The sequence below is a fragment of the Myodes glareolus genome, chromosome 10 (assembly GCF_982192425.1).
Source record: "Myodes glareolus chromosome 10, mMyoGla1.1, whole genome shotgun sequence".
Taxonomy (NCBI): domain Eukaryota; kingdom Metazoa; phylum Chordata; class Mammalia; order Rodentia; family Cricetidae; genus Myodes; species Myodes glareolus.
The window spans coordinates 29,057,574-29,129,662 of NC_142035.1; the positions used below are offsets into that span (position 1 = coordinate 29,057,574).

General features: G+C 39.4%; 2 protein-coding genes across 3 annotated transcripts in view; both read right to left on the reverse strand.

Annotated features, from left to right (window-relative positions):
* Positions 1-3,170, reverse strand: part of LOC125401914 (cystatin-D-like) — a 5,213-nt gene extending 2,043 nt beyond the window's left edge. Inside the window, exons 1-2 of the mRNA XM_048436360.3 lie at positions 2,727-3,170; positions 2,329-2,594 (exon numbers count right to left, since the gene is read on the reverse strand). Of these exons, the coding sequence (XP_048292317.3) occupies positions 2,329-2,577 (249 nt within the window). The 5' untranslated portion in view covers positions 2,578-2,594; positions 2,727-3,170. The remainder of the gene's footprint in view (positions 1-2,328; positions 2,595-2,726) is intronic.
* Positions 3,171-46,284: 43,114 nt separating this feature from the next.
* LOC125401913 (cystatin-D-like) lies at positions 46,285-55,197 on the reverse strand. Of its 2 annotated transcripts, none has more exons than XM_048436358.3 (5): positions 55,091-55,197; positions 50,549-51,035; positions 50,152-50,417; positions 47,559-47,675; positions 46,285-46,603 (listed from the first exon to the last, which is right to left on the reverse strand). In XM_048436358.3, exons 3-5 carry the CDS (start codon positions 50,398-50,400, stop codon positions 46,520-46,522), a joined length of 450 nt encoding a protein of 149 aa, XP_048292315.1. In that variant the 5' UTR covers positions 50,401-50,417; positions 50,549-51,035; positions 55,091-55,197; the 3' UTR covers positions 46,285-46,519. The 2 variants fall into 2 exon arrangements, with proteins under 2 accessions (XP_048292315.1, XP_048292316.1); XM_048436359.3 differs by having other exon boundaries at positions 50,549-50,715; positions 55,091-55,180.
* Positions 55,198-72,089: the final 16,892 nt, after the last annotated feature.

Below are 72,089 nucleotides of genomic sequence, written 5' to 3' on the forward strand. Positions count from 1 at the left end.
TCTTGAAAAATCTTCCATTTGTTTGTAATTAGAGATGAGTTTAATCCTTTCCTTGCATGAGGCATCCCAGATGAAACTCGTCAGGAAGGGAAAGAATCAGGAGGTTAGGTACCTGGAAACAGAGCTCTAGTTCTTGCCTTGAAGAATCAGAAGCAAGGTTCTCAATGTTTCTCTTCCTGTATTCCTGTCCCATGAAGCTAGATCCACAGAGTCTTTGGTCTATACCTCTCCTGTATGTCCCCAAGTGTCATTACACAATGGCATGGTCTAACAAGGACCATGAAACCTGGGAAGGATATAATATGTCCAAGTTTGTGATACTAACTGGTGGAAGGAAGAGAAGTAGGGCTGAACTTGAGTCACATGAATGTTCAAAAAGGAAGAAAAATGAGATTTATACATATGTGTGTGGTTCTTGTTATGGCTACATTGCTATGGGCTCACTGAAATTAGACAGAATATATCCCACATAATTCCCAGCCATCCTTTTAAGCTTACCCGGATCTCTGTGAGTTTGATAGGAGCCTGGTCTAAAAAGAGCTAGTTCCAGGACAGGCTCCAAAGCTAAGGAGAAACCCTGTTCCCCAAAACCAAAAAAAAGAGTAGGTTTTAATGCTGGCTCTGTTCCCTTCTCATCTTGGTAACTGCTCTACTTGATGAGGGATAATTCCATGCTGTAGAGGCAGAATCCAAAAAGGTACTCCTTTTGTAGAGGGAGACAATCTCTGGTGTATTGGCCATAATATCCCCATATTAAGATAATGGCACCAACTCCAGCGTTCCTCCCCAAGATACTCAGGGCCAACAAGAACACAACAACAAGACTTATCATGACAGTTTGAAGGTATTAGCCTAGTAGATTTAGTAGGGATCCTTCTTGGTGACTGATATTAACATTGAGAAAATATTAGAGCATCCAGACTGAGCACCAGTCGACAGCATCATGTATTCCTTAGAGATAGGAACTCCTGAGAAATGTGTCCTCATAGGATTATATCATGGAGCATCCTAAAGAAGTACACAAGCTAAAAGGGCTAGAGTGCTCCTGGGCCATAGCATTGTATACAGAGCTTATGACTGAGCAAGATCTCCTTGAGTAGAACATGATTGCTTGCTACAGCTGAATGGATCCTTCCATATTTCAAGGTCAGGGAAGTTGAGTAGAGGCTGTCAGAGGGAAGGAAGATACTTAAGGAACTGGATAATGCGATAACCCAAACTGGGGATGTCAGTCATCACATCAGTAAACTGAGTGAATCTGTAAGTGAGGTAACTGAATGTGTCTGTTGATTCCTGATTTTGTAAATGGAATCTTGCACTTGTACAGAATGCTCTTACTTGGAAGAACTGTTCACTGAAGGGAGTATTTTCTTTCAATGCATTCAAAAGCTAAACACTCACGATCACACACTATAGTGCACACACCCTTTAGACAATGTGAAGAATGGACCAAGTATGGCTGAATGTAACATAGGGGTGAAGGAACTGCATGGAAACTGTGTGCTACTCTTTGGCTATGCTGAAAATTTACCCCTACAGCAACACAAATTGTGTGTGTGTGTGTGTTAAAATTGTGCACTAATGAAGAAGGAAAGGAACAAGGCTGGAGAGAATTCCGGAGTACATATGGAGGATTTAAGTACGATTCTTGGCACCAATAAAGCAGCTCCTAACTGCTTGTAATTCTGCTCTTTTCTGGCCCTCATGGGTACTTGCTCTCTCTCTCTCTCTCTCTCTCTCTCTCTCTCTCTCTCTCTCTTTCTCTGGCACACACAGGTCATACACATACATACACACAAATAATTTAAAATTTTTAAACTTTCTTTTAATATTATTTAAGAAAAGACACTTTAAAAATTTAAAACTCAGTCATTAGAGCTTTCAGTTGAATCTATTTTTCTTTTCCTGTAGTCATTTAGATAGTATTTTCCACTGACCACAATGAATAGGTGGTAACAGTTATGGCAGATTCTGACCCTGACTCTGATAGCCTTTGTGCTTCTGGCCAGGTGGTACTGGGAAATGGAATGAGGCAATAGATAATTAACCACAAATCTCTAGATTGATTTCTAGCTAATGTAGAGGGACAATTCTACACTCAATAATGGAAGGTTATGGGACTGCAGATATTTGCGTAGACTATGGTTTGAGCAGAAAGCAAGAATATATTCATGTTATGGTTCAATTTGTACCACCTACAATGAAGATTATTGTCCCTTGGAGAGACACAGAAGTTGAGGCTATGTCGGAGAATAAGGGAGTGATAGGGGATACCAGCAAACACTATAATGGATAAACTCATCCCACTACCCTTGGCCAAGGACCCACCTGCTGACTGGCGCTCATCACTTCTATTGGCTTGCTAATGTACAGATCATTGGTCAAATCATTGTAGGTTTTGACAGCAAAGTCCACCACTTTCTGCACCTCCTCATCGTTCGGGTCAGCCGGCTCCACACTTCCCACTGCCTTCTGCTTGGCCTCAGCATTAGTACTGGTTACAGGACATGCAGCTATGACCAGTGTCAGGGCTAGAGCAGCCCACAGGGACAATGAGAGGCTCTGGTTACTGGTCATGGTTGATTAGAGTGGAGCTGCAGTGGAGCAGAGGAATAACAGTCCAGAGTGTGCTGCCTGGTTTTTTAACCTGCAGAGTCAATAGCCCAGGTCCTACTCACTCCACCTAGACTGGCCCCACCCTTGGATCCTCCTTTCCCCAGACTTACCCACCCCTCTTTGTTTCTCCTCTTCTTCCACCTCTGGGATCTCCTTTCCCCAGTCTTGACACCTTCTCTTGTGTCTTTTCTTTTCCCACTACCACTTATTTCTTCTCCCTAATCTTCCTCCCTATGAGTCTTCCAGCTAAGATCTCCTGTATCCGTGTCACCTTTGTCTCCACAAGTAAGTCCTTACTTTTCTTGCTTTGAAAAGCATGTGGTTTGATCTTAAGTTCTTCTAAAGAGATGAAAAAAAGTCAGCTTTGCTCCCTGAGGTCTTTGCAGGTCAGGGGCAGACACAATATCAACACCCGGAAATCCCCAGTTCAAGGATGTTATTTCAGAGGTTCCAGAGACAACCAGTGCCCTTTCCTGGGTAACTTCTTTGCCAAATTCATGGAATTAACCTTTAGTTGGAAAAGAACAAATGATTTCCTCTGTACAACTAACAGGTATCAGTCAGAGCACTCAATAAATGAACATTCTAGAACTTTTCCCTGGGCCTGGACTTCTAGAACTTAGAAAATGATTATGGTGACTAAGCCTTACATATGACATTACAGTTGGCAGCTCTATACAGAAAGGACATGAACCAAATATAGTTTTAAATTCTCTAGTAAACATTAAAAAATGTATGAAGAAGTAGGTGAAATTTTCAATATATTTTTATGACTAAGCATATCAAATGTTATTTCACCATGTAGGAATAAATCTTTACAGATATCTTATGATTCTTGGTGCACATATGCATTAAATCTTTGGATTATGTGTTCGTACTGCTAAAGCATAAAGTCCTTCAGACTGTACCTACTTCTAGAAATTCATGATAATGTGTACTAAAAACATGATATACTACCGTCAAGTAGCTTACATTCCTTGGTGCACATATGTATTAAATCTTTGGATTCTGTGTTTGTATTATTATGGCAGATAGTATTTCAAACCGGACTTATTTCTAGCAACTCATGGCTGTGTGTATTTAAACCATAATAAACACTCTTAAATGGACTCCTAAGAAAAACTTTGCCATTTTTTGAGTTGTCCTATATGGGTAATACTTTCTGGATTATCCCATAGCCATAGACCCAAGGCTTGGGAATCCAGAAAATAGTTGTCTTCATGTCAAAACACACATTAACTCAGGACTTCATTCACTCAGGGCTTCATCTGCTCTCTACCCTTGTTCTCTCCATGTGTATAAACATTTAAAGCTTGGTACTCTGTGGGCTGATCCAAATTCAGTTTAGGACAGTGAAGGTTTGGTCTGACATGTGTCCATGAGACTGAAATTGGTATAAGATATTCTGAATACACAGTTGGTTCATTTATTCTTTTGATCTTGTCCTTTGTATAGAAAAATGATGTTGTTACAAATGACCTTAGAAGGAAGACATCCCATGTTGCTAGAAACAGCAGATCATGCTTAGTTGATTAAATGGCACCAAGGACAGTCTTGGGAGTGGTGGGGTGGTGGTCAGCTGGCATCTGTTTTGCCCTGCTCTGGTCTTGGGGCTGGTATTAAGTGGGAGCTGGCCAGCAAGAATGCAACAGGAAGATTCTAACAGCCCTGTATATAAAGATACAGAGGAATCAGCAGGTTCTAAAGTAGAAGCTATAACACATGATACAGAATATACAGTTGAGACAGTCAAAGAAGATTGTTTTAGTGAACAACAGCTTCTCAATGTGGGTGAGACTGCTTTAGATTAGATGAAGCTGCCTAGGACTTGTGCAGCTTGTATGGAGAAGTCCAGGTCTAATTTCAAAGCTTCAAAGGGCAGATGGATTCTCTTATTAGGAGTCAATGTTGTTAGTGACTAAAGTGACAAAACAGTGAAGGGCACTGTTCTTTGTTGTCTTGAAAATCCTAGATTCCTTAAGATTACACCAAAGTATCATCATTCCAGGATGGCAGGACACCCATTTACAACACGGTTCAGTGAGTATTTGAAGCCCATATTGAGTCCTACTGTTCCCAAACATTCCTTTCAAAATATCAGTGGTCACGGGCATTGCACTTTGTCATCTAAGGGGTCTGACAGAGGTGGATTAAAGTAGTGCAGATTCTAAGCCACTGGTAACATCTGTTCTACAGCCCATGCATCAGAGTGTCTTTTAGACATCCAAACCTTTTTATTTAATTAATCTCTTTGTAAGGCTGTAACCATGATCAATATTGACGCTCTGATGTGGATACCTGAGGTTCATGGGAAGCGAGCAAAATAGCAACATAGGTTTTAACTGAAAGTATATAAGTTTTCTCTGAGGGGCTAGTAACAGTTTACGTTCTTCATTCCTTGAATTTGGTTTCTTGACTATAACAGGTGCTGTAGATGCATTATATTAATAATAAGATAGCAGCTTATAAAATGTTATCAAACATAATCTCTTACTACATGGATTTTTTTAAACAAAAATCAATCAATTGGACAATCTTCATGAATGTGTTATTCTAAGAAAATGCCACAGTGATTTCTATCCTTTAATAACTACCATTGTGATCAAGCAGACGTAGAAACATCCTGGAAAATCTGCACAACTAAAAGGTTACTACCCTGTGGGTTCTGATGATTGATTGTATTATCTTTTGCAATAGAAGTCTTTTTAATTAAGGTATATACATTGTTTCTAGACTTTTGCACAAAAACCAGACTCCAGTTCACTGTAAACATACTTTATTTGCACTAGGAAACTAAAAGTTTTTGTTATTTGGTGTATTGTTATGTTTTCTTTTTATTAATACTAGTAAGCTTGCCTAGAATTATGGACACTTATAACAGAATAATTAACCAACTCTTAGACCTGTCTGTAAAATTATTATGGATATATCAACACATAGTCTTTATTTACAAACTAAATCTGATGAAGAAATGTTGCCTAAAATAAACAAAAATTATTTTAATTTTTCATTAAAATTTATTTTTATTTTTATTTATTTTTGATGGACGTGGTCGACCAGTAGTTAGAATTAACCAGACCAGCTCAAAAACAAAGGAATATAATTTAATAATTGGAAAATAGAGAAACTCACACGACCAGGGTCCTGTGAGCACCAAGCCCAGCTGAGAGAGAGAAAACAAGGGGCAGGCACCTGGTTTCCCAGGTCCTTCTTCCTTGGCCCCAGGTGGCCACATCCTAGCCAAATGTGATTGGCTGAATTTCCCCATCATATTTTAATCATGATTTCCTGCTCCACAAACTTTTCCCAGATTATCCTGTAGAAATGACAGTCACTCTTGCTGCTATCAGAGGAAAAAGGCAATCATCAATGTCACCCAGTTACAAACTCTATGATCTACAGTGTGCCCTGTCTGCAAGACATACTGGTGCAATGGGGGCACAAATGTTATGGAAGTAACCAACCGCTTTTTGATTGGATTTAAGACCCACTTCATGAAGTGAAACCCATACTTGACACAGCTGAAGTGGCCAATAATATGAGACTAGATAGCTTGCAGGCCCTACTGGAAAACCTACTGCTATTGCTCTGCTAAAGAAACATAGCAATAAAACAACTCCTAATAACATATTTTTTGTTTTTATTTGTATATATTTATTCTTATTCATTTTATATACCAATTGCAGTTTCTCCTCCCTCCCCAAGTCCTTCTCCCCTGCATCTCGCCCAACCCACCCCCAATAACTCCTCAGAAAGGGTAAAACCTCCTTTGGGGAGTCAGCAAGGCCTGGTGTATTCAGTTAAGGCAGGACCAAGCCCCTACCACATGCATCAAGACTGAGTGAGGCATCCCACCATATGTAATGGGATTCAACAAATCAGGAATAGGATTTGTTGCAAATGCAACAGGAATAGATCCTGGTCCTACTACTAGGAGTTCCACAAACAGGCAAGGCTACAAAACTGTCACCCACATGTAGAGGGATTAGTTTAGTCCCATGTAGGCTCCCCAGCTACTGATCTAGAGTCTGTGAGCTCCCTCAAGCTTGGGTCAACTGTCTCTGTGGGTTTCCCTGTCATGATATTGACTCCTCTTGACCATATAAATTCTCTTCCCTCTCTAACTGGACTCCCGAAGCTCGGTATGGGGCTTGGATGTGGATCTCTGCATCTGCTTCCATCAGTTACTGGATGAAGGTTCTATGATGACAGTTAGGGTAATCACCAATCTGATTTACAGGGGAAGGCTAGTTCAATAGTTCCTATTGCTAGGAGTCTTAGCTGGTGTCATCCTTGTGGATTCTGGGGAATTTCCCTAGGATCATGTTTTCCCCTAGCTCTGTAATGACTCCCTCTATTGAGATATCTCTTTCATTTTTTTCTCCCACTCTGTCCCTCCCCCAAATCAACCATTCTCTTCCCTCATATCCTTATCCCCAAATCCTCCCCTTTACCACTCCATCCCACCCCAGTTTACTCAGAAGATCTCATATATTTTCTCTTCTCAAAAAAATGGATGGGTCCCTCTTTGAGTCCTCCTTGTTACCTAACTCCTTTGTTGTTGTGGATTTAGTCTGGTTAGCCTTTCACTCCTAGTATTCACTTATGAGAGAGTATATACCATGTTTGTCATTCTGGGTCTGGATTACCTCACTCAGGATGATATTTTTCTAGTTCCACCTATAAGCCTGCAAATTTCATGAGATCATTGTTTTTTTTTTTACAGCTGAGTTGTTCTCCATTATGTAAATGTGCCACATTTTCTTTTTCCATTCTCCCATTGAGGGGTATCTAAGTTGTTTCCAGGTTCTGGCTATTATAAATAATGCTACGATGAACATAGTTGAGCAAGTGTCCTTGTGGTATGATTGAGCATCCTTTGGGTATATGTGCAAGAGTGGTAGAGCTGGGTCTTGAGGTAGATTGATTCCCAGTTTTCTGAAAAACTGCCATGACGATTTCCAAAGTGCTGTATAAGTTTGCAGTCCCATCTGTAAGCTTGTACTCCCATCACAGCATATTGTTATACTCATAGACCAGGACATGCTTCAACTCTCACAGAGAAGCTTCTTATTTCAGTAGAAGAAAATTAACAGAGACCCACATCTTTTTAAGAAATTTAAAGAACTCATACTTGGAGAATTTCATAAATGTATACAATGTATTTAATGGTATCCATCCCCACTTTGCCCCAACTTCTCCTGGGTGTCCCCACCACATTTATCTCCAAATTTCATGTCAATTTTTTGTAATCTACTGGACCTAATACATGTTGCCCTTATGTGCATGAATGTGGGACCATCCATTAGAATATGAACAACCTATCAATGGCCATATCTCTGAAGAAAATTGATTCTTCCTCCACCAATAGCTTTTAATTGCCAAATATCCTCAACTAGCAGTAGGGTTTCCTGGCATGTTGTAATTATGACTGGACTGATGTCTTGCAAGCCTTTTTATGCATGCAACCATAAGCTCTCTGAGTTCATGAATGTAACATTTCTGTCATGCTGGGAAGGTACTCTTTCACAGCACTATTCTCCTGACTCTTAGAATTATACAATTCTCTTTTCTGCAGTGTGCCCTGAGGGGTGTGTGTGTGTGTGTGTGTGTGTGTGTGTGTGTGTGTGTGAGAGAGAGAGAGAGAGAGAGAGAGAGAGAGAGAGAGAGAGAGAGAATGTGTGTAACTGATAAGGATAATACCAATCAGCATCTGAAATGAAGTAACATAATCCAGAAGGCAACACCACCAAATATTACATGTTTTTGTGACCTCTGAGGGTCACAATTTAACCAACAACTTGTAGGGTCATATCCTACAGTTTCCACGGATAGTGCACTTGTTTGACAACCCTTGACATCATAAAGAATTAGCTTCAAGTATAGAGTAAGTCCTTTGAAGATCATACATGTATGGAGACTTCTAAAATATCAGGTGCACACATGGCCTTTTCAAGCATCCTTAGCATGGTTGAGCTCTTCAGCTTTCCTTTCCTTGCTGTCCCCCACCTCACATCATTTAATTTCCCTCATTATTTTATTTACTTCTTTCTGTTGCCTATGATCTGATGTCCTCTCACATTTTAATATATTTCTTCACGCCTCAGTGACATCTTTCTAGATTTCTTGTTTCTATAGGCTCCCCTTGTTCACCATCCATATATTAATATTTGCCACTAAGAAGTATATGAGAGAGATCATGTGGTGTTTGTGTTTGGGTGCCTGGGTAACTATTTAGTATGATTTCCCCTAGTTCTAGTCATGTACCAGCAAACTTCATTTTTCTTTACACCTGAGTAAAATTTTATTGAGTACATGTACCACATTTTCAGTATTCATTATTCAGTTAATGGACATTATTAGCCAACCCATTTCTTAAACAAAGAACTTTTAAAACTCATAAGTAACAAAAGGAGCAACTAATTTAAATGTGAGTGGAAAAAAATCTATAAAAGACACCTTACCAAAAAGGCAAACATATGGCAAATAAGTAAATTAAAATGTGACTCACGGCATATGTCTTTGAGGAATCATAAAATAAGACAATGAGATGCTATCACACTCCTGTTAGAATGACAAGAATCAAGAAGGCAATGTAGCACCAAATGCTGGTGAACTTGAAGCACCCTGAAATCCTCTTTTATTTATGGTGGGTTTGCGAAACAAAATGATATCTCTGGAAGGCAGTGGAGTCATTTATGACTGCAAAACTAAATATATGTCTACAATGTAATCCAGGAGTCACACATCTTAGTGATCTGACAAAGGAAAACCGGCAATGGATGTTTCATTAGCTTTGTTTATAACTGTTGAACTTGAGAGCAAATGGTATGCCCTTTAGTAGGTGAACAAGCAAACAAGGGCAACCTTGTCTAATGGGCACAAGGAAAGAAATGAAGTTTCAACTCATGAAAAACATGCCCAGAGAGCATTTCAAAGTAAAGCAATCAATATGTAAAGGCTACATACTACTGAGTTTCAACTTAAAGGCATCCTGGAATAGGCAAGTCATGGGTGACAGTGGAAAGACCAGGGACTGTAGTTGGGGGAGGCTGAGTATGTGGAGCACAAAGAACTTTTTAGAGCAGTAAAATCTTCTGTATGATGCTATGCTAATGGAGCTGTGTCATTATATGTTTGCCCATAGCCACCGATTTCACACTCTTTTCTAATTGATTTGAGGGATAATGGGGTGTGGATATAGGTCCATTCATTACAGCAAATGCCTCTTTTAGGAGAGAGAACTTGAGAAAAACAAGCACAACAAAACTCAGTCTGTCACCAAAACATTATGATAAACTTTAGCCTCAACTTCTCCTTGGAAACCAGAGATGTTTGCACACTGCTGCCTCCCCCACCATGTTCCTTTGAGGCACTATCTTGCAGAGGCCATATAGAAGTATTGTCTGTGGTACCCATTCAGAAAGGGGCATTTGAGGATCTGACCAACTGACTAGATCCAGGACATGGCAGCTTTATCCTCCCTGCCTAGTGAGCTCACAAGAAAGCTAGCTGCTTAATTAAGTTTGATTGCTTTATCTGTTAGTTGCTTAATTAACTCGTTAAATGAAATAAATACGTGTTTAGTAAGAGGCAAATGATTTTCAGTTTCCTTGGAAACCTCTCTGCCATTGACTTCCTCAATCCAGGCAGCATTTGTGTAGAGTAATTGGCAATTGGAGCCATTACAGAAAAAAATTGGCAGGATGCTCATGTAAGGTGAACATGGGAATTGGTCCTTGCACTGTGCAATGGCTGAATGGAGTATCTGAATGCTTGGCTGAAGTAGTGTAAGTGGGGAGCAAGTTAGGATGAAGTGCTGGGAGAGGCTTTCCTTGACCATAGAAGCCACCAGGTGGCAATGGGACAAGCCAAATCTGAAGACTTACCTGAAAACATGCCAGACATCTAAATTTATAGTGAGAAATGGATTGGATCTGAGACTACATTTCTTGAACACTACAAGAAAATTCTTTTAGGACCAACATTTTCTCTGAAACCTCTTTCATCTAGGGTAATTCTAGTCAGTGCTTGTGGTATCCAGTGGTCAGTTAGGGATCAAGCCTTCACTTCCAACATTCGTTTCTTTCTTTCTTTCTTTCTTTCTTTCTTTCTTTCTTTCTTTCTTTCTTTCTTTCTTTCTTTCTTTCTTTCTTTCTTTTTTTGAGTTTTGAGATGGGGTTTCTCTGTAGTTTTTGATGCCTGTCCTGGAACTAGCTCTTGTAGACCAGGCTGGCCTCGAACTCACAGAGATCTGCCTGCCTCTGCCTCCCGAGTGCTGGAATTAAAGGCGAGTGCCACCACCGCCTGGCCCACTTCCAACATTCTTGAGGATAAGTGACTCCTTAGAATCTCACTGGACAATAGTCATGTTACTTTAAAACAGTATTTCCTTGGAGAAGCTTTAGGAGAATTCTTGATTTGCTCTAAACTAGAAATTTCCACCAGTACAAATTTGGTTTACTGTAATGTGTGTTGTTTATGCTTCTAGTCAATCTAGCATTTCCTAGATATGTAAATTTAAAAAATGCTGTGATGAGGAGCTATTACCTGAAAATATCAAAATATACATTTCTGAGTCCATGTATTGAAAGTTTCTATGTAAGACTGATGGCACTCTTGGGTGCATATACAGAGTCTGAGAGGCTGAAGCAAGTGGACATAAATGTCACATGATGAACATTTTTAAATTTAAATTTTTAATTTATTTTTGACCTTGGAGAAGTGTCTGAGAACTGCCTGGAAGAGGAAGAACTACCTGAAAGTGATAATGAGAAGGAAGAGCCAGTCTCTTTCACTTTGAATTCTTCAGTGAGCCTCAAAAGAATCATCCCCTGACAATCTACATGGGAAGCAGCATGAGGAGAGTTGGAGGAAAGAGGTTGGTGATAATTTGGCTCTGAGTGGAGGCCTCCTGGCCAGCTTCTGTTTGCTTTCCAGGTTTGCTCATGCCTCCAGGATTTCTGAGATGTAGCAAACAAGCTTTTTCACAGTTTAAAAGAATAAGTGCTTATTGTTGCTCATCAGTCCATGTGTTAACAGACATTGCTGTTGCCAGTTGGCGGATCTGTGTTGAGGGAGGTTACTTGTTTGTTTCTCAGACACCCAGACTCTAAATAACCACACAGAAACTATATTATTTGCACTACTGTTTGACCAATAGTTACAGCATATTTCTAGGTAGTTCTTACAACTTGAATTAACACATTTTTTAAAATCTGTGTACCACCATGTGGCAGTGGCTTACTTGGTAAAGTTCCAGGGCATCTGTCTCCTCTGGGGACTATGTGGCATCTTCTTGACTCTGCCTTCTTTCTTCCAGCATTCAGTTTAGTTTTTCCTGCCTAACTCTGTTCTGCCCTGTCATAGGCTAAATGAGCGTCTTTACTAATTAATGGTAATCACAACATACAGGGGGAATACCATATCATATCTGAGCTTAATTAACCTGAATTACAGGAATGTGCCACTACCACCCAGCTAAGAATCTTAATAATTTTTGCAAATAAATGTATGGAGTTAGAAAAAAAGTCATCCTGAGTAAGGTGATCCAGAATCCAAATCACAAATATTGTAGGTTTTCTCATACATTGTGGTTGTTAGCCTTTAATCTTTTGATGTATATGCTACAATTCAAATAACAAAAGAGGTTAGGTACCTAGTAAGGGTTCTGGTGGGAATCTTATTGTTCAGACATAACAGGACTGATGTACATATGACCTCAAAAAGACTTGGCAGAATGTACAAAGCCTGCATGGGTTCCAGTTAGATTGAGCCAGCACTGAGAGAGGGAAGTGGGCATAGTCTTTCCGATGTTATCAAGAAGCTATTTGCAATTGATAATCACTGGCAAAGGGAAAATTCATTTTTTTCAATGAGTGTCACTGGGCTGGGTATATCAATGAAACCTCAGGCGAGACCACAAGCCCAGGAGTAGTTGGCAGATATAAAATGAACTCCACCTTGTTGTTGTGTATGTGGTGTATTAATTTTGTTATGTTTTAGAACCTTTCATATTATTGGTTCTTTGTTTTCATTGTGCTTTCATGGGAATTTTCTGAGTGAGAAAGAACATAAAGTTATATAGTAGTGAGGTGGGGGGATCTGGGAGAAGTTGAGGAAGGTGAAAACATTATAAAATATATTACGTATTATTTTCTAAATTAAATACTAGAACAATTAAAAAACACAAAATTCAGGAAACTGGTGATATTGTTTAGTTAGTAAAGTATTTGTTGGGCACACATGAAAACATGAGTTCAGATGCCTTGTATCCACATAAAATAGAAGTATGACAGTGTGTATCCATAACCTTGATACTGAGAGATGTGGGAGGTTGTGAAAAGAGACAAATCTCTGGAGTTCTGATGCCAGTTCATCTAGCTGAACTAGTAAGATCCAGATGAAACAAGAGACCTCAATACTGACTTCTGGCCTCCAGCTGCATGTGCAACCACATGCACATGTGCACACACACATGATCACATACATACACACAGCTCTTGCACACACATACACATTTTTAGTAAGAAGTTTGCTTCATGCATGGAGTGTGAGGTGTGTAAGAAAAGATGTATGTAGACAGGACAAGGGTTATTGAAATTGCTTAAGGTCTAAAGAGACAGTCTTCAATCACCAAGCTTTGGATGGTAATCAAAAGGGCCGTAACCAAGTTCAACAAAATTAATATATGCCACAGAAAAATTATGTAATTTAGAAGAGAATACTTTTTAAAGTATTTCCAGACCTAATTGAGAAAGCATATCCTTGAGACAATGACGCATTGTACACAAAACAATGAAAAAACAGTCTTCATACTTAGAAAAGATTATATCTGAATGTGAAATAACAGTCAGCGAGAGAGGAAGACAAACTCTCATCAAGACAAAATCACAATGACTTAAATGAATTAGTGATTTCAACCCAAAATTTTTTAAAGCTAATATACAATAAAATACAGATACCAGGAACAGTTGTATGTTCTAAGAGACAAAAAGCATATGTTATACTTCTCCAATGTTCCCAAGGAATTGGCATAGTCTTTCTCATGGTAGATATATCACTGTATTTCTCTCTCTCTCACACACACACAAAAATATGTTTCATTACATTTTGATGAAATTTGTTTCTTGGCTCTGGGATCTACAATATACTTAGTTTGCTATATTTTTAGTGTTGTTATTAGTATTAAATTCTTAAATCAACTTACAAAGTATCTAATTAAAATAGTACAGAATATTAAATAAATGTTTTGCTCTATAACAATGAATCAGTAACAGGACTTTGGGAGTAGACATAAAAATAGGAATATCTTATGAAACTTCACATAAACTGACAGTAAAAAAAATATATGCCAGGTGGTGGTGGCATACGCCTTTTATCCCAGCACTCTGGAGGCAGAGGCAGGTGGATCTCTTTGAGTTTTAGACCAGTCTGATCTACAGAGACAGTTCCAAGACAACAAAGCTCGTTACACAGTGAAACCTGTTTTAAGAAACAAAAAAATTAAGAAATAAATGATTAATGATATTGGTATGTTCAGAAAGAACTACACAAAGTTGAGGAGAGGTGCAAGAGGAGAGACCAGACTGTTTTAAGTAAGCTAAATAATATTTTCAGATGAGAAACTTACTAGTGTCAGACAATGATCTGAAAGCAAGCCAACCTTCACAATACACATGCTCTTGAGGTTTGATGGAACTACAGAACACACAAGGAAGCAGAAACACATAGGAGAAAAGGTTGGACTTGTGTAACAATGATTTCACATCATTCTTGAGTGCCTGTCCTTCTTTTCACACATCAATTTGGTAAGTACTAAAATGTGATGAAATGACATAGTCTACAACACAAATTTATTGCCATTATATTTTCACTCTATTATGTACATTTTTGAATATTTGTCTCTTGTATTTAAAATATACTATAGCCATTGATCTATGTCACAACATCTGTGCTAATGCAGTGGAAACATATTCAAATTCTCTTGACTTCAGAACCCTGTGCAAATGACTAGATATACATGAACCCTCAAATCGTGAAGGAAGGCAACAAGCATCTTGAGTCTCTGTTTCTTCAGGAAAAATCTAATAACACTCAGAACATCGGTTTCTGCTTATGTGACAGTACTTCAAAAAGATGAAGGACAGGGAAAAGCACTCTTTCTTCTTTTGTCCTTATAAGAGTCATGGTGTCTGTCCATTTCAGACTGATAGTAAGGTTATCTTTCTTTCCCTTCATTCAGACCAAGTATTGTGGTTGAAATGTATATTTTCCTCCTTTTATTAAAAAATAGGTTCTTTCCCCATGTAATATATCATGATTACAGTTTCCCTTCCTTCCACTCCTCCCAATTCCTCTCTACTGCTTCTCTCCTCTGAATCTACTCTCTGTCTCTCATTAGAAGAGAATAGGTTTCTAAGAGATAATAATAAAATAGAACAAAATGAAATGAAATGACGTAAGGCAAAGCCTATAACAGTGTCGTTGGAGAAAACAAACCAACAAAAAGAAAAGAACCTAAAAGAAGGCAAGAGACAGAGACCCACTCATTGCACTCATTTCACTAAACTAAAAGCTGAAACATATATGCAGAAGACCTGGTGTAGGACCATGCAGTCCCCATACATGCTCCTTTAGTCTCTGTGAGTTCACATGAGCTTTGCTCAAGGCCCTTGTTTTCTTTGTGTCCTCCATTCTCTCTGGTTCTTACACAATCTGGTTCCTCTTCCATGGGATTTCCCTGAGTTCTGTAGTAAGGGATTTGATGAAGATATCCCATTTAGGGTTGACTGTTCCAAGGTCTCCAACTCTCTGAATGATGTCTGTCTTGGGTCTCTGTGTTTACTTCCATCTGCTGCAAGAGGAAGCTTCCCTGATGATAGTTGAACAAGATACTGTTCCATGAATATAGTAGAATATCATTGGGAGTAACTTTAGTCACTGTTTTAATCTTAGACCAGTAGTATTTGATTTGACCTTAGGTCCTTGGGAAATCTAGTCTTCTGTTCTTGGTCACCCAAGCAGTGTTCTATGCCTGGAGGGTGACTGGGCTCCAGAAATGCTTATATTCTCAAAGGACATGCCTGGAGATCACAGGCACCACAGGACTTTCTAGAACTGTTTAATCTAGTGCAGCACCTCAGCCTATTGATTTCATTTGTCCATTCATAATGACCCCCTTGGTCTGAAGCTTCTTTATCACTAAGCGTCAACCCCCACACATCTCAATGTTCCAATGCTATATAGTTGCTTTATAGAATTAAGTTAGATTTTTGACTTCTTTTTTTTTAAAAAAAATAATTCTCCTGAAACTTTAGGTATGAAGAAAATCTGCCCTTCATCATACATTTATAGGTATATTGTTCTAATTGCTGATAGGCAGATCCAAGAACCAAGAATCATGTATCTTTATATTTACACTAATAAGGACATGTATACCCAGTAACAGCTACTTATTTCTTTGCATGTGTGTGTGCCTGAGTGTATGTATATGTACAATGTGTGTGTTGGTGTCCCCAGAAGCCAGAAGAGGGCATTAGATACCCTGGAACTGGAGTTAACAAGTGGTGGTGCTATGAATGCTGGGAATGGACCAGAAATATATGGAAGAGTAATATGCTCTTAGTAACTGAGCTTTCTCTCAAGACCTGCTTGCTTTATTTTAAATGAAAAAATACATGTGACAAATGGACCTTATTTTACAGATGTCAAATGTACATATAGACATACCTATTTATTAATGTCTCTGCCAAACTCAGAATGTGGACCAATCATCAGACATGCAGATTTTAGCTGAAGCACAAGTCTTGTTGATAAACAGTTTTTTTATGTGGGAAACCTGACTCCCCTTGAAGAACCGTGCTAAGAAACCAGCTCAAATGACTGGTAATAACTACATGCTCTTCCAATTCATGGAAGAAAATGGAAGAGAAAATTTTGAGCACAGATAGACTCAAATTATTTTTTTTTAAATTCGTGATTTTAGTCCTGGAGCAGAACTCATTAGAAGATACCTTTTCTCTCTCATTGTAATGAGACAACATCTTATGATGATTGTAAAGCATGAACCCTAATTATTGGCACTTTATAGAGTAGTGGCACCTAGGAACCTTCCCCGTGGTTCTGAAAAGCAACACACAGGGTGTCATGGAAGGAGAATTATGTGGCTTCAAATGGCACAGAGGAAATGACCATGTAGTTCTTATCAGGTTCTTTGGGATGGTCTTGTCATGGGAGTCTGATTTCTCAACCCCAGGTTTTTCAAGCTGTAGAGGCCAAGAGGCACATCACTTGTAGGTAGTGGCGTCAAGCTGATTTGGACAACCAGCCCAATTAAACATTCAAATAATAGTTTTTGTTGAGAGCCAGTCCAGTGCATGGCTTTCCCAGAGGCCCTGATGAAAAACGACAACAACAACAACAAAAACCCTAATTCTGTGGCCTCGTCCATGGACAGACTTAAAAAAGCCCACTCTTTGATTGGTGCCAGGGCCTTGAAAGAGTTAAAGTTTTGGTTTCTGGAAGTTTGGAGTTTTCCCATGAAAGGCCTGGAGTTATCAGTTCCAAGGCTGCTGTGTGCTCAATCTATGGTGCACTTGAGATATCCCTTGTGCAATATTGCTTGATTAGCTTCCTGCAAACTTCATTTCATTATACGATGGCTTTCTGCTGACTCTGCACAATTTCTTCCTTTCAAAACTGTATATAAGATTCTGTACTTCTTAATAAACTTACTTGACACAAGACATAGCTTGTTCAAGGCCCATCTGAGCCCAATTCTCCTATCTTCCTTTTGTCTTACCTCTTAATACTTCTTCTCAGGAACCCTATCACAGAAGAAGGATTTGCTAGTCCAGTTCAGCATTGAATATAAAAGACACAAAAATATAATAAAAAATTTCTCAACCTTAAGTTAATGATTATCAGATACTTTAGATATCCAAGAAGACTTCCTTGGATGTCATCTCTCATTTAGTCATTTCTCATATAAGTTTAACTTCCATGGGTCACTGGAGTGGCTCAAAAACCTGAACCATAAGAAAATATTCTCTCCATCAAAATTTCAAATGTCCATCACCCTGAACACGTTATAAAATATTGTATTAAAACAAATCATTGTCTTTAGCCAATCATCAAACTTCTCAAGAGTTTTCATTTGATTCCCAGTTGAGAGTTTTCCTGGTTGACATGTAGAAGTAGATAAGTCATTGATGCTGTAGACAATAAACATTTTTTTTCCTTCGTCCTTTCATTCCTACCCCATTTATCCAGTCTAATTATTTATTTATTTATTGCTGCTCCTGGTGATAAGAAAGGAAGACACATAGGGCTTCACCTTCAAGCATCACAGAGATGGCTCCTCTCCCAAGCAGTGACCAGATTGTGATAGTTATCTGTGTGCTGCGGATTCCTCTGTACTCACTGCTGGCACACTGCTTGCTCTGCATATCTTAAAGCTTGAGGCAATGGATGAAATAAACTATTCAACTGCTGGGATGAAATCCAAAGAATGGAGCAGAAAAATGAAGAGAAGCAAATTGCTTTTTTATATAAACTTTTCTGTATCACTCTCACTCACACTGTAAGTCATTCCCCTTCATAGATGATGCGGCAATGTGCACATGGATTTCCAAGGTCACTTAATTTCAAGCTATCCTCATAGCCAGGTCTTCTGGGGAACAATATTTACTTTATGCTGACACAATTAAAGAAGTTAATTTCAATTTTGTAGCCTAGGAAATATATGCAAGTTAAAGGCTCTGCCACATTTGGCCTCCAAACATAAATGATTAAATTGCTCTTCAGCATTGATAGCCTAAGGGACAAATCAGAGCAATTATATAAATTGGAAGCCTTACTCTTAACTGATTTTCCCCAAGCAATCACTTTCTGACCAGAGGGTGTTTATATAAAATCTTTTGTGTTTCAAATGCCTTTTTTTTTTTGCTGTTATTACAATGCATCTGGATGCACTCTTATTTGGGAGCATCACAAAGAGAATAAAGCAGCAGGAATCTCTAGGGCATGTAGCCGCTAATAACATTGCTTCAGCCTCTAGGAGTTGTGATAATTCTGTCTCAGTTCTCTCTCTTTCTACCCCATATCCTTGTTTTACTGTTAGTGCCGCACATCTATGTATGTGACAGGTACTAACATGTCTCTACAGCCTGTCACTTGAGTCTCTTGATATTTGCAAGTGACTCCACTCTTCTTTTAAACACTCTTCTGATCCCTTTACAAGCAGATTTTCTAATAATGCTGGGATGCACAGTAGACATCAATGGTTTGTACCATTTCTGGTTGCTTCTTTTAGTGTCTAGACCAGTAACGTGATTCTCTGGGGGAGCCACATGACCTCAGCAATTGTTCTGTGGCTTCCTCTGGTGTCTGTCTTACCTGTTTCTTGTAATGGTATGACTAATGTATAGTCTGAAGAACATCTACAGAAGGTCTTGCCTTGGTGAAAAACACTGTGGAAACACTGGAAGCAGCAATCTTGGTATAAACAGCATGCGCCAGCAACTCCAGACAGAGGCCTTGGCAGAGATAGACTGAACAAGTTCCTCACCTGACAAACTGTCATGTCATTGTGGTATGGCTTTAAGGACATTTTGCATGATGAAATGGTAAGTTAGACCTAACATTTGCTTTAGGGTCATCTTCTAGAGGCAGACCCTGAGAATGTGATGGGAAGCAAGTGTCAGGCTATCATATCAATCATCTGGGGATGTGGTGGGAGAATGAGAGGTACAGAGTGAAGCCCTGTGACTCCCAATGTCATAAAAACCTCATACAATTCCCACGATTTCAGGATGCTACTTTTACAACCAAACTTCTCTGCTGTGAGGAGGTAAAGAACAAAGACTACCACATGGCTGGCCTTCTACATCAACAGAAAGAAACACACTCCCTATGAAGTGAGTTGAGCAGAAACAGGCACTGCAAGTGGAACAACTTTGGTGGTCATGAGAGCAAGACAAACTGTGTCTCTGCTGCTCTTCTATCTTATCCTACTCAGGCAGAGTACGTGGTTAGAGCTGACAAGCCTCGGGATCTGGAGTCTGGTTTGTTTACAGCCAAGAATAACTTAATAATTACGTACATCTGACCAATTCACTTCTACTCATGCTCACAACTTCATTCCTGTTCCTCATATAAAACAAGCCCTGTTTGTCAGTTACATAACACTGGCGCCCCTCAGACTCTCAATTCTCCTGACTCAGCCGCTTACATGTTGAGGTCATTCTACAGTTTTGGTACATAAGTTAGTTTTCATATGTTTGTTGAAGAGTATAAACACCTGCAGATAGATACTGATTTTTAGTTCATTTCTGAAAAAGTTTTCACTTTTTAAATTAAGTCTAACTGAGTTATATGTATTGTAATCACTGCCATGTTTTTTCCTATTTTTGAATATTTGAATAAATTATGTTTACTTCTTTTATTTTCTTTAATGGTTTATTGCATTGATAGTCTTGTTTCATTGTTCAAATATTAATTATTTAGTCCAACCAAGTAATAGAATGTGCCTTTTGATTCACTTTCTTTATATTAATAATATATGAAATGATATCAAGTGTTCTCATATTCTATTCCAACAGTAGAGTGTTCTTATAGTAGAAAGTGTGTTTTGGAATACTGTGTATGATTAATTTGGTGTTTCTCAGTAGCATAAAGGTATTTATCATTGTATGCTCATATAGATTTGGAAATGTAAAATAATGTTTAGGTAAAATTTCCCTTTCAACAGTTCAGGTTCTCATAGCCAGTTGGGCCTGCACTGACATCATACCCTCTCATTCTCCATACTTAGTCTCTTCAAATCTAGAATTTGAATTAACGTTTATTCATCAACAGATGTAAATTACTAAGTGTTCTTGAGCATTACATCATGTCATCTCATCTCTGAATGTGGCTAAAAGTTTGTATGCCATAGCCTCCCAAACACATAAATATTGTTTAAACCACAGTATACAAGGCTAACTTTGATTCCTAGGTTGATAGGTCTAAGTTTTCTGTAGATATTCAGTCATATAGGTGGGTCTCTTATCTATCTGTTGTTTTATTGGTTAACTAATAAAGAAAACTGCTTGGCCTGATAGGTCAGAACATAGGTAGGCAGGGAAGACAGAACAGAATGCTGGGAAGAAGGGAAGTGAGTTAGACGCTATAGCTCTTCTCTCCAAGATGGACGTAGGTTAAGATCCTTCCCGGTAAGCCACCACCTCGTGGTGCTACACAGATTATTAAAAATGGGTTAATCAAGATGTGAGAGTTAGCCAATAAGAGGCTGAAACTAATGGGTCAAGCAGTGTTTAAAATGAATACAGTTTCCGTGTAATTATTTTGGGTAAAGCTAGCTGGGAGCCGGGCCACAGCCCGCCGCTCCCACTACTACAATTCAGGACAAAGAGGGACTTTCTCCCATGTTTTTAATAAAAGTGGTGTTTCAAGATGGCCAAGAACTATTCATTGCTATTATTGTCTACAAATATAAATTGTTCTTAATCCACCTATTCATACTCTGAGTATAGACTTTTCTCTTGAATCACACTGGTTCAAAAAATAGTTGTTTAGATTAAGTTTGGGTAACCCGTGATATCTGTGCAGGGAACTTATTTGAAACTTCTTTCCTATAGATTGCACCTGTTCATCCTCATTTAATGAATTTTCCCAAATCCTCAAAACCCCTTCAGCATAAGAAAATAAGTCTGCCATTAAGTGTGTGCTCTGTACCACTGCAAAGAACTTTTATTCAAGAAATTTATTCAAGAAATAAATTTTATTTATTTAGTTTTAATTTGAACCAGGTTACGCTCATCTCATTTGTTTATTTTATTTGAGCCAGGCTGGTTTCATCTCATTGCATTTGTTTTGCCAGTCATCCTTACCCACTTTTTTGTACACCACCTGCTATCTTGACTTGTCTCCTCTGTATTTTGCCTGAGAGTTATTGAGAAATGTCTTCTGACACACTGTTAAAGCTTGTTTTCTATACAAAATTTGTATTTTCCCTTGTTAGAACTATTTGCTATGAGACCCCTTATCCCTAGATTCAAAGTATGTTTACTTGGTGGTTGGATTGGAGAAAAGAGAGACAGTTTGACTTTTCATTTATTATTGGTCTTGAAAGAATGTACATTTGACCTTGTTTTTCTCCCCATTTGGCTTTTTTTTTCCTCATCGCTTATCCCATTGCCCTAAGATAGAGCTTGTTAATATACAGGCTTGGAATGTTAGGGCCTTTATCCATATTTTGTAACCACTCTATAGACCATCTGTGCCTTCCTACCGTGTGCATCTTACCATAGGGTATGTAACAAAAATTAAAGAAAACGAGGCCACAAATTTGAAATATAATCATGGGATGGGTTGAAGGAAGGAAATTGAAATAGAAGCATGAAGTACTTATAATTTGGAAAAGTATATTTAAAAATATAGGAAAACTTTAACAACCTGCATAACCTGCTTCATAAATATACTAGTTCCTTTGTGTAGGTGATGGGCTTGACTGTAGAACTCCAACATCTCACAGGACTCTGTTTTGTCCATTTTAGTGTGTTGTTTTTGGATGGCTGTAGAAAGGGGCAGTACTCATCAAGGAAGATGTTGAGTTCTGTGATCTCAGAATCCCATCTAGGCAGACTGGAGCATAGACCTGGCATCCACATGCTGTATAAAGCAAAATGCAAGGAGATTACCAAAGTGCTCTGAATCCAGTTCTATGTGGTAATAAAAAGTCCTCTGTTGATTAGAACTGAGATGCAACAAATTCTGGTTTTATTTTCTTTCAGTCACCCTTCAACTAACAGAAATTGGAAGAATATGTCCTGACAAGTTATGGTTTTCCATTCTAGGAAGTTTAGTAATTATGAAAGTTTCCTCATTAATATCTGAAGAAAATATTTAGCACTTCAGCAGGATATCAAACACCCTGGCTGCTGCCTTTTTCCTATCACTGTCCCACCTTATATTACAGTAGAGGTGCCTGATTTTGGTTCTTCTGTTTAATAACTTGTCTTAAACTTCTGGCCACAAAAGCATTGGGCATCATTGACACTCCTCTAAAGAAAATATGCAAATGCATTCATCTGCTTTCACAGTATTCAGTATAGAGCAATATTTCCAGATGAGAGAGGAGAGTGATCATGTGATTTCTTTCTCATATTTCCATGAGAGTTTTCTTCACACTATGAGCTATACATATTCCTCAGTCTACCTCTCCATACTGGATTCTGTTCATACCTATGAACATAGAGCAATAATTGTTCAGCACTCTGTACACTGATAAAGTCTTGCCACTATTCCTAGTGAGAGTTAAATCCACTTTATCTGTTAATTCTGCACTGGGACCTTTGTGAAATTTGCTTCTTGAGAGTATGGAAAGGAAAGAGAGAATAAGGGAGAATTTCTCAACCTGTGATTATTAAACACCACCCAAAATATGATGGAAATACCTCTCTCATATTGCATATTAAGTATTAAACTATGAGCAGAGACATTGAATATTAAGCGTGAGGGTATCATCCACCATAGTGATTACCATTGCCCCAGGATTCTGAGAGGCCAACAGGATTGGCTAGGATAAACAATTCTGACAGATTAAGCAGGTGGAAATCAAAACATTCTAATTGTAGGAATCTACTTTTCACTCTGTAAAACTGCCTGGTTATGAAGACACAAAACCATCTGAATTCAAAGATGATTCTGAACACTGTCCCTGCACATATGAAAGAACACAGGGTTTAGGCCTACACTTAAGGTTCTTGACAGAGCCTTTCTATAGCCCAGGGGCTGTGATCTCCATAGCAACAAACTGGCAAGGTGAAGATTTTTAGAGCACTCTGAGTTCCTATACCTACTCTGACTAAACTCACTTTTGGCCCTTTATTATCCATTTGCCCCCCACCCCCACAGTTTTAGAGAAAACACAGAAAGTTCTTGTTCCTCTAGATTAAGCTATATGGCAAAGTACAACAGATACTTGGAAGTTCTTCTTCTGTAGGTAGATTTATTGTCCCATTAAAATTTTGGTTTCTATGTATGCTATACATGACATATCTTGAAAAACACACAGAAAATAAAACCACATGTCATGGACTCTAAATGAAGGCTCAGTTGCTACTAGATGACTGGACAGTGTGTGGAGCCAGCATTTTTCCCAGTATGAAGTTCCAAGTTATGCCTGTAAGCTGAGATCATTTTGTCCCTTAGTCATCACACAGAAAGGCTCCTTATGAACACACTGTTCTCAGTGCTAACTGTTATAAAAGATGACACATATTGTCGAGATTGCTACAGCTCAAGGATAAAGATTCAGGAATTACATAACATGTGGATAAGTAAGAAATATTATTTCTGTTTATAACTTAATCAACTCATATATTTCCCTACAACTCAACCACTTTACTTAGTGACTGAATAGTTCTCCGAGTAAGGCAGAGTTCCTAGAATAAGAAGTGAGGCAAGGAAAGAAAGAAAACAAATAAATTATAAAAGAGGACTTAGACTAAAGCAGCTATCCACTCTCTGGAACACTGCCTTAAGGAAATGATAAAGCCGTCTGAGAACAGGACAATCTCTGGTAGTTCAATCTGAGACCTTGTGTAAAATGTCAGACATGAATATCACTGAATAGCCAAGGTCATGGCCAGAACTCAAGTGTAAGATTCACACACTTCCTGCAGCCCGTAAAGGTCAGATGTCTCAGGATTGTAATAATACAAGAGAGTCCCTTAGTTTAATTAAGACCTAAACAGGGCTTCTTTCATGTCTACTGGGAGAAAAAAAATCCTTTGTAGCTTCTGCAACAGGTGTTTTTGGAACAAAATATCGAGCTGTCTAACACACTAGAAATACAGCCTCAGCTAAAAGTTGATTTCTGGGAGGAAGAAGGAAATTGCTTATCAAGCTCTCTCCACGTATCTGAGCTTCTTGTAATTCAAATTTCCTTGTGTATGATCATGAGTTTAGGACTTTGTTATTTAACCTTACATAAAGGTATGGAACATTCTTTGGGTATATTTCTCAGTACTGTCCTACTTCCCTTCTCCACCATTTCCCTAAAATTACCCCTTGGTCCCTTTAGAGAGTGTTATTTTCATGTGATATGTACACACATGATTCTATGTGACTCTAAAACTTGAAGATTACAAATGACTGTTAGCATATGCTGGCTGTTTTTTTCTGAGAATCATTTAGCTTAATATGATGATGTCCAGTTGTATCCATTCAGTACTGGATCTATAACATAACAATTACGAATAGTGTTTCAGTGACTACCAGTTTGAAATTGCAACTGTGAGCACTCAGAATCCTTTAGATTTTCAGTGTTTTGATGAACCTCTAAACTGATGGGCTTATATTTTCACCAGAAGTGTTCATGTTGTCTGCATTGCTGAATGCATCTGTTGTTATTTCTTTCCTTAATAACAGTCATTCTGACTGTAATATGGAACATGCATGTGATTGGATTATTAATTGATGGTAAAACAAAGGGATTTTGTGTATACAAAAGTTAAATTGCATTATCAAAGAAATTGTTCTGAGAAAAAAGCCAATTGAAAATATTGCATATTATACATAATGATTCTGTTTACATAATGTATGCAAACTCACTAGTAATTAGAAATGGAGAAAGCTTAGCAATTATAAGAGGCCAAAGACAGAGTGAGCATGAGGAAGAGTACAGCTATGACTAGGTTACTTTAATGGAAAAGTGTTACTGTTAATGTCCTGATGATGATAATTCACTTTTTCTTAAGATATCACTATTGGGGAAATTCAAAGAGTCATCTCCAGTCTCCAGGTGTTATAACTTCTCATAACAGCATGTATCTTTACAATGACATAAAATAAAAATATATATTATATATATATGTATAAAATCAAATTATCTATATAATGTTCAAGTAAAGATTTTTATTATATATATCAAAACTCTTTGACAGTCATTATTTTTGAAAATACTTACAGACTTTTAATATGTGAGCATGGTATGTCTTCTCACACTTTGTGTTTATAGAATATTTTTAATCAAAGCTTCAGAGTTTTATTGTAGAGACTTTTAAAATCTTACTTATTAGTTTTATTCTGTGATATTTTATAGCTATTGTAAACAGGATTGCTCTGTGGAATTGCATTTTAGAATTGACAAATGCTACCTAGAGATACTGATTTTTCAATGCTGAATTTATACCATGCACCTTTGGTGAATTATGTATTAGTCCTAACAATAAACCTTTTAGTGTATGAGTGTGTGTGAGGCTTTCTCTCTCTCTCTCTCTCTCTCTCTCTCTCTCTCTCTCTCTCTCTCTCTCTCTCTGTGTGTGTGTGTGTGTGTGTGTGTGTGTGTGATATCTTGGGAGTTTTCTGCAAAAAATAATGACTATGTGTCAACAAGTCCACTTTTTATGCTTTTTATTAAGAATTTTTAAATACAATATTTTCTCCCTGTTTTCACTCCCTCCCCTCTTCCTGCCCATACTCCCCCCCACCCCTTATCCACTTCTCAAAAAGGATAAGCCGTTCCATAAGCAGTCAATAAAGCCTGACTCTTCACTTTGAGGTAAGATCAAGGCCTTCCCCCTATATCTAGCCTGAACATGGTATCTCTCCAAATAGAATGTGCTCCAAGATGCCAGTTCAAGCACTAAGTATAAATCCTGGTCCCACTGCCAGTGTCCCTACAGACCACCCAAGTCTCATAACTCTTCACCACATTCAATAGGCCTAGTTTGGTCCTATGCACGCTCCCCTGCACTCAGTCCAGAGTCAGTGAGCTCTCATTAGCTCAGGGTCAGCTCTTTCTTTGGGCATCACCATCATGGTCTTGACCCCTTTGCCCATATTATCATTCTTGGACTGGTCTCCAGTAACTCAGACCAGCGCTTCACTGTAGATTTCTGTATCTTTTCCCATCATTTGCTGGATGAAGGCTTTATGATGACAATTAAGTTAGTCTGCTGTTGGACAATAATCTTGTACCTTGTAAAGATTTGTCACATATTGGTTTAATAAAATGCTATAACAGTAGCCAGGCAAGAAGTAAAGGCAGGGAGATCAGAACAGGAGAATTCGGGGAAGAGGAAAGGCTCAGTTCACAGTCATCACCCAGACACAGAGAAAGCAAGATGAGTATGACTCACTGATAAAAGGTACCAAGCCACATGATTAGCATAGACAAGAATTATGGGCTAATTTCAGATGTAAAAGTTAATAAGACTCCTGAGCTAATAGGCCATCTTGTTTATAATTAATGTAGACCTCTATGTGTTTCTCTGGGACTGAATGGCTGTGGGACCAGGCAGGACCAAAACCACTTTCAACAAACGGTGTCAACATGGACAGCTAAATCCATTTACAACCTGAGAGAGCTTGGGAAGTAATTCTAGACACAAAAGAACAGAGTTAAATATGGCTTCTTGGTAAAAGCATTTTCTCAGGTGGGCTCTGTTTGCTAGAGGCAAGTGTGTCTCATTTAAGAGAGCTTACTTAGTTTAGCTGCAAAAACTTTGCACACCTTTTAAGAGGCTCTGCCACAAAATACTTGAATGGTGTTTATGAACAGCCAGCAGCATCCTTCTTGGTGGTAGCAGTGATTTTGAAACTCCATGGAGTTATAGCAATAAACATGGCTCCTGATAGTACCTCCACTATGAGGCTAGACTCTCAGAGAGCTAAGGTACGGGATGGAACCAGTAGTCAAAGCCACAGCTTTAATCAATGCCATATCACTTAGCATATTAACAACGAGTATGGTCAGAAAAAGAGAGATATGCATTAAAGATGAATTCAGACAAAAGAAACATCTAAAAGGTTCTAAAATATATGTATTTAAAATATATATAGGCTTAGGAGAGAAAAGAAAAAGGATAAAATACAGAAAGAAAGGAAGAAGGAAGGAAAGGAAGAAAGAAAGGAAGAAAGAAAGAAAGAGAATAATTGAGTGTGGTGGCAGACATCTTAATCTGAGCCCTTGGGAGGCAGAGGCAGGCAGCCAAAGATACACAGATATACCCTGTTTTCAAAAACCCATAAATTAAAAATAAATGACTACTCGTCCTGCTGTTACTATTACTAAACTCTAAAACATCTTGAACTGGGACTCTTCAGTTGACATTGCCCCCAGCACTACTATGCTCCAGTTTTTGTAATGGCTAAAAATAACCTGTAAACCCCACTTACCCAAGGACAGAAAACTTCCTGAAATATTGGAAGCTGTGGTTCTTGAGATAACAAGCCATGTGCTTTCAGTGCCCTAAACAAGTTTGTTTGATCCAACTGTACTGGATGCACTTGATCACATGTAGATAGAAGGTATGTAGGCAGAAAATATATCAGGACGGATGTTTGCCCCTGATTGGATGTAGGCACGACATACATAGGCAAGCAGGAAGTGCACCATGTTATATACGTGCTCCTGATTGGACTTGATAGGAGACACAGTTGTAACATGAGGGGGGTTGGCTTGTTTGTGTTTTTTGTCCTGCCCGCACCCCCAGCTGTTTAGTTCCAAAGAAAATAACACACAGGACTCTGTAAGTTATAATGCTGATTGGCCCATTAGGTCAGGCTTCTTACTGGCTAACTCTCACATCTTAATTAACCCATTTTTCTGATCTATGTTAGCCATGTGGCTCAGTACCTTTTTCAATGTGGCAGCTTACATCCTGCTGCTTCGGTGGTCTGGGCAGAAGTGTGAAAAATCAACTTCCTCCTCCCCAGAATTTTCCTGCTCTCCTTGCATCATTTCCACTTCCTGTCTGGTTTCCCTGCCTACACCTCCTGCCTGGCTAATCAGCGTTTATTTAAAACATGATTGACAGAATACAGACAATTCTCCCGCACCACACGGTAGTCTCATGGGTTTGCCTTTATAAGCTTCCCCAAAATGTGAGTTGTAATTTTCTGGAAACTCTGGAATGGGCTTTGTCAGAGTCTATTATTATAGCCAGTATTTAATTAAAGTTTGCTTCAAATTTGGCTCTCAAATTATGATAGTGATCTTACTTTGGTCTAAGAGGTTTAACATGAATGGCCTGGTAAGCTCTGTTTAAAATATCCAACCACTTTTCTAGTATAAAATTTTAATGTCTTCATGTTCTTCTGAAAGACTATATGGTCTGGCTCCTTACAGCAAAACATTACCCCTGGTACTAACTTCTCTACTGGTAACTTTTCTGTTGCTGTGATAAAACACTGTGACACAAATTGACTCATAGAAGAAATAGTTTGTTTGGGCTTATTTTGGAATACATTGCTGGCTGCTTAGAGGTTTCAGTCTTTCATAAGCCTGTAAGTTTTCTCTAAGTCGGTGAATATGTAACTCCCTCCCTCACCAGCAAAGCTTTCTGCTCTCTACCTGCTATTATCTGTAGAATGTCCCTGGGCCTGGAGGACTAACCTTATCTAAAAGTTATCTCTAAACCAGATACCTGATTCATCTTTAGCTTGTCCCTTGGCACAGATACCTGATAAGAAGACTTATGCTGGGAGATCTCCTATAGGAGCCTCCTGCCACATACTAAGCCTTGTCATAGGTGTGTGCCACTAAATGCCAATTAAATTTTGTCCCCAGACTCCCCAATCCTCTACATTCTTTGTACTCTGAAGTAAAATTGAACTGATTCACCAAAATCTCTCTCCCATTGGGCTGTCTGCATTCATGTTCATGGACTTCTTAAAAGCTTAAAATGTTTTCTGTCATCCTTTCTGCCTCTTTCTCCTCTTGCCCTGGTGGCCAACAGGCAAAGAGGGAAAGAGCCCCCACTGGCTTAGAGTCCCAGAGAGGTTAAGTCTACTATGGAAGGAACAAATGGCTGCAAACAGAATGCATGACAGCAAGAGTTAGATACAGAGACCACACCTTCTATTGCAAAGTGAAGCAGAAAGAGGGAACTAAAAACAGACAAGCTGAGTTTTCAAACTCCACTCTGAAGGGAACACTTCTTCTGTCAGTGCTATACTACCTCCCAAACAGTGCCAGCAACTGGGGTCCAAGTGTTCAGATGTGACATCTTAATGGAGACATTTCTCATTTAAACCACTATAACATCCACTCTTACCTTTTCATGCAACAGATAATTAATTGTTATACCTTTAAGGCACTGAACTCCAGTTAGTACATAAAGTTGAAACAATTTGGGGATATGAATGATACTCAAGAAACATAGACCTAATCATATTCCTTCCTTAATCTATCCACTGAGAGTAAATAAATATTTTTAATTTTAATTTTATTTTCCAAATTCCAAATTTTAAATTCCAATTCTCAGGAATAAATCTGCAATGGGCAGGAGGAGATTTTGTGAACTGGGAGGAAGGTAGATGAAAATGGTCCACTCTGTCTATGAAACTGCATTTGGTCAAAGTGGGAGAATATAGAACATCAAAAAGTTTCTTCAAGTGTACTTTAAACTTCTGAAGAAAGTAAATTATCAAAGAAAAGTAAAACATGGTTGAAACTTGGGAAAGGAAAGAAATTAGTAGATTGTTGTAAGTAGAGGGCCCATTTATTCTTCCTGGCCGCCTAACTAGCTTAGCCCCAAAATAACCACACAAAAACTGTATTCATTAAATCACTGCTTGGCCCATTAGCTCTAGCTTCTTATTGACTAACTCTTTATTTAACCCGTTTCTATTAATTTAATCCATTTCTATTAATCTGTATATTACCACGTGGCAGTGGCTTACCAGGTAAAATTCTTAGCATCTCTTTCTGGTGGCTCCATGGCATCTCTCACTGGCTCTGCCCTTCTTTCTCCCAGAATTCAGTTTTGTCTTCCTTGCCTACCTAAGTTCTGCCCTATCAACAGGCCAAGGCAGTTTCTTTATTCATTAATGGTAACGACAGCACACAGAGGGGACTCCCACATCAGATTGCAGCCTAGAACTGTTGTGTGGAGCAATAAGGTCAAGGGGTATGGATTTGGGCACTGGTATATGAAAAATTAGAATGAGCACAGAATTATTGTGGACTCCTAACTTTTTCTTTCCATCTATCACCTAATAGTCCCCTAGAGGTCAGATACTAGAAGACTCTTCTCTGAGAAGCTGGGTAATTAAGCGGAAATACTGAAAATACAATGCTAAAGACACTAATTTCAGAGATCTAAAAAAAAAAAAAAAATGATAGACAACATTCTACCTTAAACTACCAGGCATTTACTTTGCTTTTAAAATGAACACGTAAAAGTCTGGAGAGATCTTAGTTAATAAATTCTTGCTTTAAATTCATAAAGATGTGAGTTCAATTCCTAGACCCCATGACACTGCTTGGATTAATACCTTACCTGGTGCCATTATCAATGCTAGTAATCCATAGACACACAGCTCATAGGTTCTAGAGGAGAAGCTATTACCATTCTTTTATTAAATCAGTACAGTATTATTCTGACTTCTAATGACTTATTATTAAACATAAATGTGAGTGCATTTCTCAGTCCTCATCAGAGAAGATTCTTTATGCAGTAGATGGCAATCAATGCAGAGCCCCACAGTTAGTCAAGATGAAGAGAATAAGAGTGTGGAATCTTATCCCTACATGGAATACGAGCACACTAAGAGAAAGGAAGTCAGAAATTCTGTTTTTTTTTTTTAGTAAATTTTATTAAATTATAAAAGTTTCCATTTCCACCCCCCCTCCCAACACCCTCCCACTCCCCCCACTCCCCCCCTCCTTCCCCTCCGTCCCCCAGGGCAGTCAGGGTTTCCTGCCCTGTGGGAAGCTCCAGCTCCCTCCCCCTCCCTCCAGGTCCAGGAAGGCAAGCGTCCAAACAGACTGGATCCCCAAAATCCAGCATATGCAGAGGAAACAGGTCCCAGTGTCATAGTCAATGGCTTTTCAGAAAGACCCCGGGCCAGCCACAGTCAGAGAATCCGGCCAAATTCCGAGAATCTGGCTAGATCACGTCCTCGTTCAGTCCCAGTCCGGCTGGCCCTGGTAAACTCTCATCAGATCCGTTCCCTTGTATCAGTGGGTGATAGCATCCCTCGCAGTACTGATTTCGTTTTTCATGTTCCTCCTCCTTCCGCTCCCCCTCCGGACCTCGGGGGGCTCAATCCGGTGCTCCAATGTGGGCCTCCGACTGCATAGCCGTCCTTCGCCAGAGGAAGGATCTATGGTGATAAGCAAAATATACATCAGTATGGTCATGGGCCACGGCCGATTCAGGCACCCTCTCCTCTGTCCAGAGAGCAATCAGGGGGATTTCTCCTTGGACCTGGGATCCCATATATAATCAAGTCTCCTGTAAACCCTAAAATGGCTCCCTTAGTTGAAATATATTGTTCCCTGATCCCATATTCATCCTACCTCCCTCCCCTCCCCCATCCCCGGCCACCAAGCTTTCCCCGTTCCTCCCCTACTCCCTTCTCTCTAGTCCTCTCCCCCTCCATCGACCCTCCCACCCCCCCCATGCACCCGAGGTTACCTGGGACTCATGTATATTTCCTACCTCCTGGTGGATAGCTAAATAATCTTCATCAGGTTCATCTTCTTATTTAGCTTCTCTAGGATCACGAATAATAGGCTCAAAGACCTTTAATTATGGTTAGAATCCACTTATGAGTGAATACATACCGTGTTCCTCTTTTTGGGTCTGGCTTACCTCACTCAGTAAAGCGTTTTCTATTTCCATCCATTTGCATGCAAAATTCAAGATGTCATTGTTTTTTACCGCCGAGTAAAACTCTAATGTATATATGTTCCACACCTTTTAAAACCATTCTTCTATTGAGGGGCACCTAGGTTGTTTCCATGATCTGGCTATTACAAATAGTGCAGCTATGAACATAGTTGAACAAATGCTTTTGTAGTATGTTAGGGAATCTTTAGGGTATATTCCCAAGAGTGGTATTGCTGGGTCCTGAGGGAGGTTGACTCCCAGTTTCCTGAGAAACCGCCACACTGATTTCCACAGTGGCTGCACGAGTTTGCATTCCCACCAACAATGGATGAGTGTTCCCCTCACCCCACATCCTCTCCAGCATAGGCTATCGTTGGTGTTTTTGACTTTAGCTATTCTGACAGGTGTAAGATGGTATCTCAAAGTGGTTTTGATTTGCATTTCCCTGATCGCTAAGGAGGTTGAGCATGTCCTTAAGTGTCTTCTGGCCATTCGAAGTTCATCTGTTGTGAATTCTCTGTTAAGTTCAGTACCCCATTTTTTAATTGGGTTAATTAGAGTTTTAGTGCCTAGTTTCTTGAGTTCTTTGTATATTTTGGAGATCAGACCTTTGTCTGATGAGGGGTTGGTGAAGATCTTCTCCCAGTCAGAAGGCAGCCTTTTTGTCCTACTGACAGTGTCCTTTGCTTTACAGAAGCTTCCCAGTTTCAGTAGATCCCATTTATTCATTGTTTCTCTTATTGTCTGTGCTGCTGGGGTCCTACTTAGGAAGAGGCCTCCTGTGCCTAAATCTTGTAGACTACTTCCCACTTTCTCTTCTATCAGGTTCAAAGTGGACGGATTAATGTTGATGTCTTTAATCCATTTGGACTTGATTTTTGTGCATGGTGATAGATATGGATCTACTTTCATTTTTTTACAGGCTGACATCCAGTTATGCCAGCACCATTTGTTAAAGATGCTTTCCTTCTTCCATTGTATACCTTTAGCTCCCTTGTCAAAAATTAGGTGTTCATAAGTTTGTGGGTTAATATCTGGGTCTTCTATTCGATTCCATAAGTCGACTTCTCTGTTCTTACGCCAATACCAAGCTGTTTTCAATACTGTAGCTCTATAATAGAGTTTGAAGTCAGGGATGGTAATGCCTCCAGAAGTTCTTTTATTGTATAAGATTGTTTTGGCTATCCTGGGTTTTTTGTTTTGCCATATAAACTTGATTATTGTTCTCTCAAGGTCTGTGAAGAAGTTTGATGGGATTTTGATGGGGATTGCATTGAATCTATAGATTGCTTTTGGTAGAATTGCCATTTTTACTATGTTGATTCTCCCAATCCAAGAGCAGGGGAGGTCTTTCCATTTTCTGGTATCCTCCTCAATTTCTTTCTTCAAAGACTTAAAGTTTTTGTCAAATAGGTCTTTCACTTCCTTGGTTAGAGTAACCCCAAGATATTTTATGCTATTTGTGGCTATCATGAAGGGTGATGCTTCTCTGATTTCCCTCTCTGCTTCTTTATCCTTTGTGTATAGGAGGGCCACTGATTTTTTGGAGTTGATCTTGTATCCTGCCACGTTACTAAAGGTGTTTATCAGCTGTAGGAGTTCTTTGGTAGAGTTTTTGGGGTCGCTTATGTACACTATCATATCGTCAGCAAATAACGAAAGTTTAACTTCATCCTTTCCAATTCGAATCCCCTTGATCCCCTTATGTTGTCTTATTGCTATTGCTAGAACTTCAAGCACTATATTGAAGAGGTATGGAGAGAGTGGACAGCCTTGTCGTGTTCCTGATTTTAGTGGAAAGGCTTTGAGTTTCTCTCCATTCAGTTTGATGTTAGCTGTCGGCTTGCTGTATATTGCTTTTATTATATTTAGGTATGATCCTTGTATCCCCAGTCTCTCCAACACCTTTATCATAAATGGGTGTTGAATTTTGTCAAATGCTTTTTCAGCATCTAGTGAGATGATCATATGGTTTTTTTCTTTCAGTTTATTTATATGATGGATTACATTGATAGATTTGTGTATGTTGAACCAGCCCTGCATCTCTGGAATGAAGCCGACTTGATCATAATGGATAATTTTTCTAATGTGCTCTTGGATTCGGTTTGCCAGTATTTTATTGAGAATTTTCGCGTCGATGTTCATGAGTGAGATTGGCCTGTAATTCTCTTTCTTGGTTGTGTCTTTGTGTGGTTTTGGTATTAGGGTAACTGTAGCTTCATAAAAGGAGTTAGGCAGTGACTCTTCTGTTTCTATATTGTGGAATACATTAAGGAGTATAGGTATTAGCTCTTCCTGAAAGTTCTGGTAGAATTCTGCATTGAAACCATCTGGTCCTGGGCTTTTTTTGGTAGGAAGATTTTTGATAACAGCTTCTAGTTCTTCACGACTAACAGGTCTATTTAGATTGTTCACCTGGTCTTGGTTCAACTTTGGTATATGGTACTTATCTAAAAAAATGTCCATTTCTTTTACATTTTCCAACTTTGTGGCATATAAACTTTCGTAGTAAGATCTAATGATTCTCTGAATTTCCTCTGTGTCTGTGGTTATGTCCCCCTTTTCATTTCTGATCCTATTAATTTGCAAGTTCTCTCTCTGCCGTTTGATTAGTTTGGATAGGGGTTTGTCAATCTTGTTAATTTTCTCCAAGAACCAGCTTTTTGCTTCATTGATTCTTTGAATTGTTTTCTCTGTTTCTATTTTGTTGATTTCAGCCCTCAGTTTGATTATTTCCAGTCTTCTACTCCTCCTGGGTAAATCAGCTTCTTTTTTTTCTAGAGCTTTCAAGTGTGTTGTTAAGTCTCCAATGTGTGCTTTCTCTGTTTTCTTTAGGTGGGCACTTAGTGCTATGAACTTTCCTCTTAGCACTGCTTTCATAGTGTCCCATAGGTTTGAATACATTGTGTCTTTGTTTTCATTATATTCAAGGAAGACTTTAATTTCTTTCTTTATTTCTTCCTTGACCCAGGGGTGATTTAGTAGTTGACTGTTCAACTTCCATGAGTTTGTTGGCTTCCTGGGGGTAGTACTGTTGTTGAATTCTAACTTTAATCCATGGTGATCTGACAAGACACAGGTGGTCACTAATATTTTTTTGTATCTGTGGAAGTTTGCTTTGTTACCAAGTATGTGGTCAATTTTCGAGAAGGTTCCATGAGCTGCAGAGAAGAAGGTATACTCTTTCCTATTTGGGTGGAGTGTTCTATAGATGTCTGTTAAGTCCATTTGATTCAGTACCTCCAGTAAATCTCTTATTTCTCTGTTAGGTTTCTGTCTGTTTGACCTGTCCATTGGTGAGAGAGGAGTGTTGAAGTCTCCTACTATTAGTGTGTGTGGTTTGATGACTGCCTTGAGTTCTAGAAGAGTTTCTTTTACATATGTGGGTGCCTTTATATTAGGGGCATAGATATTCAAGATTGAGACTTCTTCCTGATGAATTGTTCCTGTTATGAGTATGAAATGTCCATCTCCATCTCTTCTGATTGATTTTAGTTTGAAGTCGATTTTGTTAGATATTAGAATGGCCACACCCGCTTGTTTCTTAGGTCCATTTGCTTGGAAAACCTTTTCCCAACCCTTTACTCTGAGTAGGTGTCTGTCTTTGTGGTTGAGGTGTGTTTCTTGTAGACAGCAGAATGTTGGATCCTGTTTTCGTATCCAATCTCTAAGTCTGTGCCTCTTTATAGGTGAGTTGAGACCATTGATATTAAGTGATATTAATGACCAGTGATCGATGAATCCGGTCATTTTTTTGGGTAGTAGCGTGTATGTGTTTTCCTTCTTTGAGTTGTGCTTGTGAAGGGTCGCTAGATGTCTGAGTTAATGTAGGCAGTGTTGGGAATGTTGGATTCCTTGGGTTGTGATTTTCCTTCTAGTATTCTCTGTAAGGCTGGATTAGTAGCTACGTATTGTTTAAATTTGTTTTTATCCTGGAATATTTTGTTTTCTCCGTTGATAGTGAACAATAGCTTGGCTGGGTAAAGTAGTCTGGGTTTGCATCCATTGTCTCTTAGTTTCTGCAGTACCTCTATCCAGGACCTTCTGGCTTTCATGGTTTCCATCGAGAAGTCTGGTGTAAGTCTGATAGGTTTACCTTTATAAGTTACTTGACCTTTTTCCTTTGCAGCTCTCAATATCCTTTCTTTAGTCTGAATGCTTTGTGTTTTGATTATTATATGACGAGGGGATGTTTTTTTCTGATCCAGTCTATTCGGTGTTCTGTATGCTTCTTGAACCTTCATAGGAATATCGTTCTTTAGGATGGGAAAGTTTTCTTCTATAATTTTGTTGAGTATATTTTCTGGACCTTTGAAATGCAATTCTTCTCCTTCTTCTACTCCTATTATTCTTAGATTTGTTTTTTTTTATTGTGTCCCACAGTTCCTGAATGTTTTGTGATGAGAATTTGTTGGATTTGCTGTTTTCTTTGGACAGAGTGTTTAATTTCTCTATGGTGTCCTCAGAGTCTGAGATTCTCTCTTCTATCTCTTGTATTCTATTGGTTAAGCTTGTTTCTGAAGTCTCTGTTCGTTTACCCAGATTTTCCATAGCCAGCCGGCCCTCGGTTTGTGATTTCTTCATTGACTCCATTTCAGTTTTCAAATCTTGGACTGTTTCTATTACCTGTTTGATTGTTTTTTCTTGGTTTCCCAGAATTTCATTTACGGATTTACTCATTTCTTCAAACTTTTTGGTATATTTCTCTTCCATTTCTTTACTCATTTCCTCAATTTTTTTGTTATACTTATCTTCCATTTCTTTACGGCAGATTTTCACCTCCTGTTTAAGTTCCTCTATTATTTTCATAAAGAAGCGCTTAGAGTCGATTTCTTCTATTTCTTCTGGAGTAGGGTGTTCAATTCTTCTAGTTTCGAGCTCCCTGGATTCTGGCGATGTCATGTTGCCTTTCAGGTTGTTGGAGGAATTCTTGCATTGGTGCCTGCCCATCTCCCCCACTCTGGATGAAACTCCTCAGCACTTTCTGGATAGAACTCCTCAGCACTCTCTGGGTAGGACTTCACAGCACTCTCTGGATAGAGCTCCTCAGCCCTCTCTGGGAAGAACTCCTCAGCAGGGCAACAGGGCTAGCTGGTCTCCAGAAATTCTGTTTTTATTAATCATTTCTGTGCACTGGCATTTTTCCAGTCCTGGTGAAGAACAAAGTTGGAATTGTTTCTCTTCTTAAGAAAAAAATCCTCCTTTTCTGTTACTATCCATGTACCACAGTCCAAATTCCAGGGCATAATCACCTGCAAATCTCAGCGAACTCAGTTCTGCACATAAAACAGAGACCAGATGTTTTATGAGGCTGCTCCTGATACCTTTAATGAGAACTGTGGCTTGGTTATTTTACTGCTTTACTCTCTCTCTTATCTTTATGATTTTTAGTCATCCTGGTCACATGCTTATGGATTTCTGTTGCTTTTTCACTTTGTCTATCTTTGGAACAACGTCTCTTCTTTTTTATTCTGACTCGTTCTCTTTATGGTTACATAGAAGCACCACGTGCCCAGAATGCTAAGTTTGAAATGATAGTTGGCTTCCTGTAATAACTGCACACAACATACCTGTTTTGTTTAGATAATCTGAAAATGAACAACAAATGCAATGTACATAAAAGTAACTCATGGCCCAAGAGAGAAAATAAATATCATTGCAAACAGAAATGACTCCACTCTGGTCCCGCAAAAGGGTACACACATAAAAACATACTGAGGACAACTGGGAACACTTGAAATTCATTAGCAGAACCACCCAGTGCTCTGGAAAAGCGCTAGGAAACAGGTTTGTCACACACCTCCTTCAGAAAGGTCTCTAAGCACAGAAAGCACTTTTCATAAGTAGCCTCTCCATCAAGGGAAGAGGGGAGCTTGGACAAATGTGGACTATTTCCCCCTTTATGTTCTCCACTGAAGAGTTCCTATTTTTCACTGTGATTAATTCTACACTCCTTTGCTTTACTGGGTGTTTCATTCAGGACTTCCTGATGGATATGGTAAAAAAAAAAAGGGAGGGAGTTGTGTTAAGTGTGGGCATTGCCATCTGCAACCACATGCTCTGTTTATTGAAGCCGTGCATCACCAGTTACCCCAGAGAAGCAAGGAAAGATACTCAGACATCCTGTGGCCCTGAGAAGCCACTCAGGGTATAGGTATCAATGCTCCATGATTTAGTGTGAACTCTGTACTGTTCTCAGAAGTCAGCAGCGCTTATGCTCGGGGTGAGATGGAATCTCACTGAGACTGTAGGATCATCAGCGGATCAGGGGTGCCATCTGGTGGTCACAATAGTAAAATTCCGGGTGTAGCTCAGTTTGGGAACATTGTTTTTCTAATTTATTTTTTTCTAAACAATCTTTTCTCATTTTCCATATTTAGCCCACTCTGTCCCTTCCTCCAGTCCCTCCCCCATGAACTCGGAGTCAGCTGAACTTCAGGCACTTACAGATCAGGTGGCTGTGGATGCAGAACACGCTCTTCAGAATGCTGAGTTACCACCCTTCTAAGGCTCATTGGATGCTGAGAAATAGGTAGCTGAATGTGTGAGAGAGCAGGAAAATGTACCGAAGGGCTGCAAATTGCATTTCTTAAAAAAGGACAACTGTAGTTATTTACCCAGAGCCCACATGAGACCTGCCCCTTAAAACAACCAGTCAAGTAAGGAGAGGTCAGTGGGAGGCCCCTGCATTACCTCTGAACAAGTAGCTCCTGGCAAATTTTTAGTGAAGTAGAATCAGTGTTATTCATTGTGCACACACTACTGAATGAGCAGAACCTGTTGGTCTAGTTAATACCAGTGGGCCCAAACAAAAGGAACAGACACGAGTATAGGAGAGGGGATTTGGGGGAGAAAGGGAGAAGGACAGAAGTGGCAGGGAGGTAGAGAGTAAAGTGGTCAGTACCTATCTTCTACATATGCAAAACTGTGTAAAATATTATTCACAATTATTTAAAAATTTTTCAGTGATTTGCTGTCTGGAGCACTCTGTGCTTCATATCTGAACTATTAGTATATCATCGCTGTAGAAAGAAGTGGTGAGATTTCTCGCCTCTTCAAAGTTATCTGTTCTGAGCCTAAGACACTCCTGTCAACTTGAGCACCGTCCTGAGATCCACGGAACTCCTTTCAGGCTAAGAACTGCAGATCAATTTCCTGTACCTGGAGCATTATAATTTTAGAGCTGCTTGCACTTCTATTGTCAGAGATAACATCTATGGTCTCTTTTCCTAGTGGAAATACAGTCTGGTTCTGCCTGACATGTAAAATTGACCCCTAGGCTGGAAAACACAGGCTTGTGATTGAGATCCAAATCCTTTATCCATGATAGCCTGGAATTCTTAACAGACCCTTCAGTCATTCCCTACACCCCAGCTGTGACCCGGTGCTCCTTCTTAAATGGGCTCTTGCTTAGTAGTTATCATCTTAAAAGGCACCAGGTGGGACTTTTTTTGTTCTTCACTCCCTTCTACAACCACACCTGAGCTCTTGGGAAAGCCTGCAATTTCCTCATCCGGGGATTTTCCCTCTGCCCTGTCCCACTGTCCCACTGTCTTGCCGAGTTCAGGTCATTGGGCACCATCACCTGGAAAGCTGCAGCAACTTCCACTGCTTTCCATGACTCTTTCCATGCTTAGTGAATGTTCTTTCCACCACATATATATTTTTAATTTTCAGTAACATGCATACTATCATACTGACTTCTTGTAAAGCCTTTCAAAGGCCTAATGTTGCACTGCAAACGATACAAAATCCTTTTGGGACATGCGCTATTGTGAGTGAACTAAGGACTTTTCACTCTCCCAGCTCAGTCTTCCTGACAACTCCAACCAATCCACCCCTGATACACCATTCAGGAATCTCAGCACGTAAAGTATATTTCCTCCTGGGAGTTTTTAATGCGCTGATATTTGTTGCAATTATCCCCTCCTTGGGCTATCATAGCTGTTTTCTACTTTTAATTCAGCGATTAGCTCAGATGTCACCCCATCACACATTGATAGTCCCTGATGGCTCTTTCTCTATACGGCATAGTTTGTTACTAAGCCCCTTGAGGATCATCCTGTGCCTCTCTCATTCTCTATAATGTGTGCATATGCCCATAACAGTCCCTGGAAGATGGATACATAATATATAGCAAGGATATCACATTATGGGATAAAAATTTCCTTTGGGAACAAGTGAGTTCTCATGAGATGAAGACAGTCTTGGCTAAAGACGTTCTAATAGAATTCAGATGACATTATGGAGTACAAATCCCCTTATGGGTTGAAGTATCTTTTTAAGTCATTTGTGTCTTAATTGGGTGAAGACGTCTTTATCTGTGGGCCAGAGATTTTCACATTGTGGACAAGATGGGAATCTTACATTACCCTATCTCATAGTAGCAGTTGTGGCTTAGGTTACCCTCCGGTTATTGCAAAAACATCAAAAGCTTGGGAAGAAAAATTAGAGTCTATTCCTTAAATCATGTTAATGAAGTCTATTGTATCCTCTCTCCCCTTTTGGAGTAAAGCATATAAGCATGTGGCAAATAAACAAGGTGAATTCAGTATTCACTGAATGCTCCCCCTGATGCTGTTCTGTGTTTCTGTCTCTTATTTCTTTTATACCTCTCTTCCTTCTGCTTAATAATTCTAATCCTTACGCTCCTACACTGGAAGTACGAGTTTTGTCAAAGCAAAGGCACGGGTTGTCCCTGAGCTGACAGCATGCATGTGCTGTATCCAGGCCATACTGCAGATTCAGGTAATGGTCAGCCACAGCAGTCGCTGAGGAGGGTGGAGGAGAGAAGGGAGCACAGGGCACACAGTTCAGCAATGTCTGCAAGCCTTGGCCTCTGAGACATCTGTGAGCATGTGCTGAAGCCTGCACCTTTTAGGTATGCAAGCCATTGCTACCACCCTGGCCTATATGGAATCAACTAAGCCTCCAGGAGCTGTTGCTGCAGTGGCAGACAGTCTCCCATCTATGGCAGAACTTCCGAGGAGTGGAGAGTGCAGCTACAGGACCTATGGCCCAGCTTCAGTTGGGAGCAGAGATCTGGGTTCCCAGATTGACAGTCAACCTGCAGAGATATAGCCAGCAAGGAGTCATATGTCTATTGAAACGCAAATGTGTTTTTGCCAGTATGGCGTTCAATCTGCTGTTGAAATAAAGGACTTGAGAACTGAGACCTCAGAAATTTTTCTCTCTGAGAGAAACAGACTTGTTAAAGCAATGGAACGCCATTATGGAGGCAATGAGTGACTGAAACTCCTCTTCAGAAATGAGGAGGAATATCCTAAAGGTTTTTGTTGCTGCTCAGAGACTGGGACAGTTCAGACTTATCTTTGAAACTTTAGAAGCACCAATGTAGTTGGATTGCAGGAGAGAAAAAAAGACTCAGCTCATCTACCACAGAAACCTTTTCTAGTCTTTCGGTTAAGATGCATTTAAGAGAATTGTGATTTGACAAATTACGTGTTTATGCTAGAATTATGGTATTGACCTATTCATGTTTATTGTTCATTATGAAGATGTTATTGATTAGACAAAGACTAGAGATGGTCTGAGAAAATTTGACATGATAAGTCAGATTTAGATTTTGATTGTAGCTGAAAACTGTTCAAGATATCCTAGACCAACTTGAAAAGACAATTCTATTCCTGGCCATTCTCCATTCCTTTATTAGGAGATATTGGTGCCATAGGAGTATATGTATCACAAAGCATTGTCTGTTTGCATATGATTAACTCTCCAGATAGAAAATTGGCTCAAAGGTGCATAGCACCTTGAGATATGTTCTTCCTTAATAGAGGCTTGTAGTCAGAGATGGGTAAGATCTCCCTCCCAGGCATTTTAAGACAGAACATACATGATAGAATGTATGTACCTGCCAGATTCTCTGGCAGAAAAGGGAAGGGGCAGAGCAGGACCTGCTGTACTTTCCCTGGGGCTGAGTGGGATGGTGAATGTAGATGGCCCAGATCCCCCCCCCCCCCCCCGCCAGCCACCTGAGAAATACACCCACTGAATTGGGAGTCTCTTGAAGCAGAATCTCATTTAATTGCATGAGGCAGGAACTTATGTTGGCTGAGATAGGGATGGGAAGCCTGGGATGGGCTGAGGTGGAACAAGGAACAATGGCCAATAATATTCTACCACGTTAGTGGTGGTTGGGTGCTCTGGAACAATGGTCTGGACCCTGTCACTTGTATTTTAAATAAACACTGATTGTCCTCTAGCCAGGCAAGAAGTATAAAAGGGGTGACCCTGCAGGAAGTACAGGCGGGACAATGAGAATTCTGGGTAGTGGGAAGTTTCAATCTACAGTTGTGACCCAGACACAGAGGAAGCAAGATGTGACTACCTCGCTGAAAGAGGTATCTTGCCACATGGCTAACACAGACATGAATTATGGGTTAATATAAAGTATAAGAACTAATAAGAAGCATGAGCTACTAGGTCAATCAGTTTATGATTAATGTAGACCTCTGTGTATTTCTTTTTTTCCATTCAAAAATTTACATTTCCTCCCCTCCTCCTATTCCCCTCTCACTCCCCCACTTATCCTCCTTCCTCCCCCTCCCTCTTTAAAAGATGGTAGGGAACCCTGCCCTGTGGGAAGTCCAAGGCCCTTCCTGCTACATCCAGGTCTAGGAAGGTGTGCATCCAAATAGACTAGGGTCCCAAAAAGCCAGTACATGCAGTAGAAACAAGTCCCAGTGCCTTTATCAATGGCTTCTCAGTCAGCCCCCATTGTCAGCCACATTCAGAGAGTCCAGTTTGATCACATGCTCATTCATTACCGGTCCAGCTGGATTTGGTGAGCTCCCATTAGAACAGGCACACTGTCTCAGTGGGTGGACCAACCCCTTGCGGTCCAGATGACTGCTGGACGGGGCAGGACAGAAACCTCTGTCAACAGCTGGTCAGAGGTGGGCCTAGGTTGGGTTGTATTGAGTCACTTCCTGTGTGGAAGTTATAGCAAGAGACAAGTCTCCAAACTCAAGCTAGGGTCAGGAAGTTACACTGGGCCTAACCAGACTCAAGTTAGTCTTAAGAAGTTACACTGGGCCTCATGCCCAGGGCTCACGAGGCCCAACATGTACCAATAATGGGTAATTCTGGAAAATGTAAAACTGATTCCCAAGATAGGCACAGTCACCTGCTCTGTTTCAGAAGCACAGGCTTTTTAAAAAATATCAAAAGGAAGGATTATGTGAGGACCAGCAGGTGTGAGCCTCTTCTGACTGACAGTCAGAGAGCTTGAGCTTGTTTTGCTCTCTCAAAGTTGTTGACAGTAGACATGGCTATAAATGTGAGATTCTGACCTAAGGTGTGAATAACTAGTATTTTGGGTATAGAGGTGGTTCTGTTCCACCTGAGTCTAAGGCTGGAGAATTCAAGTCTATTCCTTATATTATGTTAATAAAGTCTGTTGCACCCCCCTCCTTTTGGAATGAAGTGTATAAGCAGGTGAGAAAGAAATGAGGTGAATTCAGTGTTCACTGAATGCTCCTCCTGACGCTGCTTTGTGTTTCTGTCTCTTATTTCTTTTATATCTCTCTTCCTTTTGCTTAATACTTCCAATCCTCATGCTTCTTTTCTGGAATGTACGAGTTTTGTTGAAGCTGGTCTTCGACAGAGGTTGCCCAACATGGTGCTTTTGACATAACATGCTTGGGTTTAGAGAAGGAGAGAAGCATATTCCAACTCCAAAGTCAGTTTTAGTTTTTAATTGAGTTGGGATTACAAATATTTTGGGAGGGAATGATATTATACACTATAAAAAGTAAATGTACCATTAAACCAGATTTTTCCGTTTCTTGGTAATTCTTTTTGACAATTCTTCCTTCTTCTTTGGATGTCTAGCTGTCCAGTGGTTCATAATGTATTACAGATGAATATTTTTATTTTTCTGTAAAGAAAAAAAAATGAAACTCTGCCCTGACCCTAATATGGTGAGTTTTCCTTTTGACATGCGAATCATCATATATGTTGATGAACTGTCATTTCTCCTGATTAAGAGGTTTATTCTGTATGAATTGAATCCTTATTAATTTTGAGGGTAACCGTAGCTTTTCTTTTCCTATGGAAACAAAAACAAAAGCAAAAAAACCAGCCCCAACATAACATAAATCCTGGCTTTTGTTCTAAGGTCAACACATTTTTAAACATCACAGGTTGATTTAATTTAGCAATATTTTATGTTGTCCAATGTTTTCTGTAACTGTTGCTGCTTTCTTGTTAGCCTTTAGAAAATGTTATGTTACTAACTCATTATGTAATCTATCTCTGGGGATATTTATTACTCCTTTTTGTTTATTAAGCATTTCTTTTAAAGTGTGGATAGATCTTTTCACAACCACGTCCTATGTTGGATTGTGTAGTATATTTGTAATATTCTTTATATTGTAATATGCAAAAAACTGCTTCATTTGACTAGAGATGTATGCTAGATCATTGTCAGTCTTAATTTGTACAGGTATTCCCATGATGGTCATGACTTCTAATAGGTGTATGGTGACAGAATTAATCTTTACAGAACTTAAAGCAGTTGCCCATAGAAGTCTTGATTACATATCTATGACACATTTTAATTTTCCAAATTCTGAAAAATTAAACACTTTCATTTGCCAAATTTTACTTCTTTGTGTACCTTTAGGGTTACTTACCACATTTAATGGAGTTGGATTATAGGAGGAACAAATAGAACATTTTTTTTATAATTTCTTTGACTTAATGCCTACTGATGGAAAAATCCTTTTTCAAACTTTTTTGCCATTGACATGGTGCTTTGTATGAAATTCTGAGGCTTCTAGCACATTTCCAACTAGTAACTGATCAATTTAATTATTACACAATGACAGAGGGTCTGGCAGACTCATATGGAATCTCAAATGTATTTTATATATTAGGAATAATTTCTATTTATGACTATTTCCTGTAATTGTATAAATAACAAAGTTAATTCTGATATATCAGGAATAAGTTCAGTGGTTTCTAATGTGCAAATCAACTTCTGCATATTGAGAATCAGTAACTATATTGAGATTTTCTGTAAAATGCATTAATACTATAGAATAGCATATAATTCTGACCTTTGGATAGAATCATAAGGAGTTTGATATATTTTTTTATTTAAATTTCTTGATTTATAACTTGCCTTTCTTGATTTATTTGAATCATTATATAATGTAGGGGCTCTATATATTGGTGTACAATGTGAGGAAGGATACAATTAGTTATCTTTGTGAATTGAAGTCTCTTATTTTTGGGATGTCTGTTGTTAGCCTCTCCCACAAAAAAAATTTGGCTAAGGATTTGCAAATCTTGTTATTCTTTTTGAAAAAATAATCTGATTTATACATTTCATTACTTTCTGACTTCAATTTTCTTTCTATCCTCTGGTTTGAGCTTGGGTTTGTTCCTTTTTTTGTAAACCAAGAAAAAGGCCCAAGGCCATTCTATCACCCTCACAGGTCACAGCAGGATGTAATATAAAATGTGGGGGTTCTGCGTTTGGGATTATGTCAGTACAATTAACAAACTCATTTTTTTAAAATCAGGCACACACACACACACACACACATACACACACACACACACACACACACACACACACACACACTTCCCAGTTTTACTACATATAAATTCCCAAGTCTATCATAGACAACGATGGATGGGAATCATTGTGTATAGAATCTCTGGAGATTTTATATGTGACATTGATCTTTCCCATTGGGTCATTCACACATATATAGCTGTGGCAAATCATTTTCCTCACTGATTCCTTTCCAAGACTAGTTACTAAGTTGCATGACAGCAGCACATCTTCCCTCTCCCAGAACCTTCTGCATCTCTCCAGAACCACAAACAAATGGGCAGTGAGATGCAAACTCATTTCTGCTGTATGTACTCCAAGAACTGTGTGTCCCCTAAGGTCATGTTTCTTGTGATATGCAAGTGTGAGTGTGAAGATCCATATCCTCAGTGCTCCATTCTCTTGTCTCACCTGCCTTGGGACAGCAACAGCTCAGAAGGGGCTGGGGCAGTCTTTTATTTAGAAAGGTATAAGCAACACTTCAAAGTGGTGCATTTGGGAAGCAGTAGGAGAAACAAGGAATTAGCCACTTAGGTGTGCAGGGTCTGTCTGCAGCATCCTGCTCTACTGATCTTTGCATTCTGAAGTGATGTCACTCAGGGCTCAGATCCCTGTCTGAGGAAAGGGAACTAAAGGAGAAGCTAGAGTAGGAGGAAATCAGCACAGTGCAGCCCAGCATAGATCCTCAGGAAGTGTAACAGCTGATGTTTGTCATGGAGATCTTGTTCTCCCAGGACACAGTGTTGATCTCGAAGTTGCAGATTGCAGTCTATGATAGGGGAGAGTAGGAAACAATCAGTTAAGATTACAGTGAAAAGGCAAGGGTGAGATGTCAAGGTGGAGTGGGAATCCTATTAAGTCCCAGTGTACTCATACTGACTCTGCACAGTCCATTCATTATTTCTCTCATTGCCCCCAGTCCTTCAGATAGCACATGTCCCTCATTCCAGCAGCTCATGGGATTCTACATTGTCCTTCCTTAGCATAATTCGGGAAGGAAGATATTCAAGATGAGGCACAGAATCCTCAGAGTCAGTCCAAAGAATAAGACTCAGGGTCTCTGGGTTTCTTTACCTCCAGAACCTGGACCAGCACTAAGAGGGTCATGAATGAAGAATGAGGGGTATGAAAAACCCTTCTTAAAATGACAGAGTAAAGGGAGGGGTGACAAGAGGCACGCAGCTTTCTCCAGAACCATAATACTTCAAAAACTATCTCTATCCCTACAAAGATTAGGAGCATAAGGGGCAACATTGGAGCATTTCACCTAGAGGGCTATAGTCCCTGCGGTATCATCTGGGCAAGGGACTCAGGCTGGGATTGAGTAAAGTTCCTCCTGTCCAGAAACTACCCCTGAAGCTGACTCCATCATCTCAGCAGGCAGCATTCCTCAAAGAGGTAACACTCCAATTCCCAGGGAAAATTCACTGAGCAATGTAATTAACAGTATGGCCAAATATACCCACTCCTCTATCACTGGGCATCAGCATGTATTTGTATCATCATAAACTGACATCATAACATCCAAACAAACCTATTCATGTATCATCATACCCAGTAACAAATGCATGCTTACAGAAACATGCACACACACTAACATACACACACAAACACACAGAACTGCATAAAAACCATCCCAGATGCATATGCACTCATAAACCTACAGGTTTACACACACCCCTGCCTGCAGGATAACTTCTGCAGGTTTTAGTCCATTTTCATACCTCCTTCTCATATGGCTGTTCATTGAAGGGGCAATCAGCCAAATCAACAAACTGGCCTTTGGTACATGTGGTTCGTCCTAACTTAATTCTCAAGTAGAAGTTCTTTCCAACAACGACCTACAGTGAAAAGAGTAGGATTACATACGTTTCCGTAGTCAGGTTCATAGGACCCATTCATCTTAGATTACAGAGTTAATGTGTTAATAGCTTCATCCATGAACTCCCAGAACTATCACACACTAGCTACCTTTCAATAGGGTAGCACAGGAATGGATTGCACCTCATTTTCTTCTGATCAAGTGTTAGAGGGTACCGTGTGCTTCTGAGAAAGCAGTATCAGAACATGGAAAGCAAAAGCCAAGGAATGACCATTGCTTCAGTGGGCTCAAGGAGTGAAGACAAGTTCTACAGAGATATCCAGGGGTGGTAACCACTTCCCAGGGTTGCTCTAAGAACAACAAAGAGCTCTGGGTTGCACACAAGACCAACTCAACCCTGCTGACCGTGACTTTTGAGACAATGTAAGTGGCAAACTCTAGGAAGACCTCAGGTTGATGACTCACCTTCAATTGTATCCCCACTACAGTGCACATCCCATAGGATGCCTAGTCCCTCCATTTACAAGTCGTTATCAAGACTTGTTTCTTTATAGGGCAGGGAAATGTGGGATGTTTGCACATGAAGATGATTTAAGCCACAAGGAAAGTGGCCCAAACTGCCCTATCTTTTAGTGTGATTGTCTATGATGATATTGTTGAAGTGACATCTTGAAAAAATCTTTCATTGGTTTGTAATTAGAGATGTTTTTAACCCTTTCCTTGCACTAAGCATCCCAGATGAACTTGTCAGGAAGGGAAAAAAAACCAGGAGCTTAGGTACCTGGAAACAGAGCTCTAGTTCTTGCCTTGAAGAATCAGAAGCAAGGTTCTCAATATTTCTCTTCCTGAATTCCTCTCCTGTGAAGCTAGATCCACAGAGTCTATGGTCTATACCTCTCCTGCATTTCCCCCAATGGCATTATACAATGGAATGGTCCAACAAGGACCTTGAAACCTGGGAAGGACATAATATGTTCAGTTTCTGACCCTAATTGGTTGCTGGAAGGGAAGTAGGACTGATCTGGAGTTACCTGAATGTTCAAAAAGGAAGAAAAATGAGATTTACACATATGTGTGTGGATCATGTTATGGCTATATTGCTATGGGCTCACTGAGATTAGATATAATATAACCCACATAATCCCCAGCCATCCTTTGAAGCTGACCTTAAAAATAGGTTTTATTGCTGGCTCTGATCCCTTCTTATCTTGGTAACTGCTTTACTTGATGAGGGATAATTTCATGCTGTAGAGGCAGAATCCACTAAGGTATTGTTTATATAGAGGGAGAGAATGTCTGGGGTATTGGCCATAATATTCCCATATTAAGATAATGGCACCAACTCCAGTGTTCCTCCCCAAGATACTCAGGGCCATCATGTACACAATGACAAGACTTATTATGATAGTTTGAAGGTATTTGCCTAGTAGATTTAGGAGGGTTCCTGCCTAGTGACTGTTATTAATTTGCCGAAACGTTAGAGCATTCAGACTGAGCACCAGTCAACAGCATCATGTATTCCTTAGAGATAGGAACTCCTGAGAAATGTGTCCTCATAGGATTATATCATGGAGCATTCTAAAGAAGTACACAAGCTAAAAGGGCTAGAGTGCTCCTGGGCCATAGCATTGTATACAGAGCATATTACTGAGCAAGATCTCCTTGAGTAGAACATGACTGTTTGCTACAACTGAATGGATCCTTCCATATTTCAAGGTCAGGGAAGCTGAGAAGAGGCTGTCAGAGGGAAGGAAGATACTTAGGAAATTGGATAAGTATATCAGCCTAAACTGGGGATGTCAATCATCACATCAGTAAACTGAGTGAATCTGTAATTGTGGCAACTGAATTTGTCTGTTGATTCCTGATTTTGTAAATGCAATCTGGCATTGTACAGGAAACCCTTACTTTCAAAAACTGTTCTCGGAAGGGAGTATTTATTATCAATGCATTCAAAAGCTAACTGCTCACAATCCCACACTCTACTACACACAACTTGAGACAATGTGAAGACCGGGCCAAGTATGGCTCAATGTTACATAGAGGAGAAGGAATTGCATTAAAACTGTGTTGTACTCTTTGGCTACTCTGAAAATTTGCCCCTGTAGCAATACAAAGTGTGTGTGTGTGTGTGTGTGTGTGTGTGTGTGTGTGTGTGTGTGTTGTGCACTAATGAAGAAGGAAGGGAACAAGGCTGGAGAGAAGTCAGGAGTACATATGGAGGACTTAAGTATAGTACAATTCTTGGTACCAATAAAGCAGCTCTTAAATGTTTGTAATTCTGTTCTTTTCTGCCTCACAAGTATTCTCTCTCTCACTCTCCCCCCCCGCCACACACAGATCATACACATACATATACACAAATACTTTAAACAATGATGATTATTGTTTCTTGGAGAGACACAGAAGTTGAGGCTATGTAGGAGAATAACGGAGTGATAGGGGATACCAGCAAACACTGTATTTCATCCCACTACCCTTGACCAGGGACCCACCTGCTGACCTGCGCTCATCACTTGTATTGGCTTGCTAATGTACAGGTCATTGGTCAAATCATTGTAGGTTTCGACAGCAAAGTCCACCGCTTTCTTCACCTCCTCATCGTTCAGGTCAGCAGGCTCCACACCTCCCAATGCCTTCTGATTGGCCTCAGCATTAGTACTGGTTACAGGACATGCAGCTATGACCAGTGTCAGGGCTAGAGCAGCCCACAGGGACAATGAGAGGCTCTGGTTGCTGATCATGGTTGATTAGAGTGGAGCTGCAGTGGAGCAGAGGAATAACAGTCCAGAGTGTGCTGTCCGGCTTTTTAACCTACAGAGTCAATAGCCCAGGACCTCCTCACTCCACCCGGACTGGCCCCACTCCTAACCCTCCTTTCCCCAGACTTACCCAACCCTCTTTGTTTCTCCTCTTCTTCCACCTCTGGGATCTCCTTTCCCCAGTCTTGACACCTTCTCTTTTGTCTTTTCTTTTTCCACTGCCACTTATGTCTTCTCCCTATTCTTCCTCCTTATGAGTCTTCCAGCTAAGATCTCCTGTATCCGTGTCACCTTTGTCTGCACAAATAAATCCTTACACTTTTGGCTTTGAAAAGCATGTGTTTGAGCTCAAGTTCTTCTAAAGATATTAATGTCAGCTATGCTCCCTGAGGTCTTTGCAGGTCAGGGGCAGACACAATACCAATACCCAGAAATCTCCAGTTCCAGGATGTTATTTCAGAAGTTCCAGAGACAACCAGTGCCCTTTCCTGGGTAACTTCTTTGCCAAATGTGTGGAATTAACCATTATTTAGGAAAGAACAAATGATTTCCTTTATACAACTAACAGGTATCAGTCAGAGCACTCAATAAATAAACTTCACCCTGGGCCTGGATCTCTAGAAATTAAAAAAAAAGATTCTGATAACTAAGCATTATATATAACATTACAGATGGCAGCTCTATAAGAAAGGACATGAACCAAATATAATTTTAAATTCTCTAGTAAACATTAAAAAATGTATGAAGAAGTAGGTGAAATTTTCAATATATTTTTATGACTAAGCATATCAAATGTTATTTCACCATGTAGGAATAAATCTTTACAGATATCTTATGATTCTTGGTGCACATATGCATTAAATCTTTGGATTATGTATTCGTACTGCTAGAGCATATAGTCCTTCAGACTGTACCTACTTCTAGAAATTCATGACAATGTGTACTAAAACATGATATACTACCACCAAGTAGCTTACATTCCTTGGTGCACATATGTATTAAATCTTTGGATTCCGTGTTTGGACTATTATGGCAGATAGTATTTCAAGCTGGACTTATTTCTAGCAACTCATGACTGTGTGTACTTAAACCATAATATAGTACAATCAAATAGTAGGCTGTGTTCTAGGGAGAATCAATTAAGTTCGGGAAAGTATAAGTGCATTGCTTGCTGTAAATGAGAAAGAAGGGAAGCCAGAGGGAAACAGGTTCCACTGGATCCTTGCGGGGGAGTGACTTTTGAGATCTTGAAAGGATAAGAGCTTCTGTCTACGGCACTGAACTAGAACTGCAGACTGATATTATGACCCTGAGACATAACAGGCCTTGCCTCTTCTAGAAACAAGGATCCCTGGTGGACATCTGAGAAAGAAAGGGGAATTATATGGTCTTTCACCCTGGCAGGTGTAAGTACAATGTAGGTGGGATGTGGATCAAGCTGATGAGAGGGCAGATATATGAATGCTCGTGTATGGTCTGTTCTTGCTTCTTCACTCAGTGAGTCTCAGTGTGATCACAGCATTTTCCCCTCTGTTTGGAACACTTACCTGGTGTTCCTGAACTCACTAGGACGAAGACAAGTTAACATAGGATGAATGTTCCATTTTGCAAGGAGGAATATTAGTGAGTACATACATCTGTGACACCCCTCCAACAATCCTAGGTAATATGCTCAGAAAGCTCTCTGGTGCCTGATCACACCCAGAGGTGCGCCTGAAGGTGTCTGTGCCTGAAGACTTGCCATTGCTTCTACCTCTCGACTACTAGGAAACAAATTTTCAGCAGTGTTTTTAGGTGCCAGTACCTCAGGGCTCTTTTTTCTTAACTCAAATTGTCAGTTCTCTTTTGCAATGAACCACAGGTGCTGGAAACCTGACTATGGGCATGAAGGGAATGAAGAAATGACAAATGCATAGACACATGTAGAGTGAACCTGGGATCAGGTGCAGCTTCTAACCACTACCCTTAAGTGTGTTTGTTGGGTACAGCAGAAGTTTGGGGGTCAAATTGCATGGGAAGGAGGTTTCTGTCGGAGAGCAATCTCAGGCTGTGAACATCAGAGAGATGCAAGCAGTCGTTGCCAGTCTTTTCACACTTATCAATTGCTAATAAACACTCTTAAATGGACTCCCAAGAAAAACTTTGCCATTTTCTTGAGTTGGCCCATATGGGTCATACTTTCTGGATTATCCTATAGGTCCAAGGCCTGGGAAACCAGAAAATAGCTATGTTCATGTCAAAATACACATTAACTCAGGACTACATTCACTTGGGGCTTCATCTGCTCTCTACCCTTGTTCTCCTCGTGTGTATAAACATTTTAAGCTTGCTACTCTGTGGGTTGATCCAAATTCAGGTTAGAACAGTGAAGGCCTAGTCTGACATGTATCCCTGAGACTGAAATTGGTATAAGATATTTTGAATAGACAGTTAGTTCATTTATTCTTTTGATCGTGTCCTTTGTATAGAATAATGATGTTGTTACAAAAGACCTTAGAAGGAAGACATCCCATGTTGTAGAAACACCAGGTCATGCTTAGTTGATTAAATGGCACCAAGGACAGTCTTAAGAGTGGTGGGGTGGTGGTCAGCTGACATCTGTTTTGCCCTGCTCTGGCCTTGGGGCTGGTATTAAGTGAGAGCTGGCCAGCAGGAATTTAATAGAAAGATTCTAACAGCCCTGCATATAAAGATACAGAGGAATCAGCAGGAGCTAAAGTAGAAGCTATAACACATGATACGGAATATACAGTTGAGACAGTCAAAGAAGGTTGTTTTAGTGAACAACAGCTTCTTAATGTGGGTGAGACTGCTTTAGATTAGAGGAAGCTGCCTAGGAATTGTGCAGCTTGTATGGAGAAGTCCAGGTCTAATTTCAAAGCTTCGAAGGACAGATTTATTCTCTTATTAGGAGTCAATGTTGTTAGTGACTAAAGTGACTAAATAGTGGAGGGCACTGTTCTTTGTTGTCTTGAAATTTGTTGTCTTAAGATTACACCAAAGCATCACCATTCCAGGATGGCAGGACACCCATTTACAACACGGTTCAGTGAGTATTTGAAGCCCATATTGAGTCCTACTGTTCCAAAACATTCCTTTTAAAATATCAGTGGTCACGGGCATTGCACTTTGTCATCTAAGGGGTCTGACAGAGGTGGATTAAAGTAGTGCAGGTTCTAAGCCACTGGTAACATCTGTTCTACAGCCCATGCATCAGTGTCTTTTAGACATCCAAACCTTATTATTTACTTAATCCATTTGTAAGGCTGTAGCCATGATTAGCATTGACTCTCTGATATTGATACCTGAGGTTCACCAGAAGCAATCAAAATAGCAAGATAGGTTTCAACTGAGGGAATATAATTTTTTCTCTAAAGGGCTAGTAAGAGTTTATATTCTTCATTCCTCAAATTTGGTTTCTTGACTATAACAGGTGCTGTAGATGCATTATATTAACAATAAGATAGCAACTTCTAAAATGTTATCACACACCAGATTTTTCTTAGTTTTTTAAACCTAGAGTTGTCTTATTTTATTGCTTTATAAATAATACAATTCAAAATTTCCTCCTCCTCCCCTTCTCCCTTTACCCTCCTGCTCCCTCACTGACCTGTGAGAAGTCCAAGTCCCTCCCCACTCCATCCCAGCCTAGAAAGGTGTGCATCCATGCAGTCTAGGATCCCAAAAAGCCAGTACATGCAGTAGAATCAAATCCCAGTGCCATTATCATTGGCTTCTCAGTCAGTCCCCATTGTCAGCCATATTCAGAGAGTCCTCTTGAATTTCTTTCTTCAAAGCCTCAAAGTTCTTGTCAAGTAGATCTTTCACTTCTTTGGTTAGTGTTACCGCAAGGTACTTTATGCTATTTGTGGCAATCGTGAAAGGTGATGTTTCTCTGATTTTCCTATCTTCTTCTTTATTTTTTGTATATAGGAGGGCTACTGATTTTTTTTTGAGTTGGTCTTGTATCCTGCCACATTATAGAAGGCATTTATCAGCTGTTGGAGTTCTTTGGTAGAGTTTTTGGGGTTGTTTAAGTACACTATCATATCATCTGTAAATAACAAAAGTTTGACTTCTTCCTTTCCAATTCGAATCCCCTTGATCTCCTTATGTTGTCTTATTGGTATTGTTAGAACTTCAAGCACTATATTTAAGAGATATGGAGAGAGTGAACAGCCTTGCCTTGTTCCTGATTTTAGTGGAATGGCTTTGAGTTTCTCTCCATATAATTTGATGAGTGTCGGCTCACTGTGTATTGCTTTTATTATATTTAGGTAAGATCCTTGTATCCCTAATCTCTCCAAGACCTTTATCATGAATGGGTGTTGAATTTTGTCAAATGCTTTTTCAGCATCTAATGAAATGATCATGTTTTTTTTTCTGTTCAGTTTGTTTATGTGATGAATTACATTGATAGATTTTCATATGTTGAGCCAGCCTTGCATCTCTGGGATGAAATCTGCTTGATCATAAGAAGGCTGAATTGGGGGATCCTAGGACCTCGCAGATGGAAAGGAGTGCTTGGGGACAAGATGGAATGGGGTAAATAGAGAAAGCCAGTAGCCGAGATGATGTCCCCCACCCCCGAATAGCCAGAAACCAATTAGGGAACTGAAGGGGGCCTGTACTCAGTTCCCAGGACGATCCAGCTAGATGGGCATACACTTACCCCTCCAATTGGATTTCCTCAGTACCAGATCAGGGCCTGTGCTGGGCCAAGGACCTTACAGTCAGCCTGTCTTTCTTTAAGTAGGCACTCTACCTACACCTTTTTACCATTCTTTGATGACATCATGTGTAACAATAATCCATTGTTTACATCATGTTACATTCATGAGTCTTATGATCCAATCAACTCTGGAAAAGCCATCACACAAGCCTATAGGAAGCTTTTTTTAAATAATCATTTATCCACTTCTCAGTCAAAGATGTTGAAAATACAGATGACACATTGAAGTTTGCTATTCATTAACTCAAGTACGATAAATGTAAAGTCCATAGGCCAATAAGGTCCATGGAACCTGGGAGGCTTTCAGTGTGTCCAAGGTAAAATCTTGTAGCAGGAGGAGCTGGGCTTTTGACTCCTTTGATATTCAGGAAATCCAGGAACGATATCTGTACACCGACTCTCCATGAAGCATTGATGTGTCTCTTATGTGCTTAGTAACACCCACATGTGGGCTTTTGAGAAGCCTTCTGTGGATATCATTACAGTTGGAAGGCATTTTTTTCCCAGACAGGGTTTTGAAGTAGCTATGAAGAAAGTCCTGGACTTCACTCTGTAGACCAGGCTGTCTTTGAACTAATAGAGATTGGCCTGCCTCTGCCTCCTGGGTGCTGTGATTCAAGGCATGTACGAACACTGCCTGGTTTGAAAGATATTTCAATAGCATGAAGCACTATTTGTTTAAATTCCAAATTACATGAAGTTTGACCTTGTGGCCTATCAGTCCAGATGTTGGCTTCTCATTCTTTTTTAAGCGGGCTCCTTTATCCTTTGAGGGCAAACTTCATGCTGCTGTATCCAGGTGTTGTTCAGAGTGGTCCTCTCTATAAGTTTGGAAGGATCACCCAGCCTATCACCCAAGGATTATATCTAGAAAAAGCATCAGCAGTTTCTTGAAGCTCATTCCAGAGAAACTACAGAATCGCATGTAAAAGAAGCTAAGCTTCTTACAATAGTCGGTAGCCTTTTCTAGGAAGACTCTGATGAGAACATAAGCAGTCATCTCTATTCAAACTTGAGGAAGCACTGGCTCAAACAGAATAATATTTAGTTTACATAGTCCTTTGTTATGATTGATGGGATCATCATTACATGTTATTCATGTATCAAGTAACTAGAGAATACCTAGGTTGTCCCAATTTAGGGGGACCATTATGTTCATGACACTGAAAAACACAGGCTCATAGACATATCTTGATAGAACTTTGACAGAACTAAGGTTTGTAAATCTTAGCAGAAACAGATCAGAAAACAGTTGGCCAATATAAAAGAAAAACTATCTGAAAGAAGTTATTATTGAACCTCAACAAACTGTTATTTTTGATTCATGAAAATCAAATTTTACCTTATAAAACCTTACTTCTGTATAAAGTCTGGTAGGAAATGTACACTAAACAGTTTGATATTCAAACATTTAGGGAACTAGTTATCCATATATACATGGCCCTGGAATTGGAGGATGCTGTCATGAACTCAGAACATTGTAATAGTGAATGGATACAAGAAGGTTTATCAGGGACCTTCTGTACTATAGTTGTGGTTGTTCGTAACTTTGACCATAGCCAGGATAATAATTAAATGAAAAATTTTAAAACGATCATGTGTTTAAGGCAACTTTGATGGTGATTTGTTCATTTTCAAGGTCACTTAATTATCTGCTGACAATACCCCAGACTCCAGAAGGCAGAGGATCCTACATTCATTTGAAAGATCCTGAGTTGAAACTCTAAGTATGTGGCTGGAAAGTCTAGCAACAATAGACTTGCACCCACGTACAGAGTGCCATTTAATTTTCAATATAGTCTAATAAAGTTGTTTGTGTTAGGAGAATCCAGTCTACACAGGCTTCCAGATTATAGCAAAACTTTGAGATCAAGGTTTAATTAGAGACAAATTCATGCTGATTATGTTATTCTGTCCACCTCATTTCCCAGTTACGAAGCACACTGAACTACAGTTTAGAGCTAAGCAGCAGGGAGAAGTGAATGCTGGACTAAGGAGACATTTTTTCCCCTCTAAGTGTCAAATCCAGGCTTCCTCCCTTCAAGGGTGTTATCCCTACTCTTAGACATTTTGCATTTCCTCAGCACAGCTCAGGGGAAGTTAATGTTGTCTTCATCATTCTTGTTTATAAAATGTTCAGTGATTCTGGGACTCCTTCTTGATACTGGAATTCTCGGTGCTACTCAGCAGTAAGTGGCCCGGCACAAGGTTTGGAGCCAGTATATGATTCAGAGTCACTATTTGTATGGAAAGCAGATGTAGTGGAGCATGTAGCAAGCAAGCTGTGGACTTTTTTGTCTTGCATTGGGTCTCTGGCTGGATGTAGAGCTGCAGTGAGCATGGTTGAGGAAATGAGTATAGACTGGAAATCAGCCTCCTTTTACATCTGTACTCCTTGTCAGGGTCCCATACTTTTGCCCTTGGAACTCCTTTTCCTGTTCCTCCCTTCTAGAGTTTCTCTCTTTGCACATTTCTCTTACAGCCCAGACCTGACTCCTCTTTTGTTTTTTTCTGCTTCACAGCTGGAACTCTTCCCCCTACGCTTGGCATCTACTCTGTGTCTCTTCTCTTTCTCATTCTCTCACAGCTCCATGTTATCCCCTGATCCCAGATTTCTCCACACATCATCTCCTTCCATTTCTGAACTCTCCTTGGTTGATCAACACATGTACACATGTACACAAGGTGTCACTGTTTTCTGGCCTTCAGACTTCTATAATGTCATTTCTATAATGTCCAAAATCAGCTCTTGTTGCCTGAAAAGTTTTCTCATTGAGGTTCTGACACGGCAGAATAATCTAGGATCAAGGTGATGATATCCCCATGGAAGAATGGTGTTTCAGGGGATCCAGGAAAATGTTAACTTGAAGCACAGACAGGACATTTTTTTCATTACTGAAAACTCGATGGACTAGAGGAGACTTTCATATAGTTTACATAATTGTTTCTCTGTATCATGTAAGCAAGCAATTGCCTATTAATCAGAATATCTAGTGACTGTATTGTCTTTTGAGAGTTTCTATGGCCTCAATGGCCAACATATTATTAGAAGGCTTCAATACTATGCATTATGATATTTGTTTAATTATGCAGTGTTCCAATTGACAAAATTTTCTATTCATGAATTTTTTCTTATTTTACACTCTTTATTAATTCCTACATGCATGCATGCATACATACATACATATGCACACACATGATTAAGTTATTTGGTTTCCATGTTTTTCATGTCCCTAACCCATAGGCTGAACTCCCTGTTTAACACTGTCCATTCCTTTAATTTCCCTTTGTCTCTTCATAGTACTTATACTGTACTCTCTTCCAATCCTTTACTGATGAGCCTTCAAGGAGCACTTTCTACTATCATGGCTTTTTTCTTAGAGTTCATATGGAAAATAGAAACTTAGAGATCTAACATAAGGGATAATATGCAGCATTTTATATTCTCAGGCTTGAGTACCTTTACTATATTACATTGAAGTTTCATCCATTTACTTTAAATTATATAATCTCATGTTTTTTTTAATCATAATAAAATTCCATTGAGGTTTTGTGTCACATCATTATCATCAACTAATCAAGGGTGGGATATCTAAAGAGATCTTTCTTCCTACCTTTCATGAATAAAGCAGAAATGAGTAGCTATGTATATAAGCTCTTGTGATCAGATATAGAGGTCTTTGGTGTAGAATTCTAATGGAATATTTGGGTTATGAAGCAATTTTCTTTCGACATTTCTGAGTAGTCTCTATAATGTACCAGTTACATTTGCATAAACAATGAATAAGTGTTCTTTCTTCTCATTTTTTATGGACTGTTTGATTAATGATAGTGAATCTGACTGAAGTGAACTCTCTTCTCAATATTAGTTTAAATTTCATTTTCCTGATTACTGATGTTGTTCGGCTATCTAAATGTTTCTTAGATCCTCAAATATCTATTTTCAAAAATAGTGCTCTGCAGATCCGTATCCAAAAACACTTTCTAATTATGGTTCTCAAGAAAGTAGCATTGGAGGGCCCACATATCACTATAATACAGACTACGAATGAAAAAGTCATAGGGAACTGAAACAAAAGTGAAACATTGCAAGCAATCACAGTAAAACCATGAAGTAGTATAATGTTGTTCAGTGTAGTACTTAGCCTCTTAGCTATAACAATATGGAGATTACAGAATACTGCAAAACAAATAGAAGTGAGTAACTCAAAGTTGTACCATGGTTGTATCCATTCGAATGACATGTTGCTCTCCACAGAAGCCCATAATGATTTGCAAGAAAACACCTAGACCAAAAAGACACTTTCACCAAATGTTAAAGCACAAAATTAAAATAGAAAATTCACAGACTTTTATACAGAAAATAATAAGGAAAATGTGAAGGAAGTCAGAGAAACATGACAGAAGTGCTTCTAGAGGAAGTCACTCTCAAAATGAACCTCAACAAAGAGGAAAAGATTTCTGAATTAAAAACACCAAAACATTTTAGGATGAATTCAAGGAAGGTCCTACAGATGGGAGGAACTCTTGTGATAAAAGATTGTTGAATTTAATATTGTGAAAATGACTGTACAAATTAGCTTTCTCAACTTGACAACTTAGAGTCATCGGAAGTAAGTCCCAGGAGAAACAAATGGGTAGAAAGCATGTCCGTGGGCACATTGGCACAGAGTATTTTATTTTTAAAATGATAGAGAGTTTTTGAGCAGCGACAAGCAGCACCATTTCTAGGGCACATGATCCTGGGTTGTGTTTGTTTGTTTGTTTATTTAGTTATTAAAAATTTCCACCTCTTCCCCGCCTCCCTTTACCCCCCCTCATACCTCTCCCTCCCCACCTTCCCCTTCCCCTATAGTCTTAAGAGCAGTCAGGGTTCCCTGCCCCGTGGGAAATCCAAGGTCCTCCCCCCTCCATACAGATCTATAAAGGTGAGCATCCAAATAAACCAGGCTCCCACAAAGTCAGTCCATGTAGTAGAATAAAAACCCAGTGCCATTGTCCTTGGCTTCTCAGTCAGCCTTCATTGCCAGCCACGTTCAGAGTGTCCATTTTGATCACACACTCCATCACTCCCAGTCCAGCTGGCCTTGGTGAGCTCCCATTAGATCAGTCCCACCGTCTCAGTGGGTGGACACACCTCTTATGGTCCTGACTTCCTTGCTCATGTTCTCGCTCCTTCTGCTCCTCATTTGGACCTAGGGAGTTAAGTTCAGTGTTCCAACGTGGGTCTCTGTCTCTATCTCCATCCATCGCCAGATGAAGGTTCTATGGTGATGTGCAAAATATTCATCAGTATGGCTATGGGACAAGGTCAGTTCAGGCACACTCTCCTCTGCTGCCCCTCAGGAGACAGGGGACGTCTAATGGGACGTCTTAAAACTGAGAAGCTTTTGTAAAGCAAAGGACACTGTCACCAAGACAAAAAGGCTAGCTTCTGACTGGGAGAAGATCTTCACCAACCCCTCATCAGACAAAGGTCTGATCTCCAAAATATACAAAGAACTCAAGAAACTAGACACTAAAACTCTAATTAACCCAATTAAAAAATGGGGTACTGAACTGAACAGAGAATTCTCAACAGAAGAACTTCAAATGGCGAAAAGACACTTAAGGTCATGCTCAACATCCTTAGCGATCAGGGAAATGCGAATCAAAACAACTTTGAGATACCATTTGACACCTGTCAGAATAGCTAAACTCAAAAACACCACTGATAGCCTATGCTGGAGAGGATGTGGAGTGAGGAGAACACTCATCCATTGTTGGTGGGAATGCAACCTTGTGCAGCCACTGTGGAAATCAGTGTGGCGGTTTCTCAGGAAACTGGGAGTCAACCTCCCTCAGGACCCAGCGATTCCACTCTTGGGAATATACCCAAGAGAGGCCCTATCATACTACAAAAGCATTTGTTCAACTATGTTCATAGCAGCACTATTTGTAATAGCCAGAACCTGGAAACAACCTAGGTGCCCCTCAATAGAAGAATGGTTAAAGAAGGTGTGGAACACATACACATTAGAGTTTTACTCAGCGGTAAAATACAATGACATCTTGAATTTTTCATGCAAATGGATGGAAATAGAAAATGCTTTACTGAGTGAGGTAAGCCAGACCCAAAAAGAGTAATATGGTATGTATTCACTCTTAAGTGGATTCTAGCCATAATTAAAGATCTTTGAGCCTACAATTCGTGATCTTAGAGAAGCTAAATAAGAAGGTGAACCTGAAGAAAATTATATAGTTATCCTTCTGGATATTGGAAGTAGACAAGATTGCCAGGCAAACTTGGGTGCACAGGGGGTGGGGGTGGATGTAAGGGGACATGGGTAGAGAGAAGGGAGAAGGGGAGGATTGGGGATAGCTTAGGGGAATGGGATGGGTGGGATGCAGGAAGGATGGATATGGGAGCAGGGAAGTAAATATCTCAACTAAGGGAGCCATTTTAGGGTTTGCAAGAGACATGATTCTAGAGAGGTTCCCTGGGTTGTGTTTTAAAACACTATACCAGTCAAAGAATCAACCACAAAGAAGCATTTGGTTCTTTGACTTCTAAAATGGTTAGAAGTCATTAACCATTGACTTCTAAATGGTTCTTTAGAAGTTTCTTGACTTCTAAATGGTTTCTTGACTTCTAAATGGTTTCTTGACTTCTAAAGAATGATGCTAATAATTTATGTAATGAAAGCAGCTTGACATTTGCACTATTAGAGTGAAAACTATTTCAATAGGTTGTACAGAGAATTCTTTTGGCAACAGTAAGATTGAATATTCATGGGTCCACAAATTTATCATCCTTACAGGGAGCATACTGGATATTGACCCATGAAACTTTTGACCTCTCAGGTTCCCAATAAGAAAGAGTTTTAGGGAAAGAAAAAAATTCAGGTTGGAAATTATAAGACTTTGAATGCCAAAGATAATCAACCTGGGAGATCTCAGAAATAAAAAGGATAAAACCTGTGTAGCAAGCTACAGTGAAGGGATACCCTGAAAATGTAAGAGACTTAAAAGTAGAAGAGACACAGAAGAGATGAAGAACTAGAATGAAGAATTGCCTGCTATTGAAGAATAATGGACCAGGAAGTGCTGTGTGAAGAATAAAGAAACAGACATGGATGCAATAGGAAAAAGAGAGCCAAAGAAGTAGTGAGTGGGAGGTTGTCAAACATCCTAGACAAGCTAAGAGAGATAGCACCAGAATGCCAGGTTTTTCTCATTGCCTAATCCATATTCTCTTCAGCTCCATACCCAGTCTTGAATCCTAGCTTAAGTCTAAGAAGACTATGATTTACATTATCCATATTCCACTGATCCTGTTGAAAACTCTCATCCCAGCTCTGAACCTGATGCTTTGATTGGTGCTTAGGGGAACTTATAGAAACATCCGGTGATTTTTGGTGTAGTAGAAGCCAGTATTCAAAAGGAGTAGAGCCAGGAATTACTGGTTTGTTGCCAGTGATTACACTGAGATGAAGAATGGCATGATTCAAAGTATTGTCAACATACTGTATGTCCAAAATTATTAGGTATAGAGCCATAATATTGAGGGTTTTGTTTTTTAACTAGAATATATATATATATATATATATATATATATATACATACACACACAAACAGACACATATATACATATACATATTTGTATGTTTATATACACACAGCACACACACACACACACACACACACACACACACACACACATATATATATATATATATATATATATATATATATATATATATATATATATCTCCATATTCTAGCCTTAACATATCCTTGCTGTACTTCAGGCTGTAACTGCATTTGATTTGTAACCAGTAGCTCAAGTGCCTCTGTGGGCCAGGTGCCCATCTAACCTTGTCTCTATATGAACTTGTATTTAGGGATATCTTGGTAGTTGGAAGCCCTTCAAGATGAGTTCTTACCCTTATCATAGCACAATATTGGCACTTTTAAACCGGAGAGTTCTACAATTGACCACAAAACAGGTGAGCTCATGCTTGCTTCTTGGGGAACTTCCCAGCCAATTCCTGTCACTGAATCCACACTGCAGTCTTCCAACATGCTCTCTGTTGTAACATCCTCCTGGGCATGTAATCCATGTGAACTCCCCACTAAGAGACAGTTCCATAGCTCAATCTTACTCCAAGGAGCTTTAAGTGCATAATCTGTGAAGTGGGCTTCATTTAGTTCTAATACTGACTGTAGGTTTACCACAGAGGCAGGTGGAGCAGTAGCACAGAGCCTCCCTTTCAGGTCTTCACTCTTTGTTTCAGTGGAATCCATGGTCATTTTTGGTCCAACATCCTCCTCCATGCCTGGCTCTGGTTATGTCATCTTGTAGGATTTTGATGTAAATTATTTATGTATTACTGGGACATATTCTTCATCTCTGCTTACTCTACTTACTAAACCTTACTTTCACAAAAGTGAAAAAGACAGTAATAATTACTTATGGATTTCCTGGGAACCTGAGGTTTAGAGGTCATCATGTCTTTTCCGTGACTTAGACATAGGTCAGTCACTATTCTTTACGTTAGACTTCACATAATCTATATACCTTTGAGTCAATATTTTTTGAAATATAACAGCGGAGGATTTGGGGACACAGCTTAAGTCTCTCTTTACTTTCTTGGAATCATTGTGCCTACATAAGAACTTCCAAACCCACTGCTGCTCTTCTTCAAATATGACTCCTGGATATCAAATATACAGCAGAAATTCCCATGGAGAGCTCATGTCAGTGGAAGCCCCCACCATGCCAACACCTCAGTATTAACAGTTTTCTTCACACATCCTGAGAAAGGATTAATCCCTGAATATGCTGGTGATGTTTTTATTAAGCAAAGAATGAGTAGTGTATGTGAGAAATACATGTGAGATTCGAAAATCAAAAACCGAATAAAGAGCATCCTCTAACATGTGAAGTTCACTTTTAGCAGCAGACTCTATTAGGGCTTCTTTTGTTAGTAAACTGGCATGTATACTCAGGGTAGGAGCACTCATCTGTGTGATGAGGCACGGTAGAAACAGGTGAAAGTCCCCAGAGTACAACTTACTCGAATCCTAGGCTCTGGAGCTGATGTTTCTAAGGGATATGTGGTTCATTCAGATCACAGTGTAGACCTCAAAGTCCTATACATATGTCTAAAATATTAATAGAGGTGGTTACTCTGTGCTTATTATAGTTTTAAAGTGAAATGTTCAAGATATCTAAGTGTTAGGACAGAATCTTCCAGGTAAGACACACACGCAAAGCTTCTGACAATTATCCTAAAACTCAGCTAAACTTTGCAGTTTCAGCATGTCTCCTACACATTGTTGTCAATACACAAGATGGCATCTGTTTTTCTCTCTGGCGTACAGTGCTTCTCATCTCCTGGCCAAAACATGGGCCTCTAAGGAGGAGGTAACACACCATGGAAGGGTACAGAATAATGGCAGGGAAACAAATTCATTGTCCTCCATCCCATCCAACCAGTCATCTGGGCCAAGACAGATGAAACAGTGCTGAGAGAAATCCCTCAAATGTGACATGACTCAGAAAGGATTGATAAGGCTTTGCAGCTCTATCAAGAGCCCTTAGATCTGAGTAATATTGAGAAAACTGACACTGGAGTTACGGAGAAACATTGTTGGACACAATAGCAACCAGCAGTATCAGGCAGACACTCAGATTACAATTAAAAAGAGCATCTAAGTTTCTTCCCAGTAAATAACCCTGTGACTTTTCCTTCTATCTAGCTGGCAACATGCATAAGTTCACTAATGCATGGTCCTTGCCTACTTGTTACCCACTTCAACCTACTCAGCAACTTGAACTATTTCTGTGTGTGTATATAAACTCTTCTCCAAGTGACTATATTTATCAACAAACCGACCAAGTCAAGGTATATGTGTTCCTGAAAAGTACACCCTTCTCAACACATACACATGTTCACCTCCTCCTATACTCATGATTTACATATACTCATTAAAATATTTACTCCAATAGACCTATGCCCACTCTCCCATTCATACATTTAGATATATACAATATGAAGATCATTCGTGTATCCATAAAGTTTCTCATATTCCTGGATTTTAATACATGTGTTCCTTCACAAAAGCACAATCTTGGACAGGCCTCTGTATTTATACAACTCCGTGACTTATGTCATGTGCATACTTCATTCTTATATTGATACTCATTTAAGAAATTGTTGTTCAGGTTTGATAGGGTTTTTATATATGTTTCTTGAATAACACCTATATCTACATCAAGGGAGTATTCATATCCTACAATAACATGTGCAATAAAGAGTATGCATTACTAAAATTCTTCAGAAAGTTTACAATCACACAACTACTTTATAAATAATACAATTCAAAATTTCCACCTCCTCTCCTCCTCCCATTACCTTCCCACTCCTCCACTTCCCCTCACCCTACCCCCTCTATTCCTAAGAGAGGGCAGAGTTCCTTGACAGTGTACCTTGTCGGAAGTCCTAGGCCCTTCCCCCTCCATCCAGGCATAGCAAGGTTTGAATCCATACAGACTAGGATCCCAAAAAGCCAGCACATGCAGTAGAATCAAATCCCAGTGCCATTATCATTGACTTCTCAGTCAGCCCCCATTGTCAGCCACATTCAGAGTCCTCTTGAATTTGTTTCTTCAAAGCTTCAAAGTTCTTATCAAATAGATATTTCACTTCCTTAGTTAGAGTTACCCCCAAGATAGTTTATGCTATTTGTGACTATCGTGAATAGTGATGTTTCTCTCATTTCACTCTCTGCTTCTTATTCTCTATATATAGGAGGGCTACTGATTTTTTGAGTTTATCTTGTATCCTGCCACATTATAGAAGGCATTTATCAGCTGTAGGAGTTCTATGGTCGACACTTTGGGGTCACTTATGTACACTATCATATCATCTGCAAATAACGAAAGTTTGACTTCTTCCTTTCCAATTCGAATCCCCTTGATCTCCTTATGTTGTCTTATTGGTATTGCTAGAGCTTCAAGCACTATATTTAAGAGATATGGAGAGAGTGGACAGCCTTGTCTTGTTCTTGCTTTTAGTGGAAAGACTTTGAATTTCTCTTCATTTAATTTGATATTAGCTGTCGACTTGCTGTATGTTGCTTTTATTATATTTAGGTATGATCCTTGTATCCCTAATCTCTCCAAGACCTATGTCATAACGGGGTGTTGAATTTTGTCAGATGCTTTTTCAGAATCTAATGAAATGATCACTGGTTTTTTTTTCTTTCAGTTTATTTATATGATGCATTACATTGATAGATTTTCTTTTTTTTCAAATTTTATTAAATTATGAAAGTTTCCATTTCTGCCCCTCCTCCCACTCCCCCTCCTCCTCCCTCTCCATCCCTAAGAGCAGTCAGGGTTTCCTGCCCTGTGGGAAGTCCAAGTTCCTCCCCCCTCCCTCCAGGTCCAGGAAGGTGAGTATCCAAACAGACTGGATCCCAAAAATCCAGTATATGCAGAGGAAACAAGTCCCAGTGTCATTGTCAATGGCTTTTCAGAAAGGCTCCGGGCCAGCCACATTCAGAGAATCTGGCCATATTCAGAGAATCTGGCTGGATCACATGCTGGTTCAGTCCCAGTCCAACTGGCCTTGGCGAACTCTCATCAGACCAGTCCCCTTGTATCAGTGGGTGATCGCACCCCTCGCAGTCCTGAGTTTTTTTTCATGTTCTTCCTCCTTCTTCTCCTCATCTGGACCATGGGGGGCTCAGTCCGGTGCTCCAATGTGGGTTTCCGTCTGTATCGCCATCCATCGTCAGATGAAAGATCTATGGTGATAAGCAAAATCTTCATCAGTATGGTTATAGGCCAAGGTCGGTTCAGGCACCCTCGCCTCTGTCCAGAGAACAATCTGGGGATCTCTCCTTGGACTTGGGATCCCATTTATAATCAAATCTCTTGTAAACCCTAAAATGACTCCCTTAGTTGAGATACATTCTTCCCTGATCCCATAGTCATCCTTCCTACCTCCACCCATCCCAGTCCCCCGAGTTTTCCCCATTCCTTCCCTACTCCCTTCTCTCTAACCCTCTCCCCTTCCAACAACCCTCCCCCCCCCTGCACCGAGGTTACCTGGGACTCTTGTCTATTTCCAATCTCCAGGAGGATAAGTACATTATTTTCTTCAGGTTCACCTTCTTATTTAGCTTCTCTAGAATCTCGAATAATAGGCTCAAAGACCTTTAATTATGACTAGAATCCACCTAAGAGTGAATACATACCATATTCCTCTTTTTGGGTCTGGCTTACGTCACTCAGCAAAGCGTTTTCTATGTTTACCCATTTGCATGCAAAATTCAAAATGTCATTGTTTTTTAATGCTGAGTAAAACTCTAGTGTGTATATGTTCCACACCTTCTTTAACCATTCTTCTATTGAGGGGCACCTAGGTTGTTTCCAGATTCTGGCTATTACAAATAGTGCTGCTATGAACATAGTTGAACAAATGCTTTTGTAGTATGATAGGGCATCTCTTGGGTATATTCCCAAGAGTGGAATTGCTGGGTCTTGAGGGAGGTTGACTCCCAGTTTCCTGAGAAACCGCCACACTGATTTCCACAGTGGCTGTACAAGTTTGCATTCCCACCAACAATGGATGAGTGTTCCCCTCTCTCCACATCCTCTCCAGCATAGGCTATCATTGGTGTTTTTGACTTTAGCTAATCTGACCGGTGTAAAATGGTATCTCATAGTAGTTTTGATTTGCATTTCCCTGATCGCTAAGGATGTTGAGCATGGCCTTAAGAGTCTTTTGGCCATTCGAAGTTCTTCTGTTGAGAATTCTCTCTTCAGATAAGCACCCCCATTTTTTAATTGGGTTAATTAGAGTTTTAGTGTCTAGTTTCTTGAGTTCTTTGTATATTTTGGAGATCAGGCCTTTATCTGATGAGGGGTTGGTGAAGATCTTCTCCCAGTCAGAAGGTAGCCTTTTTGTCTTACTGACGGTGTCCTTTGCTTTACAAAAGCTTCTCAGTTTCAGGAGGTCCCATTTATTCATTGATTCTCTTATTGTCTGTGCTACTGGGGTTCTACCTAGGAAGTGGTCTCCTGTGCCTATGTCTTATAGACTACTTTCCACTTTCTCTTCTATCTGGTTCAAAGTGGTCAGATTAATGTTGATGTCTTTAATCCATTTGGACTTGATTTTTGTGCATGGTGACAGATATGGATCTACTTTCATTCTTCTACAGGTTGACATCCAGTTATGCCAGCACCATTTGTTAAAGATGCTTTCCTTCTTCCATTGCATACCTTTAGCCCCCTTGTTGAAAATCAAGTGTTCACAGGTTTGTGGGTTAATATCTGGGTCTTCTATTCGATTCCATAGGTCGACTTCTCTGTTCTTATGCAAGTACCAAGCTGTTTTCAATACTGTAGCTCTATAATAGAGTTTGAAGTCAGGGATGGTTATACCTCCAGACGTTCCATTATTATATAAGATTGTTTTGGCTATCCTGGGTTTTTTGTTTTGCCATATAAAATTAATTATTATTCTCTCAAGGTCTGTGAAGAAGTTTGATGGGATTTTGATGGGGATTGCATTGAATCTATAGATTGCTCTTGGTAGAATTGTCATTTTTACTATGTTGATCCTCCCAATCCAAAAGCAAGGGAGATTTTTCCATTTACTGGTATCCTCCTCAATTTCTTTCTTCAAAGACTTAAAGTTCTTGTCAAATAGGTCTTTCACTTCCTTGGTCAGAGTTATCCCAAGATATCTTATGCTATTTGTGGCTATCATGAAAGGTGAAGTTTCTCTGATTTCCCTCCCTGCTCTTTTATCCTTTGTGTATAAGAGGGCAACTGATTTTTTGGAGTTGATCTTGTATCCTGCCACATTACTAAAGGTGTTTATCAGCTGTCGGAGTTCTTTGGTAGAATTTTTGGGGTCACTCATGTATAGTATCATATTGTCTGCAAATAATGAGAGTTTAACTTCTTCCTTTCCAATTCGAATCCCCTAGATCCCCTTATGTTGTCGTATTGCTATTGCTAGAACTTCTAGCACTATATTGAAGAGGTATGAGGAGAGTGGACAGCCTTGTCTTGTCCCTGATTTCAATGGAATGGCTTTGAGTTTCTCTCCATTCAGTTTGATGTTAGCTTTTGGCTTGTTGTGAATAGCTTTTATTATATTTAGGTATGATCCTTGTATCCCCAATCTCTCCAACACCTTTATCATAAAGGGATGTTGGATTTTGTCAAATGCTTTTTCAGCATCTAATGAGATGATCATATGGTTTTTTTCTTTCAGTTTGTTTATATGATGGATTACATTGATGGATTTGCGTATGTTGAACCAGCCCTGCATCTCTGGAATGCAGCCTACTTGATCATAATGGATAGTTTTTCTAATGTGTTCTTGGAATTGGTTTGCCAGGATTTTGTTGAGAATTTTTGCGTCGATGTTCATGAGTGAGATTGGCCTGTAATTCTCTTTCTTGGTTGTGTCTTTATGTGGTTTTGGTATCAGGGTAACTGTAGCTTCATAAAAAGAGTTTGGCAATGACTCTTCTGTTTCTATATTGTGAAATACCTTAAGGAGTATAGGTATCAGCTCTTCTTGAAAGTTCTGGTAGAATTCTGCATTGAAACCATCTGGGCCAGGGCTTTTTTTGGCTGGGAGGTTTTTGATAACCGCTTCTAATTCTTCGCGACTAACAGATCTATTAAGATAGTTCACCTGGTCTTGATTTAACTTTGGTATATGGTATTTATCTAAAAACCAATCCATTTCTCGTACATTTTCCAACTTTGTGGCATATAAACTTTCATAGTAAGATTTAATGATTCTCTGAATTTCCTCTATGTCTGCTGTTATGTCCCCCTTTTCATTTCTGATCTTATTAATTTTCATGTTCTCTCTCTGCCGTTTGATTAGTTTGGCTAGGGGTTTGTCAATCTTGTTGATTTCTCCAAGAACCAACTTTTTGTTTCGTTGATTTTTTGGATTGTTTTCTGTGTTTCTATTTTGTTGATTTCAGCCCTCAGTTTGATTATTTCCAATCTTCTACTCCTCCTGGGAGAGTCTGCTTCTTTTTTTCCAGAGCTTTGAGGTGTGCTGTTAAGTCTCCAATATGTGCTTTCTCTGTTTTATTTAATTGGGCACTTAGTGCTATGAACTTTCCTCTTAGCACTGCTTTCATTGTGTCCCATAGATTTGAGTATGTTGTGTCTTTATTTTCATTAAATTTAAGAAAGATTTTAACTTCTTTCTTTATTTCTTCCTTAACCCAGGGATGATTCAGTAGTTGACTGTTCAACTTCCACACATTTGTAGGCTTTCTGGTGTTAGAATTGTTATTGAATTCTAACTTTATTCCGTGGTGATCCGACAAGACGCAGGTGGTTACTAATATTTTTTTGTATCTACGGAAGTTTGCTTTGTTTCCGAGTTTATGGTCAATTTTTGAGAAGGTTTCATGAGCTGCAGAGAAGAAGGAATATTCTTTCCTTTTTGGGTGGAATGTTCTATAGATATCTGTTAAGTCCATTTGATTCATTACCTCTAGTAATTCTCTTATTTCTCTGTTGAGTTTCTGTTTGATTGACCTGTCCATTGGTGAGAGAGGTGTGTTGAAGTCTCCTACTATGAATGTGTGTGGTTTGATGACTGCCTTGAGTTCTAAAAGTTTTTCTTTTACATAAGTGGGTGCTTTTATATTAGGGGCATAGATATTCAGGATTGAGACTTCCTCCTGATGAATTGTTCCTGTTATGAGTATAAAATGTCCATCTCCATCTCTTCTGATTGATTTTAGTTTGAAATCAGTTTTATTAGATATTAGAATGGCCACGCCCGCTTGTTTCTTAGGTCCGTTTGCTTGGAAAACCTTTTCCCAACCCTTTATTTTGAGTAGATGTCTATCTTTGTGGTTGAGGTGTGTTTCTTGTAAACAGCAGAATGTTGGATCCTGTTTTCGTATCCAATCTCTTAGTCTGTGCCTCTTTTTAGGTGAATTGAGTCCATTGATATTAAGTGACATTAATGACCAGTGGTTGTTGATTCCGGTTATTATTTTTTTTTGTGTGTGTGTAGTAGAGTTTGTGTGTTTCTCTTCTTTGAGTTGTGGTTACGAAGGGTTGCTAAATGTCTGGGTTATTGTAGGCAGTGATGGCAATGTTGGATTCCTTGGGTTGCAATTTTACTTCTATTACTTTCTGTAAGGCTGGATTTGTTGCTATGAATTGTTTAAATTTATTTTTATCCTGGAATATTTTGTTTTCTCCGTTGATAGTGAACGATATCTTGGCTGGGTATAGTAGTCTGGGTTTGCATCCATGGTTTCTTAGTTTCTGCAGTACCTCTATCTAGGATCTTCTGGCTTTCATGGTTTCCTTAGGGAAGTCTGGTGTAAGACTGATAGGTTTACCTTTATAAGTTACTTGACCTTTCTCCTTTGCAGCTATTAAAATTCTTTCTTTAATCTGTATGTTTTGTGTTTTGATTATTATATGGCGAGGGGATGTTCTTTTCTGATCCAGTCTATTTGGTGTTCTGTATGCTTCTTGAACCTTCATAGGAATATCGTTCTTTAGGTTGGGAAAGTTTTCTTCTATAATTTTGTTGAATATATTTTCTGGGCCTTTGATCTGCAGTTCTACTCCTTCTTCAATCCCTATTATTCTTAGATTTGGTTTTTTTATTGTGTCCCAGATTTCCTGAATGTTTTGTGAAGAGAATTTGTTGGATTTGCCGTTTTCTTTGACCAGAGCATTTATTTTCTATGGTATCTTCAGAATCTGAGATTCGTTCTTCTATCTCTTGTATTCTATTGGTTATGCTTGATTCTGTAGTCTCTGTTCGTTTACCTAGGTTTTCCATGTCCAGCCGGTTCTCGTTTTGTGTTTTCTTCATTGCCTCCATTTCAGTTTTCAATTCTTGAACTGTTTCCTTTACCTGTTTGATTG

Bases quoted from the DNA above. Each gene is read 5' to 3' on its own strand.
- LOC125401913 (XM_048436358.3), bottom strand. From the start codon at position 50,400: ATGATCAGCAACCAGAGCCTCTCATTGTCCCTGTGGGCTGCTCTAGCC. The intron at 47,676-50,151 runs GTGGGTCCCTGG...TTTTCACTGTAG, and splicing joins TGATGAGCGCAGGTCAGCAG to GTCGTTGTTGGAAAGAACTT. The intron at 46,604-47,558 runs GTATGAAAATGG...CCCCTATCATAG, and splicing joins AACAGCCATATGAGAAGGAG to ACTGCAATCTGCAACTTCGA.